This window comes from Bolinopsis microptera, chromosome 8 (genome assembly GCF_026151205.1).
Source record: "Bolinopsis microptera isolate Bmic1 chromosome 8, MBARI_Bmic_1.0, whole genome shotgun sequence".
NCBI classification, from domain to species: domain Eukaryota; kingdom Metazoa; phylum Ctenophora; class Tentaculata; order Lobata; family Bolinopsidae; genus Bolinopsis; species Bolinopsis microptera.
In genome coordinates, this window is record NC_087079.1 from 3,234,398 (window position 1) to 3,306,486 (window position 72,089).

General features: G+C 38.9%; 2 protein-coding genes and 1 long non-coding RNA gene across 30 annotated transcripts in view; 2 read left to right on the plus strand and 1 right to left on the minus strand.

Annotated features, from left to right (window-relative positions):
* The window catches only part of LOC134819876 (uncharacterized), a 14,339-nt gene extending 10,503 nt beyond the window's left edge, over positions 1-3,836 (plus strand). The window contains exons 3-8 of the mRNA XM_063830028.1: positions 149-306; positions 777-865; positions 1,740-1,881; positions 2,734-2,847; positions 3,299-3,372; positions 3,623-3,836. Of these exons, the coding sequence (XP_063686098.1) occupies positions 149-306; positions 777-865; positions 1,740-1,881; positions 2,734-2,847; positions 3,299-3,372; positions 3,623-3,836 (791 nt within the window). The remainder of the gene's footprint in view (positions 1-148; positions 307-776; positions 866-1,739; positions 1,882-2,733; positions 2,848-3,298; positions 3,373-3,622) is intronic.
* A 10,985-nt stretch (positions 3,837-14,821) lies between these two features.
* Positions 14,822-57,881, plus strand: LOC134820057 (probable serine/threonine-protein kinase yakA). Of its 27 annotated transcripts, none has more exons than XM_063830248.1 (20): positions 19,482-19,518; positions 19,800-19,853; positions 20,812-20,959; positions 22,898-23,029; positions 23,290-23,448; positions 35,352-35,409; positions 36,344-36,687; positions 36,945-37,054; positions 39,764-39,872; positions 40,994-41,233; positions 41,409-41,638; positions 41,967-42,099; positions 51,790-51,885; positions 52,614-53,089; positions 53,554-53,643; positions 53,927-54,007; positions 55,073-55,126; positions 55,921-56,074; positions 56,196-56,327; positions 56,641-57,881. In XM_063830248.1, the coding sequence occupies exons 2-20, from the start codon at positions 19,843-19,845 to the stop codon at positions 56,800-56,802; spliced, it is 2,919 nt and encodes a 972-aa protein (XP_063686318.1). In that variant the 5' UTR covers positions 19,482-19,518; positions 19,800-19,842; the 3' UTR covers positions 56,803-57,881. The 27 variants fall into 27 exon arrangements, with proteins under 27 accessions (XP_063686334.1, XP_063686340.1, XP_063686324.1 ...); XM_063830250.1 differs by having other exon boundaries at positions 19,488-19,524; positions 51,790-51,870; XM_063830249.1 differs by having other exon boundaries at positions 19,488-19,524; positions 51,793-51,885.
* An 897-nt stretch (positions 57,882-58,778) lies between these two features.
* On the minus strand, positions 58,779-63,473 carry LOC134819974 (uncharacterized). 2 transcript variants are annotated; one of them, XR_010160829.1, is made up of 7 exons: positions 63,040-63,473; positions 62,751-62,809; positions 62,286-62,408; positions 61,246-61,329; positions 61,050-61,122; positions 60,147-60,297; positions 58,779-59,404 (listed from the first exon to the last, which is right to left on the minus strand). It is a non-coding gene; the product is annotated as an uncharacterized LOC134819974 (long non-coding RNA). The 2 variants fall into 2 exon arrangements; XR_010160830.1 differs by lacking the exon at positions 62,751-62,809.
* Positions 63,474-72,089: the final 8,616 nt, after the last annotated feature.

Here is a 72,089-nt window from a genome sequence, read left to right on the forward strand (position 1 = left end):
TCATAAAAAGGTGCATGTGCAGTAAGAATTGCTCTTTTGCAAGCAACAGGTTACAGTTATTTTTACCCATGTCAGTAATTCCTTATCTCACAGTACTAAGTAATAAGTTTATTGTGTTTCAATACTCATAATAACATGATTAATTCAGGTACGCCCGAGTTCATGGCCCCGGAAATGTACAACGAGAAGTACAATGAAGCAGTGGATGTGTACGCTTTTGGAATGTGTGTGTTAGAGATAGTAACCAACCAGTACCCCTACATGGAGTGTCAGAATGCAGCGCAGATCTACAAGAAAGTTACTAATGTGAGTATACTAGAGTTACTAATTAGTAACTAAAGTTACTAATGTGAGTATACTAGATTACTAGATATAGATACTTGTGAACTGTATTTGTTTTGACACGTGATAGTGGTTATGGGGTTTGGTACGTCAATACTCGAAGCTGATTGGTTTGTAACGTGTCAGGAAATATGATTCACCTCCCTTCCAGTGGCCAGTGCCCATATCTATGTTTAATGTAGATGTGGAAAAAGGCGTGAAATATTTGGCTGTCTGCCAAAAAAAGCTATTTTTAACGTAGATCTACAAGTCATCAACCTTAGGAATTTGGTAACTAGAGTAGTATGTTTGATATAAAATATTTATTTGGCTTCCATATTTGTGTACCAAATTACATAATCAATCTACTAATATATATCTGTAAGACACAGCTTGGGAATCGCCTGCCGGAATGTTGTAATTTTAACTATTTTACGAGTGTAACAACACACCAGGGTGTAAAGCCTAACTCGCTGGAGGAAGTGACAGATCTAAACTTACGGAGGATAATTGACATGTGTCTCAAACAAGTCGCTCAGGACAGGTTTGTGCTACTATTATTGTCTTCTAGCGGTAATCTTTTTTAGTACTTTCAATATTACTATTATATAACAAATAGATTGAGAACACATAGTTTGTTAACCTGAATATTATGATGTTGTTGGTTACAATGGGAGTTCAACTATTTCATTTGTTGAAAAGAGCAAGTGTATTCTTCGTCGCAACAACATGATAATCAGAAATTTCGAAATTCAATATTTTTCCGGAAGTTAAATATTTGCTAAATACGCTCGTTTCCGTGAATTTTCGGCACAAGCATTAAAATGCACACGTACAACAAGTATTAAATTAACACGTATTTTATAGTATAGCTTTATAATGATTCTAGTTAAGTTGTTTATTAATACAGGGTGGGCCAAAAGTCAGTGTGCAAACGTTGGCTTTCGCATTTATTTGTCACATAATCACCCAGTCAATTTTGTTAACGAGATACACTAAATGCTTGATAACTTCGTCATTTCTAATACTTACTTTAATTTAGTTTTTTTCAGATCAGATGCAACATTTAATAATCTACCGTCTCTAAAAAAATATTAGGCGTCCAGCATGTTCAGAGAGAACAATATAGGTGTTTTAATATCGAATGACTAAAATAATCTAATTTCCAAATTTGGCGACGGAATCTTCGAACAAGTAGGTACAGTATGCCGTCTGCAAAGCAACAACTCTAAAATATAAAACACGGCGGAAGTATAAGACCCAATGCTCCAACGTTTGCACACTGACTTTTGCCCCCCCCCCCCCCCCCCTGTATAATCTGGATATGTCGATAAGATAAAAATATATAATAAGTACGTCATAAGACCATTGTAGATATTAAATATTACCAAAATTGTCACATCAATATCTCAACTCAGGACTACTATAAAAGAATTATACGAACAAGACTTCTTTGTGGAACTAGATGTAAAAGTGGCAGTAATCAACAAAGTTACTGAAAAATCAGATGTCAGCGATAAGAACGACCAAAAGTTCCAGTTACAGATTGAACTTCACAAGGTACGGTAGATTTTGATTGTATTTTGTTTAATTGTATTAAGTTATGTTTTTCTCATGGTCATTTTTAGAAACTATTTTATTATTCATGTAAACTAGCAAACTGCTTAAAGTATAGTGTTAGAGTGTAGACGTCCGTAGGATTTGAAAATCCACTGCTGTGATGTTTTCTTCTTCTGGACCAAAGTATAATATGTAGAGACATTCTTTTTATCTTTTCTGTGGGATAGAAAGTTCTGTCTTACCGACTACTGCATACGCCGTGCTGACTAACGGAAAGTACGATCTTGAAGAATTTGAAGTTACTATCATCTGACAAATTTGACAAAGGAGCAGAACTCTGCATCCTACAAAAGCAAAAACTCAGAGCCCTCATTCAGTACACTTGCCTTGGGGCTTGTCAACAAGTGTTAGAGAGTCGGCGAACACTACTTGTTCCTGATTCTAGTCAAAGCAACATTCATTACCCGAAGTACGTCTCTTCTCTACAGTGCGGGATGGAAAAGATTGAAAGGATTTTATTATCAGTGTATATGTATAGTATATAGTATTTATGTCGACTTTTTCTCAAGGTGTAATTTTTGTATCCAAACATTTTATTTAAACCCATTCTCTACTCCGCATGTCTAATAGAAGAAAACCTACTTAATTAAATTTGATATCAGTTCAAAAATTCCTTTTTACTGAAAGTTTTCCTTGATTATTTATTATTATGCGGAAAACCCACATAAGTACAATATACATGTAAATACTACACAGTGTATCAATATTCGTTCTTATCTCTTACATCTGTTCTATGGGGGCTGTGATAACCATTTCATACTTTGAAAAGAGTAACTCATTAACTTGCTGCAGGTCAATATCGCCACTACAAACGTACGGAACGATGAAAAGCGAGACCCGTGGAGAAAATACCAGTGTATAATTGACCTTGATAGGGAAATACCGCTCAATATTGCTGATGAGATGGTAAGTTGATAATATAAATAATAATAATGTTATGTAGTTGTACAGGTTTCCTCATAAGTCAAAATCCATGCACTGCTAAATGTAAAGTAGTATGATATACTAGATGTACTACTATAAATACAGTATGTAATCGTTTTCTCCAGATCTTGCCGGCTGCAAGCTTTTTTAAAGGTTACTCTAAAGGAAGAGTTGTCGGGATGGCACTCAATTAGCTCAAATTATGATGACGCATTGTAGTAACGCGCGAAGCTGTTGCAGTGTCCAAAAAATGTATTTTTAGCGCGAACGTACGTTTTTATTTGCGCGCAGCCATTCAGATTTATTCGATCATCTAGCTATCCTAAGTAATGCGCGCGTTATATGTGTACAATCTGCCGGAAATAGCATCGTTTGGTAATCGTACAGTGTACATGTAAACAAATTAAAGGTTTATTCATACGTTATGTTTCAGTTCCAAGAAAAAATATTCAAGAACGAGGAGATGAAACAGGAGGTAGCTAAACAGATTGACGAACAGATCAAAAAGTAAGATTTGGAGATTCGGTGTGCCCGACATTTATTTACCAGCAATTAAAATTTATGGCGTTCCTTGACATTCTAGTTTACAATCAAGGAGTGTTTTATCTCTACGGTACACTGGATTATTCACTTAATTAATCTCCCATTTTAACATGCATGATATTACATGCATGATATTTCAAGTGATATTATTTTCAAGTGATAACTATAAATGTGTATTGTTGACTGATGACTGTAGTAACAACCTCCTCCCCAGTTTCAGAGAGCAAGAAAGAGAAGAAGGCCGACAACACGAGCAAGTGCCGGTCAAAGCTGCAGTTCCTGAGAGTCTCACAGTGGAGAACACTCAGGCAAGGGAAGGGGAGAAGAAACCGGAGGAGTCAGTGAGGAGTGCTCCCAGTTCTACCAGTATCACTAAAGAGCAACCTCATGAGGACAACACTGCCAACAGGGTTAGTAACCATGGGTAACACGGTTACCAAACATTCTAGGGAGTAAAAGTGCTTTCTAGGAATTATTACTGTCTGTAAGTTTTTATTTATTAGGTCTGTAAGTTTTTATTTATTAGTTGGTGGGCCACAATGAAAATACATTTAATATCGCACAAATTAAGGTTTCAAAATTATTGTATAAGCAGGGGTTTTAATACCTGTGAACTTGTAAGAACTATTATTGGTCTCATATTAATGCTATATAATAATCTCATGTACAATTTTTCTCGTTTAATCCATCGACAAATTATCACTGTTTAGCTCATTAGCTGCTGTAATCTACATACTGTTCTGACGAAGTGTCATGTAATTGTTAAAGCCTTTTTTAAAATACATCCTTCTTACTTATTTTCCGGAAAACCTGGTACTTTTTGTAAAATGTCTCCCTATTTAGCTACAAGAAGATCACTGATAACGTAATCTACACACTGTTCTTCTTTCTCCCAATTCGCACTGAAACACTCGCACAACCAGTCACTCCACCACTGCTTCCACCGTACTGGCACTCTAACTTCCTCTCCAGCTCCAGTTGTACACGTCATTATTCTGTACCAGTCCATGTTTTCTGAACTGATGATATCGTGGAGATGAACTTTGTTGTTTGTGTAGTCCCTCGCTTCCTCCGAGAGTATGTGCCCTCCTACTACTAAACCCTCAGTAAGGATGAAGCCACATTCTCCTTTCCTGGTACAGTCATATGTAAGTGGATTCCCTGGATGTTTTATTCTGAAAACATATTTGTGCGGTTTTCTCAACCCCAATACGTTTTTGACGGATTTTACAACAGAAGACCCTTGAGACTGTATTATCTTTTCTCCGACCAAATGTATGGTGTGATAACTTGACGAGAGGTGTTCACTGTCCCTTATCATCGTCAGGAGCGTCATAAACTGGGCCTTTTTATCATTTTTACTGAAATCCAAAGCTGATATCAGCATATCTATGTAGCTTGTAGAAACTTTCTGTGGGTGCAATCTTTCTATGCTCTCTACAAATGCCACCAACTCCTCTGTACTGTGGCTGGTTGTGTAGGTTACCTTTGCCAATATTTCTATAACAGAATGCATGTTACTGATCCTACATTCAGTGATTAAGCGTTTGATATCAGCCAAACATTCACAGTCACCGTACATTGACAGCCATTCTTCTAGAACAAAATCAGAAATCGTTTTACGTGAAGTGTTTTTTACAATTTGATTTTTACAATCACAAGTTTGTGCTTTTGTAGCCGCTGTCGATAGTTTCAGGACCATCCTAAGATGACTGTTTGACATATCACTCATACCCGATAGTTTCTCCACCATCTCATAGTACAATTGTTCGTTTTGTTGTAAACAAAATGAAAACTTCATATTCTGTAAGAAGTACCTGGTGGGATCGTCTAGATGTTCCTGATTGGCTGTATGCTCAATAATTAGCTCCAGGAGAAGCTTTGAGTTGGAAGCTGTCAGATGCAGGAGGAGTTTTGACTGGTCATTCTTCAGTAGGTCGTAGTTTTCTCGTATGTATCGAGACAGGAATTGAGAGTTGTCCCTGAAACGTACCTTTAAAATCAGTGTCTCCATAAATCTGGTCACATTCCATTTACTGTGAATGTATAAACATTCTTCAAACACAAATAGAATTGACTGGTAGTCTATGATTTCCTCTATATTTCTTATCTTCTCGTCAAGCCAATCTCTACAGGATTCAATAAGCCACTGAACATTGAACACAACGGATATCTTATGAAGTTCCCTAAAATCCGATTCTTCTATGTGTTCCACTTTGTTGTCGTTTAGCAATGTCAAAAACATCTCGACAATTTCTGGGGTAAAGTCCGATATATGGTGCTCTGTGTGGCCACATTCCAGAATGATTTTCGAGAATACGCTGCTGTTTTCGACAAGACTCTGTTTAGATACTACAAGAGGGTCCCTGTCTTTTAGTATGAGCACTATTGTGTCCTCTGTCATATCTTGTAATGTGCTATAACAGTTATATCAAGATACTATAAAGATACTATCAAGACACTAGTTTTATGTGTAATTGCCATGAGTCATATCCTTGGTAACAGTATTGTCATTACTAAAGTATTTTACGCGAGTCACTGCAATGAATTAGTCAGCTAGAACTTCGTTAAGTTTAAGCGACGAAAGTTACTACCGATGGTAATTGGTAAATTAATATCGTGCAAAAATTTTGTCCAACGAAATCAATCGTTATCAACAAATGTGTCTAACGAATAATTATTTGAAAAACGAATTTAAAAACGAATAAAACGAATAATAATTTGAAGAGTTAAACGGATGATTCGGATAATTGGTAAAGGGTTGCAAACTTCCACTGCAATCTGCATTCTTTGTACTTTGTACTTTCAAGTTAATGTGAAAGTTCTGCGATTAAGCGACTAAGATTAGGCTTTAACAAAAATATCAACCGAAAAAACTTACAACTAATAAGGTAGATAGCAAAAGGCAAGGTGGACAGTAAACGAACTATTTCACGTGTACAGGTATAAGAAATCAGGGAGATTTTCTTCTTAAGAAATATTATTAGTGACCTAATCGAGAAGGTTAAGAGAATAAAATACAAATACAATGTTCATTTAATCAGGTGTTAATCAGGTGACAGATGCGTCTACTCACTGTTAACACGATATGACCTGTGCTAACAAAATGTTATGACCGGTGAACAATCGGACACTGCTGTGAATACATACCATGAGCAGCATGTGACTTTGGTATTAGATCATAGACTCACTTGTACGCTAGAAAGTGTTATATTACTTAAGGGGGCCGGGGGAGGGGGTCATTATCAAAATTATCTCGAAATTGACTTTATAGTTGTTTCTGATAGAGGGGAGTGATATTTATCAGCTGCTTTTGGTCCCATGAACAAAATATTGTTCCTACGGGTAAATGCCTCACAGAATGGCTAGCCTCACAGAATGGCCAAATTTGTAAATGTTTTTGTAACTAATTTTTTATATAAGACTGGTAGGTTTTGTGGATACCATATGAAACAAAAGTCTTCTGGCAACACTTCCTGTGGTGAAATCATTAACTAGGACCACATTTTCTGGCATAAATATGACTGTTAATGTAGAAATTTTTCAGCACTGAAAATTTGTTTTCAAATTTTTGAACTAAGTTTACATTTTGATGAGAACTTCTGGCACCAGTATGACAGAAGATGTTTAAAGAATAGTATTCATCAAACAAAACGAACATTGTTCAATATAAGAAGAAAAAAATGCTAAAATGGCTACACGCCTCACAAAATGGCCAAAATATGCCTCACAAAATTTGTTTTCAAATTTTTGAACTAAGTTTGCATTTTGGTGAGAATTTCTGGCACCAGTATGACAGAAGATGTTTAAAGAATAGTATTCATCAAACAAAACGAACATTGTTCAATATAGGAAGAAAAAAATGCTAAAATGGCTAAACGCCTCACAAAATGGCCAAAATATGCCTCACAAAATGGCCAAAATTTAAAACTCCTTTTATTCAATGAAAAAATAAGTCTAAAGTATTCACAAGCTATTTATCATACAATAACACCCCAGATGGAGTGTTTTTACAGCCGAATGAAGGTTATAAATCATGAAATCAGGGAATATGAACAACGCCACACAAAATGGCCATTTTTGGCGTAGGAAATTATGCCCTTTTTATTCAGTTCTAAGAAAGTTCACCTATATGGGGGTGTTAACAAGGCATATTAATACCAGCAGCATGCCTGAAACAAGAGCCAAAGGTTTTAGAAAAATAAAATTTTCTCGTTTTCATTTTTTTTGGCCATTTTGTGAGACATTTTTTCTTTTTTGTGAAATAATTTTTCACAGCTCAGTATTTTCGTGAGTTTTAGGTTATTACCCCATTCCTTAATAGGTTTTCTAACAACGTGTGGTGATAGAAATTTAAAAAGTATCTCCATCAAAAAATTATAGAAATTCAGATTTGGCCATTCTGTGAGGCATGTTTTTTTGGAGGAAGATTTTCCGGCCAATTTTTCTCAAAGAAAAAATGGTTATGAGAATAAATCAACCCCCGGGAAGAAAAATATGAGTGTCAACTTAGCTTCTTATGAGATAAAAACTGGAATAAAGTGTGTTTTGTGATTTTGAGAGACCTTCCTTTTTTTGGCCATTCTGTGAGGCAAATACCCGTAGCCAAAATTATTGCCGGTCAAAGGTCAGTGCTTATGTGTAATTGTATTGCGTGAGCGATTTTCAATCGCACGTTCTGAAAATCGAGTCGAAAAATCTATCTTCTATCTTCTCCTACATTTTTTGAACAATCACCCTCAAACTTACAGGATTTGTTTTTAGGATCAGTTAAAAGAGTACTCTAGAGACAGAATTTTGATACAGGCCTTTAAAGATTTTTAATTTGATTTTGAAAATCTTGGACCTCTAAAAATCGATTTTCAGAACGCGCGATAATTTCGGCTAGGAACAATATTTTTCCATGGGACCAAAAGCAGCTGATAGATATCACTCCGCTCTATCAGAAACAACTATAAATTCGATTTCCAGATAATTTTGATGAGGACTCCCTCCCCCGGGACAAAAAGTAATATTATGAACGCATTAGAGGAATCAGATTTTCAACTCACTGTAAATATGTTATTGCCCCCAATCCGAGGACCTAATTTCAAAATTGGGTTTCAATGTGAGGTTTGTGTAGATCTCTCCATTAAACGAGGTCAAACTTCATTATCTGTGAATTTAGATAGAAATAATACTCAAATTTTGCAAAATTTGGGATGCGATGGAAACTATGACTGGACATATTCCAAAATGACTCCAGTGATATTTTCAATCGCATAACCACCAGGCAGTCCATCATAAAGCTAAGCTACATTAGATACAGCTGAATCATGCAAAGCAATGGATAATGTAGAAATGGTATGTGATACTTACTTTTAAAAACGTTATAATGTTTAGTAAGGAATAAGTCTCTCTACAAATTCTGCATATAATATGATGATTAAACCGAAATCAGGAGGTACAAATCTTTAGAAAACAACCCTGAGAGAGGTTCAAACACTTAAAAACGTCTAATTCGGCCTCAATGTGGATCTATACTTGCACAATCTTCCACTGGAGTCAGAATCAGAATCTAGCTACAAGCCAATCTCTAATGTTCAAGTCTACACACGGTTTTGCTTTCTCCCAGTGGCTTACTCCAAGCAACCCAATAGCCAACTCAGAATGTGTTAACAATGTCTTTCTATCACGCATTTTCCCTCTTTTGACATGGTAAAAGTTGATGTCTTCTGGTTTTATCACATCGTGGAGGTGTACTCCACTGAAGAGGTAGGTATCATCTCCTCTTAATAGTCTGTAATTTTCAGTGTAAACAGAAAATGGAGGTTTAATAAGATATTTTACTCTACTTCTAATGATAAAACCACAGTTGCCCTCTGTGTCAGAGTCGGTGGTACAGTCGGTGACACCTGGATGGTTAACTTTAAAGACATGTTTGAACTCAGAACATTTTTTGAAACCCAGAAAATTATCGAGAGATTGAAGTGATTGAACCATCATAGAATGCGTAACATCTTCTCCCTCTATAAAATGTATATTATCGTACGCTGAAGTCAGCTTCTCGCTGTTCCTTATCATTTCTAATACTTCTATGAACTGGTGTTTTGCTACGTGATCACCATAGTTCAAAACAGATATGTCCATGTCGATATAGTGTTTGGATACTTTCTGTAATGGGCTCACATCACACAAACTTTCCAATCTCTCTACAAATTCCTTTGTTTCTATGTAGTATATTGACCAAGCTCTTCTTAATAATATTTCTATTACAGAGTACATGCTTCTAATTTCTCCTTTAGTAACAGAAGAGGTGATCTTCTCCAAAGAATTGCACATACAAAGAGGATTCCATTCCTCTATATATCCTTCTTTATACTTTGAAAACATGTCAGTTGGAGGATAAGTGAAGATCGTTTCTTCAAATTCAGGCAAAATGACCTTTTTGCGATCACCAGCCTCCCTAGAAGCATGTTTTGCCAGCTTCAGTGTCATTCTAAGATCTTCTTTTGTCAAACCTCCCATCTCTGACAATCTCTCTGATACTTCGTGATACAGCTGATCATGTTTCTCCAGACAAAGTGTCAAATTAATCTTTTGCAACAAGTATTTAGTACGATCATCCAGATGTTCTTGACTGTATATACGTTCAAATATAAACTCCAGAAATACCTTTGGGCTGCAACCAGCTAGATACAGCAAGAACTTCAACTGATCGTTGCTGAGTTGATCGTAGTTCATTCTCAGGTATCGAAACAGGAATTGAGAGTTGTCCCTGAAACGTACCTTTAAAATCAGTGTCTCCATAAATCTGGTCACATTCCATTTACTGTGAATGTAGAACAGGGACAAAAGGATTTCGCGGCATGTACGAAACCGCGAAATTTCCCATTCTCCGCGACAAATCGCGATTTTTTACGTTTTCCGCGACAGATCGCGAAATTTCCCATTCTCCGCGACAAATCGCGATTTTTTCAGTCCTCCGCGAAAAATCGCGCATTTTCCTTTAAATCTGAAGACCAAATTTGCGCATTTTCCTTTAAATCTAGAACCAAGTTTGCGTATTTTCCATAAAATCTGCGGGCCAAATGTCACATTTTCTACAAGTATTAAGTATAACTATATGAAACTAATCACATTTACAGCCTTCCGTGAGTTCCGATTGTAGGTACATTCTTGATACGTACCTCTGAAGGCGGAGCTTCCGAGCTTCCGGAGCTTCCGAGCTCGTATTGCGAAGGGAAGGCCTGCCTTCCGAGATCGCATTACAAGGGGTTAGGGGAGCCTTCGAGTCCAAAATCGTGTATCGAAGCGTATGTGTGACCTTTGAAAACCGAAAAAAATATCTTCGGCTCATAATGATCAGGGTACTAGCATGAAATTGAAACATGAACAAAAGTAGTTTCCAGAAAAACTTTGAAAAATTTTGACTTAGAAGATTTTCGGTCCGAGTCATTCTCGATATGTACCTCTGAAGGCGGAGCTCCCGCTTCCGAGCTCGTATTGCGAAGGGGAGGCCTGCCTTCCGAGATCACATTACAAGGGGAGCCCTTAAGTCCAAAATCGTGTATCGAAGGGTATGTGACCTTTGAAAACCGAAAAAATATTTTCGGCTCATAATGATCAGGGTAACATGAAACATGAACAAAAGTAGTTTCCAGAAAAACTTTGAAAAATTTTGACTTAGAAAATTTTCTGTCCGAGTCATTCTCGATACGTACCTCTGAAGGCGGAGCTCCCGCTTCCGAGCTCGTATTGCGAAGGGGAGGCCTGCCTTCCGAGATCGCATTACAAGGGGAGCCCTCGAGTCCAAAATCGTGTATCGAAGGGTATGAGTGAACTTTGAAAACCGAAAAAAATATCTTCGGCTCATAACTTCATAATGATCAGGGTAGCATGAAACATGAACAAAAGTAGTTTCCAGAAAAACTTTGAAAAATTTTGACTTACAAAATTTTCTGTCCGAGTCATTCTCGATACGTACCTCTGAAGGCGGAGCTCCCGCTTCCGAGCTCGTATTGCGAAGGGGAGGTCTGCCTTCCGAGATCGTATATGGAAGTTGACCAATAGACATATAAAACTTGACCAGACGACATAAAGTTGACCAGTAGACATATAAAACTTGACCAGACGACATAAAGTTGACCAAACGACATATAAAACTTGACCAAACGACATAAAGTTGACCAGACGACATAAAGTTGACCAGTAGACATAAAAAACTTGACCAAACGACATAAAGTTGACCAGAAGACATACAATGGATTAAGAAATCGAACAGTATGTTAAATCAGTGTTGTTATTGAATCGTCACTTGTCAGATATTTCGTAATCGATAACGTCATCGTTATTCGCTTGGTATTGTATTCGCTTGTTATAATGGACCGCTTTGTCAAACGGCCTGCCGACAAACCGGCTGGACCTTCGTCTAGCAAACGCTCGAAACAGGCTAAACAGGGCAATGTAACACACTAACAGCTTCCACGAGAGTGGCTGAATTTGGCGAATCATCGTTTTATGCTGACAATGGGAAGCTATTTTGTAGAGCATGTAATCTCGTCGTAGACCACATAAGGAACAATCATGGGCTTCCCTCGGGATGTGGTTAGAACTTCTAGAAGGTTCGTGCAGGGGGCCGGGGTAAGGATGTCGTCCAGGTTGATGTAAGCTTCAAGGGGTAAAGGTTGGATACTAGATGGGGATAGACTACGTAGGTAGAGATATGGGAATTGGATTGAAAAGTTCGTAGTATTCCATTGCTATAGTTGTGAAGTGTAGATGGTCGAATGATGATGTCTCCTGTCGTCTGTTGAAAGTTATATAGTATCGATACGAGATATGTCATACAGTACGTATGACATTGCAACATTTGAGATCATGTCAAAAGTTATGGCAGCTCTTGTTGTTATGGACCCCCATCAGCCTGTATCAGATGATATGATGAGATCACATCCTCATGGGACATGAGCCGATCAAATAGAATAGTCAAAGAATATGTGAACTCTAACTAAGCACTGTAAATACATTATTTTTTGCCGCGAATTCGCCGCGATTTTTCGATTTTTTGCCGCGAATATGCCGCGATTTTCGAAATTCCCGCCGCGAATTAGCCGCGAATTAGCCTAGTTTGGCTTGTCGCGGTGCCGCGATTTTTGGCCAAAATCACCGCGAAATCCTTTTGTCCCTGATGTAGAAACACTCCTCAAAAAGGAAAAACATTGAGTCATAATTTATTTCAACTTCTACATTGTTGATTTTTTCTAAGAGCCAATGCCTGCATGATTTTATGAGCCACTTAACATCGTAGACAGTCGAAATCTTATGTAATTCTTTAAAATCCGACTCTTCAATTTGTTCCACTTTTTTTACTTTTAACATTGTAAGAAACAATTCGACAACATTTGGGGTAAAGTCTTTCATATCATGTTCGGACTGGCAGCATTCCAGAATGATGAAGGCGAACACACTGCTATTGTCAACAAGCAACTGTTTGCTTACTAGAATAGGATCCATGTCTTTGAAAGTTAATACCATACTGTTCCTAACGGTTATTACAATGTTGCTCTGCGGTCGTGCCATTTCCTGTAATGTAACGAATAATGAATATAGTAGTATTTTTTAATCATGCCAGTGATTTGATTATAAAGCAAAAGTCCACCTTTTTTATTCCTGATACAATTAATCTTGATGAGATCGAGAGTCCGAGTGTATATTCTTCAGTTTCAAATTCAAAAGTGTCAAACTCTTGATTTCATGTGTAAATGATAAACGCAAAATTGTACTGAATTAATTAAATAGATATCACAGTCGATGAGCGAGGAACGCCAACCTCCAATGATTTATAAGTAGCCCACAATAAAACTTAGTGGTCTTACTACTAGTCATTTAGGCAAAGGTAAAATATTTCTACTAAGTCCAAAAATTAAGCTTCAAATTATGCAGACAATGGTCAAGCAAAGAATAGCCACGCAGAATTTTTCGTTCACACTGGCTAATAAATCACGCAACGTTCTTATCTCGTTATCACATTACTTTATTTTCTGGTGTGACTCTCGTCACAGATAGGTCGCACTGTGTGAATGGGTGAAAACAGGTCACATGGTGTGAGTTTTATTTTGCAATTGGCCCACACTTTGAGCACAAGCATAATTATATCAGGAGACATATTATTACTAGAACACGTTGTGGTTATTTTAGAGGCCGCCAAATAAGAGAGGGGTAATAATTCATGGTTCAATTCATAATTATTACATTCTTACATAGTTTTTCGCACTGGAATGCAGTGCTGTCGCATGGTTGAGTTGATTTACTATTTGTCACACGGATCTGTTTCAGGAGGGTATCAGAGCGAAGGGAGAGGGAACTGATGTCGCTAGAGACCCTGCTAAAACTATAGACCAACCTGAGGTTAGTAAAGTTAGTGCTACTGATAAAATGTGCATTCGTGTTGTTATGTCTACTAAATACAAATCTTGGTATGTTAGATATGCCTGCATGACATTAAATCCATTTAAATTCAATTTGGACTAATGATTTAATTACTTCATTTCTTGAGACGTTGCAGCAAACCTTACATAACCTAACTCCCATGCTGCTATTTTATCTGATAATCTTCATAGCTCTCCATCTTTCTTATCATATAACAGGTAAAACACCCCTTATAACCAGTATTATATTGCATCGTAACTTACCAGTATGATTTGCAGGTAGAAGAGCCAGTACCGGTAGCAGGAACTGTCAGTCACGCCAGTACTCTCACACAGCAGAGCAGTGAGACCAGCCTTCCAGCTACTCAGGACACCGTCAACAGGGAGAAACAGTCCAAAGGTAATTTAGTGAAGTCACGTGGTGTGACGTCATCGCTTGTGGTGTGACGTCATCGCATGTGGTGTGACGTCATACCATCATGGTAATGGCGACATAACATCATTGTGTGACGTCATGTCACTTCTTATGACAAGTATTGTATATTACTATACTGGGGTAGAAGCCTCTAAGTTTTATTATGAGTTCTATTTTCGCATAAACAGTCATACATCTCCAAAATATTAAATAGGTAAATATGTAAAAGTATTATAAGATAGTTTGTAACAGGTAATTACAATTAATTTAATTATCACCTTTAAAATTTAAATGTAAGGTTATGCTTTAAATTACAATATTTTAAGTTTAACTTAATAAAACCTGAACAATATAAACACTGAATTACAAACAATTTGTTCTGTTAACACAATGTACAAACACAACACAATAATATGATGACACTGAAACCTTGCAAATCAAATACAACATCCACTTTAAATAAAATCTAACAAAATCAAAGCTCTACTGTGCAGCCGAATGTAACATACCATCACAAGAATTATAAATATTCAGACTGTATATAGAATGTAATTCCGGTGCTGTATCAGGGTATCACCAATTCAGTTCCGCCTACTAACACTCGGATATAACGTATACTGCAGAGAGCGGGGATATGTTCAATTCTTCTCTCTCTCTCCTCGTCATAGAGTGTCTTGTTAAGAGTTGTGACGTGTTTCTGGTATTTACGGAGTATGAGTCGCTCCTGACATCACCCTGCTTTCTGCACCAAGGGTTTCAATGCTGCACTGCAGGAATTGTTTGTTGTTGATTTGATACGATTTGTGTGCTGATTGTTACCGTTTGTTTGTTTTTTAGAACTTTATTTTTCGGTTGTTTTTTTGTTTTGATTGTTTGTGAGACGGGACTCAATGAGACGGGAGTCGGTCTCTAAAACTCTGACGGGGGAAGCAGCTAAGAACCTGACTAGAGAGCTGACATTAACAAGAGATGCTGCTGCTGTTGCTCATCAGCACAAACATATCAGAACTCACTCTGAACCAGTGCTGCTCACTTATAACTGTAAGTTTGTGACGTCACCAGATTTGTTGTGACGTCATCAGATTTGTTGTGACGTCATCAGATTTGTTGTGTCGTATGTATCTTATCTAGCTAATAACCAGTTGAACACTAAAATATGGGAATGTAAATCAATAACTAATATAATATTATAATTAACATGCAAATTATTAATTAAGCATATTAATTATTAAACCTACTCTATAAAATATCTGCCATTAAAGTTTATCGTTGCCATATCAAGCAATATGTCAAATGACGAAGAGTTTACAAATTAATTCACGCCTTCAATTTCATTTAATTAATTCCCAATTAACTCCCTGCCCAACATCACAAATATCACCATCAAATTATCATGACGTCACAGCTCTCACACCAAATATTTCTCATATCTCGACATATTTAAAATCGTCTGCACTTGCTCTTACTCCACACGCTGTCTTTATACAAGCGTTTAGTTTAAATACCACAATATTCTATATATAATCAAGACATGCGTCTCAAAGCACACGATATCTGCCGTATCTAAAACTGTAGCTCCCTCGTACTTGTTGTTATGGATCAGAGTTAGATGTGATAAGTGTCAGCTGCAGCATTTATCGATGCTTGTCGCGTGTTTTTCAGTTATCTAAGTTATCCGTTTTTGCTCGAGCAATGTTTTGGTTTCTAGATCGCACGTGAATAGTAGACGGTTGGGTTTCATGGATTAAATGACAATTAAGCCTTATAAGGTTTATATTTCTGCTGGGATGCGTGTATTCCGAGCAGAAACTCCACACCTGAACTAGAGAACTAGTGAACAAGGAAATAGGAACATCAACGCAAATGAACTGGAGCGGGAACTGACCTACCTACGACATCCATGTCAGCTAATGCAACAAATGCTGAATATTCTGGACACAATACCTGGAAATATGCGAAGTTTCCAGCATTTATTAGAAACCTCATTTCTAGAATGTCCTCTGTAACCTGAATGGCTTTAAAATTAGCCCTAATTTTCCTCGCGTGCACACGGATTGTGAAAATAATTAGAAAGTTCCACATTTTCCATGTTTTGTTTCTCGTTTTGGTTTGTAATCTTTGCTCCGTGAGAACTGTGGTCTCATCCCTTTCCATCAATTAACACCTTTAATTAGTTAAATTAAACTTCAAAGGAACCAGTGTGATAAAGCAATTAAAATACTCATAGCCAACCTCCTTATCATGTTTAATTGCAAGAGAAATATACGATATCTTATACATCTGGAACTGAGCCAACAGGTTGCCTTGTCAAATTACCTCTCAGAGGGGGGAGGAGGGGGAATGTGTCTACTAACACACATGATCATACAGTGTGTTCACTGTTTAGTGTAATCTGTGGGTTTTCTTTGTACATATTTGTAGATGCCAACATCATTCCTCAATTGTCTGCCTGTGCACAGTAATACCAGCATTCTGAAAACACTGCCTTTTCAAGATAACGAGTTCCTCCCCCTGCCTAGGAGGGGAAAGTAACGGTTTTATTACAGGAGTGATACCTGATACCTGATACACTACCAGGCCACTTCATCATATCCTCTTATAAGGCCACGGTATATTATGGTAGAACACCAGATGTGTCGTTGCTTTCTTCACTGTCGTCCACTACACGTTTATCTGGTTAATATGTGTGGTTTGTGAAATGTAATCGTGTCGTTATGCGTTTTATGCGTCTGTGTGCGTCTTTATGCGTCTAATTCCTTTTCTCGTCTGTTTAATGACGATGTATGCTGTGATTTCTTCTTCTTTACACTCCACTACGCGTACGTTTGTATGCATCTGTCTGTGAAGTGTGTGTATTGTTCTTGTGCTGCTCTCTCTTTCTATCTCTAACTGTTCTGTACAGTTTAATGTGTACAACTGTTTACTCTATACTGTATACATTGTTTTGTGTGGTTTACGTTGTAAGGTTAACCTTAATTCTAATTTGGTCTTGTAAGATAAGATGGTTGAAGTAAAATAGTGTTCTGGATATTACCCGTTAAAGTGCAAATTATAATTCCTTGAACTTGGATCAATTTACCTAGACCGATTTCCAAAATTTTAGTAGCGGAGCTCCAAAATTTGCAACCCCCCTTACTAACTTCTAAAACCATCATTCTATTAATGGTATCTGACACTACCTTCGATCTGGGTTAAAGATTGTGGAACTGGTAATTATACCATGTAAGGAATAACGAGCCGCTGGGCACTTAACACCGCTTCAGATCTTAACAACAAGTTGATCATTATATTGTACGTGGAACATATTGTTTTTATTATTTGCTGTGTGTGTTTTAGTAACTGTTTTGTTAATCTGTGTGTTTACTGTTTAGTGAAATGTAAATTGCTTCTTAATGCGTCTTGATGCGTATAATTCCTTTTCTTCTCTGTTTAGTGACGTGTGTGTTTGGCAGAGTTTGGCCTGCTTTGTGCTGTAATTCTGTATATTATACGTGTATATTATATTCAGTAAACCGTAACAAAACCTGGTGGATTAGAGTGGAATGTTTCCATAGTCAGCACATATTTGCAATACTGTAACGGTTTGAGTTGACTGAGACACTTGGTATGTGAAACACCTGCACTGTGTTGTTATACACATATTACACATAATTTCGCATTTTATTCATATTATGTGACTACATCTAATTTTTTGTGAGTAAGCTAATTCCTTGTGTACTGCTACGGTCATTATACTCTTTTTACACTAGATTGCAAACTTAGTTCCTTTCCCATTCTGATGATGCCGAAGGATAATTAATAAGTAATAACGTGCCATTTTTCTCGCATGCATCGAATCTTTCCCACACATTTCTCCAAAATTTCTCCTATAATTCATGACTAATTTTGTTGGTAAGATCGATTATCATAATAGGTTTAGGTCGCCGGAACTAAAATTTTCCCTCTCATTTCGCTTTCATTAAGTTCAGTAATTCTCACTTGGAACTAACTATAACCTACCCTAGAACACTTAACGTTGCTACCGCTGACTCGAAGAGTAAGGCGTTTGGATTGGTTCGGTTTGTCAAAGTTTGCCCTTCCTGAACTTTCCCAAACTTTCCCTTCCTGAATTTCTGCCAACTTGTATATTTTTAAAGTCCCTCGGCTAGTGGCCATTCGACCCCCAACGGTCACATCTGCTTTTTTTCTGCTGTTTCGTTTAGTATGATTAGTATCCTAGTTTGTTTATTATTGCCCCTGTCAATTGAAAAACTCTACAAAGGGCTAACATTTTAAAATTATGTTAAATTCTGAGCAGTACTTTTGGAACCCCAGTACACTGTACAATACCCATCGGTACCCTAGGACGTCCTGTCAGGCTAATTCATATGGTTACGTTATAGGTTTAGGGCCAGTGGGTCTCAACCCAATCCACAAACCAAGGATGGCCCAACACCAGAGAATACTAAATCTCAATGGCAAATATCTTAATGAAGGAGCAAACTAGGAAGAATTTCCGGCAGATTTTTGGAATGCCTAAACAATTTTCTAACTATAATATGACCTCCAATTTTGAATATAAATAAATAAAAATATTCTGTTGCTGTTGTGCTAAGTTGCTGGCACGAGTCCAGGTTTTCATTGAGTACTTTCAGTAGTATATCTCACTTACATCTTAGATCTCTCGATATTACAATTTTTTTGCGAAATAGTCTTTTTCGACTAGATATTGGTATAAAGGTATAATAGACTACTGTTGATGCTATTTCGGTCGTATGAAAGAAGAACGATGTCTCAAATGTACACTCCTTAAGGTCCCCTAGTGCACCTTCAGGCGTGCACATTTGGAACATCGGCCTTCTTTTTCACACTACATTCATTTCATTGTACAAATTTGTTTGAATCAGCACTATGAGTAGAAGTTAGTCGTGACTCTGGCCGGCTCTGACAGTCTGTTTAAAAGATACCTAACATCTGAAGATAAACTGGGTTAGAAAGGAAAAACCTGCCAAAGTGTCCAGACTAACCAGTACATTTTGGGTGTGTTATCTCTCACTGAACATCTGACAAAGAACCCGAGGGACGAGAAGAGTACATCGATTGTTGGATGGTTGATACTTCGTGACGTCATACGTTATCAAGTGTGACGTCATAACCCACCAGCGTCCAGCAGTGACGTCGGAGCAGGAATGTCGCTTCCAGAGCAGAAGCTGAAGATGTTTCTGTCCACTGTGCCTACCTACGGAGCTGGGACAGGAGGGAATCGGAGGGCAAAGAGCTATAGTCGGTTTAACCAGGCCGGTCATTGTAAGTGTAAGTTAAGTGTAAGCTTATTGTTAATTAATTGTAAGTTAAGTGTAAGTTAATTGTTGGTTAAGTGTAAGTGTAATTTAAACACTTTGACAGAATTATCGCTGAACATTGAAGTAAGTTAGCCTTGTTTGTTAAATAGTAAGAGCCTTAGTCGGTATAACTTGGTCTCTCATTGCAAGTGTTAAGCGTAAGTTAATTTCAAGTTAAACTGTAAGTTAATCGTAAGTTAATTGAAAGTGTAAGTTTAACACTAGTGGATGGTAACCGTCATCCAGCCCCAGGACGTCGCCCAGCCACAGAGCATAGTGCACCAGAAGCATGGTGCCATGGTAAGTCTATTGCCTACCTGCACTTATTTCAACGTGTGTGCAGTTTCTGTCTTTGCATTGTAATACAATAGTAAAACTGTCGCGCAACAATACATCATCGTTTTGCCAGTGAAAACGTCTGACTATAGCTTTTAGTCTTTTGTAATCCAACACAATGAAACTAGCTGTATTGTTTAACGTGAGGACTGGAAGTCTGGTTTTATTTCAAAGACTAAGGCCAAGTTCCGACTGCTGTAATCCTTTCACTCGGTATATTATAAAACCTCAGTGTCATCTGTGTGATCCTGCATTTATTCAACATTTTGAGAAAAAAATCTTCTAAATGGAATAAAACCTATACTTTAATTCTATCAATATTAAGATTTTGGCATTTGTTCAATCCTGGGTAGTCCTTAAATTCTAATTACAGCTGTAACTCTGCTCACAAATAAAATATTCTAATCTTAGTAGTAGTGAAGTTAAGGACCCCCCTGGACAATACAACTCGCTACTGTCTTGGGAAAGAATACCACACTTAAATTAGATTTTAGAATACTATCGATATCTTATACGTGACAAAATGTACGTACTAAAATGACCACACGTATTTTAAACTTGACAGTTATCCGGGGTTAATTGCTCAATTTTGGTAGCTGATTGGTCAGTCGTTGTCATGTTTTAAGCTTTGAACAGTTCACCTCCCCAGGTCAGTAGATCCACATTTCACATCTCTTAATCGGAATCTAACGGATTGTTGGATTAATCACTAGAACAACTCTAAAAAGCCCTGTAATAATAACTTAATGACACAGTGAAATATCCTTCCAAAACAGCATTTCCGCTGTATCCAGCCGTAAACCCCCTCCTCTCCCCCCCCCCCCCCCCCCCCCTAGTTTCACAGCGTCGCTCATATTACCCTAATAATTAATTATACCCCACCGCCGTCAGTTACCAGTGTGATTAACCTCCACTATTTCAGCTGTACAGAAGGAGAGACAACCTCTATCACCTTCAAAGAGGTCACTAAGGAAGGTATGCTAGCGTTTGAGTTCATCACCTCCAAGGCTAAGGCAATCAGTATGCAGGTGGATTACAACACTACACCACAGGACATGGCCAAAAATCTGGTACGTTTTAATTTTAGGAATTTTTTTTCGGTGATATTTCATGACTCGTGATATTTCATGACTTGTGTTTGTTTTTTGGCAAGTTTTAATGCCTGGTTTCTAGTATGCAGTCACTATGCCCATATATAATAAATGAATGTAATCATGCGTATAGTAATGCCTACCACGTGACATGTCTTTATAGGAAACTTTTTCCGCGCAACTAAATTTCCTAATTTAGCTTTATATAATTAGTTTGGTAAAAAAAGTTTAAGAAAACAGTAACGCATATAACTGACTCTGTCCATATTATCTGCTAAATTTGAATGCGGTTGTTGGGTTGGGCGGCCTATTTTGGAACATGTCGTCTGAATACATTAGAAAACACCCTGACTTAATACACAATGTTATCAGTTATGTGTACAAAATTGTAGTATTGCTATTCTAATTGTTTTAATTGAATCAATTAATTTAATAGATTAGCTCCTAATTCTATTAGAACCGTATCCTTGTTTTGATGTACAGTATAGCCATTAGTTTGCCAACTTTTTCGACTGTTTCGTTGTGTTGTACTTTTGCTAATTAAAACAAATACAATTGTAATAGCAATAGATGATGTTTAAAACATTACCATTAAAAGTGAAACTTATATATTCAGTTATGTGAAAAGTACAAACAGCCCAAATTAATTAATTTCATTGTTTTTTTCTTCAATTCTGATTCTCTTATCGAAATTTTCAAAAAGAAATTTCAGTTTATATATAGTAAGATAGTAGCGCCATGCTGTCCCGGCCAGCCCCGCAGAGTAAATGAATGTGCTGATGAAAATATGTGCTTTATAGTATAGTGCACACAATATATCCGCATTAATAAGTGTAAAATCTATAGATATTACCTGTACTTTGCGTGATCTTTAGCATGGTGGGACCACGTTTAAAGTTGCGTGATAACAACGAGCTAGTTGAAGCTGATGTTGAGCCTAGTTGAGCGATGGATAGTTTTGATAATGTTTGTTCAGTTTTAAGCCTTTATAAATCTAAATTTATGGAGTCTGCGGAAAGTCTATCAAAAGTAAGAGCCTAGATTGGTGTTTTTGTGGTCACATTTAGTGGAATATGGTGATTATTATTATCTTTGGTTTGGTCAATAGTTTTTAATTTTACAGACTATTGTTTGGATGTTTCATGAAAGTAGTTCAAAGATGATCTCTTTCTCACCAAATTGCAACACTGTTAACCCAGCGAAGCTAGTCTATTGGCTAGTGTTTGTTTGTTTGTTTGTTTATAGAACCCGTCCCCAATCTCGTATCAGAAAATGACTAAACTCAGGTCTGAGTGTGAATAGTGCAGTGGCTAGTGTTGTTACCTGGTAACCTGGTTACCTGGTTACCTGGTTACCTGGCCTGGTTACCTGGTTACCTGGTTACCTGGTTACCTGGTTACCTGGTTACCTGGTTACCTGGTTACCTGGTTACCTGGTTACCTGGTTACCTGGTTACCTGGTTACCTGGTTACCTGGTTACCTGGTTACCTAGTTACCTGGTTACCTGGTTACCTGATTACCTGGTTACCTGGTTACCTGGTTACCTGGTTACCTGGTTACCTGGTTACCTGGTTACCCGGTTTCCTGGAATCTACTTGAGAGTTAACTTAAAAGACTACTTGAAAGTCGAGACTAAGTTTCTGACATAATGTGTGTGAAAATACCAAGTGAGATATGTCACGTGTGCCGCGAGAATTGGAATGTTTTGGTTACTCGCACTGCAAGTGGCACGTCCTATAATGAACCTCATTAACTCTTTCTTACCTCCATTTCCAGCGGTAATTGCCTGCTAATCTGACAGAAAGATTTAAAGTAATTGGAATCAAAGCAAACTAACGGCTATTCAAATCACCAGAAAACTTGACTGTTGTTTTTTAATGCCTAGAAAACACAGCTAACCTTTTTTTAACATTTCAGATAGACAAGAAGCATCTGGACAAGAACCACTCTGAGATCTTCATAGAGATGTGTGGCAGAGTCCTGAAGATGGCCAGAGAACAGCAAGCAGAGAACACGAACAGTAATAGCAGCGAGGAGTCTGAGTCTACTGTGAGTATTATCATATTTTACTGACTAGTGACTACTGTTATAGTCACTACTGACTACTGTTATATAATCTATGGGAGTATAATCTACTGTTATTATTTGTTATTACGTCAACTATATTAGACAATCATCCTGTCGAGGATTAGTCTGTTGAACTTGCAAAGTAGATATGCGGCTGTTCAGTCGCATTTGTTCACCGCTGCAGCAAATGGCACACTGCAGCAATCCTCATCAATGATACCTTGAACGATGTTAACTTCTAGGACACCGATCAGAAAACAGTTGAAGAGAACACAGCGTACAAACAGCCAGCTGCCAAGTCACAGAGCGTTGCTAAGCAACCAAAAGAAAAGGAGCCGGCTCCTGCTGCTGTTGCTAAGGAGACAGTCTCTAACGCTCATTCCAGATTCAAAGTTATTCCTGTGAGTCACAGTTATATTTACTGATATTTCATTCTTAAACCTTTCTACTATTATACTTCCATAGATTTTTCTTACTAACAGTATTATATATTATTATATTGAACCGTCGTTACCATGGCAACATCTCTTGATCTCTCCATATTTCCTGTTTTTCTGTTACCATGACATCACGACATCACCTGCCTCTTCTCTGAACCTGGTGACTGGCTGAAACGTTTAAAAAAAGCAGAAAACGTCATAAGATCTTCGTATTGCATTTTTTTTGGGATAGAAGGATCGTCACTGATGTCTCCGAGAAATTTCAAAATATGGATCAAAATATGGATCAAAATATGGATCAGAATATGGATCAAAATATGGATCAAAATATGGATGTTGAAAATAAAGACTCCTGAACTCCTCGTGAACTGAAACAATTCACACCGATACTCACTTACAGTCATTTTAGGCTCTTCTCGTTGAAGGATGACAAATTCATTAGTCTACTGCTTTTTGGAATATTGCCAAAACAATTACCTACCCTAACCTAATTATTTTCCCTCCTGATCAAGAATCACAGTTCATAGAGGAATTTATACAGACATGAGCAAACGTAATAATGTCTTGAGGTGTTACTCCTGAAGGAATGACATCTCTTTCTCTGGGCGGGAGAAGAATTCCATCACATTTACACCCTCCCATGACCTGGGGACAGAGTGAGTTGCCCCTCTGCTCCCCGCAGCTAGAGCTGTAGATCTGTTTGCTTTCGTCGCTTGTTTTGTCGGGACATTTGTGTACTATTTCAGATTTATTTCATATCCTCGGCTCCCTTGGAGGGGCTCATTATTGTAATTTTAAAAGTTACCAGTTTATCTAATTTATTTATCAGTTGATATGGCACCAATCCAACAGTTTATTTGGCAAAAGTGGTGCCCTGAAGGGGTTTCAATAACGTCCAACAGTTATATATTTATCTGGCAAAGGTCCAAAAAATCATTGCAAAACACCAAGGCCCCCAAACGGCTGTTTCCGAGTGTAAAGCCCCTTAAATGATCGGAATGTATGAGTTTGCATTTCCCAATGACGAGCCACTTTCATGGAACCTGATACATTTTATGTTCTGTTACTCGCTTTTCCTTACAAATCCCTTTTGCATACTATACGGATTATAACTTTATTTAAATGTTTATGTTGTCTGTACAGGGTGACCTCACTCGGCCTGGTGATTGATTTTCCGTGAAATCTTTTAAAGATAATTGTAAAGTGTAAACTTTAAATTACTGAACAACAATCTCGACCGTAAAATCCATACTTCGCAGGAACTTTCTTTACTTTTCTAGTATTAAATGGAGAATTATCATGGTTTTAATAAAATATGTGGCTGTCGGCAACACTTTGAAATCAGCTTATTTAATCTGGAACACCTCTTTTGGTTTTAATTCGGCTAATTTCCAATAAGCTAGAGGTATTAGAATGGTTTTCTTGTGAAGGAGTTAACGGTGTTTTATCCTGCATTAATTTGTCATGCTCGTGCTTATGGTTAGTACTCCTAATATAGCTTGATATTTATCCTCTACTTACCGTTTATTATTAATTATAGAATGCGTTTATCGGTCACGTGGTCACCAATTTCCTAGTTACTCAGTTACCATGACAACTGTTCATTCCGTCTGATGGTTGATAATGTGATGGTAAAACCAAATATCATAAGAAATGGAACAAAGCCAGAAAGCCCAGTAGTCATTATTCACTAAACCAGTATCAACTCAACCAGTTTATTCATGAATGTTTGATCTTAAAAAAGTCCGATTTTTCCCTGATTTCCCCGCTTTTTTTCCTTTATTTCTCCACAACGGTTAATGAGTACCCCGCACATGATATACTAGTAATGTAACTATGGTAACTAGTTCATTATCTTTTTGTGCGGAGTCAGTACGTGATTTTATATGTGTTGTGACTTGGCAGACAGGCAGAGTGGTTGTTGGCATGGTAGTCGAGCAGTGGATAATTGATAAATTACACTTCATCATCATAACTTAGATACTGGTATGCTGCAATCTTTCAATATAATTGATATTTATCTTGTATCTAGATGCTCCAGGTTAGATGTGATGGGGCTGCTTTGTGCTGTCTGCTATGTTCTATGCCTCGGGTCGGATGTTTTAAATATCTTGAATTCTTTTTTGGGTTGCAGTGAAATGTTTTATGTTGAATTAATTTCGGAGGATCAGCAATAAAATTGTGGCATTTCTTTCGTACATAGCCGCGTAGATATAGTTACACATGAAATTTAATCCCAAGTAATTTGCATTCCTAATTAATCTTAATCGCAGAATTCCCCTGCGCTTCTTTAATTTTCAAAAATAATTCTGTAGTTTGTGCCTCAAATTCCACCGTAAATCAACCTTGTACTTCTGGTTATTGTGTTGGAGGGAGAATAAGTTAAAATAGTTGAATACTCGGTTAACTGTCAAATAATGAGCTCTTAATCGCATCACGTGATAAGTTAGCGCCCAATCACTATCAGTGATACAAACGAGACGAGGCAGGTTTCAGTTTCAGTTTCAGTTTCAGTTTCAGTTTCAGTTTCAGTTTCAGTTTCAGTTTCAGGTTTCAGTTTGGAAGTTTCAGTTAAAATTCCCGCACACTAGCAATTCAAGTGATGGGTGACTGTATTATAATAGTAACCACTAAACACGTACCCCACACGTCCTACAGAATCTCTCGCCAGACGATCGCTTGATTTTGTGATATATTTCCACTTCTATTGTTCAGATCAGAGTGAGACAGTGATTGTTTTCCCCTAGTTTGAAGAGTATTTGGCATAATTGATTCTCTGTTTTGTGGTAATGTGCCGTTTTATGCGCCGGTAGGCGTGATTTTGTTTAAATTGTTTTTATCCGCTGTATTTCCTCCACCGTGCAGCTACTGACACATTTTCCCGGTTCAGCCGGCTCGATGACGCACAATAAGAGCTATTTTAGTGAGAAATTGAATCATATTTTCACCTTTAAAAGCTTCGTTTGACCATCCTCTAGGTCTTTCATCTTGATAATGTACTGATTTGTAGCTAGTTTAATAGTTCACTAAGGAATTGACTGCGCGCCGATTGCAGGTGCGGTCCCGATTGTTTCTTTATTACTCTCTCCAATGTTTTCATTGTTTCACCTCATTGGTGGAGTAGGTACCATAACATTCTTGCTTGAGATTCCATTAATTTAGATAGACTTTTGGCCTCACAATTTTCCGGTTCCTACAACTTTGACTGATGTTACTTTGTTTAGATTGTCAGTTATTGTGATCACTTAAATTTTCAGCTCGGTTACAATTTAACTATGCTGAAGATTTAACCGTTCAATACCAAGCTGAACAATTATTTTGTTACCAGTCCTGCTTCTGTTATCTCGTAATTACTCACTCTTATTCTATAAATAACTATAAGTATAAGCTTGTTGTTATGATTTCGTGTTTTGTTACGCCTTTTTAAACAAGTGTTTAAGAGTAGAATATCGTAAGATTTGTCATCAATTCAACTGTGTTCGATTGTTATATTTCTCTGCTGAAGAAAAATCGAGATGGCAAGTTTTAACGGTTATCTTTGTCAACTTTGCGCCGTCGAAATGTTTTCAACTGGAAACATTACTTACGTTTCACCTAGCAGCATTCGTTAGCCTCAAGTTGATTTGAAATTTTTAAATCCAACTTTTTAAAAACTTTGCTCATGATATGAAAGGAATGCAATCATAAAACTGCCCTGAAAAACGGTAAACGATTTGTTCATCAGTCACTGTATTTAAATAATAATCCACTTTTATTGGTATATTTACTAATTAATTAGTCTCTGACCCGGCTTCTGTGTTACTGAGGTAGTTACTGAGTAGTTGTAGAGCTATACTGTACCAAATTGTGGAATAAACTAAATTTTTGTTTTAAATGCAGCTGAAAATTACCCGTTTTTTAAAGTACATTTTGATTTTCAAGTGCAGAAACCCCTAGAAAATAGTGATATTTGATGCAAATTGTATCTAACACTACTATCGAAGTAGACGTACCATATAGTAGCAGTATTGGTAAAAGTAGTACACAGCAGTAGCAATACACACATTATATACTTATACTACAAAACCAATACATTGTATTTGTAGCTGGGTGAGAAGTGTGTGGCGGTTCCTCCGCCCTGCGGACCACTTAAAGGCTAGCTTATATAACATCTTAACCGAAAGTAAGAGTACTTTCTTGACGAAAGTCAAATACAAGGAAATACTTTCGAGAAAACCATAGTATATAGCTAACTTTAGCAGGGTAGTGTTGGTTATGTGCCTAACCTGGTGAGCACAGTGGATATCCTTGCTGTACGGCTAGTCAAACAAGGAATTGAAACTGTGGGGCTCCGTGCAGACCAACCTACCTGTGGCTAAAGCTCTAATATACAAAACCAATACATCACTAGTAGACTAAATGATTTAACAACTCCAGACACTAATGTTAACAGTGTAGTACTAACGTTAACTATTTTTACACGTACAGTGGGTTTAGTTATAGACCGTATACTACAGGGTGGGCCAAAAGTCAGTACCCATACGTTGGCCTTAATAGCTCCGCCGTGTTTTATATTTGAGAGCTGTTGCTTTGCGAATGGCATACTGTACTTACTGGTTCGAGGATTCCGTCGTCAAAATTTGAAAATTCGAATATTTTAGACCACGCCCATTCAATATTTAAACACCTATATTGTTTTCTCTGAACATGCTGAACGCCTAATTTTTTCAGAGACGGTAGATTATCAAATGTTGCATATGATCTGAAAACATGAGGCAAAACGGATTAGAAATGACGAAGTTATCAAGCATTTTCTGTATCTCGTTAACAATATTGACTGGGTGATTATGTGACACCGTGACACGACACCTTAATTGGGCACCCTTGACAATTCCCATAATGTTTAACGGGGTAGTTAACGGGGGCACCTTATCACGTGATTAGGTAAACCAATCACCTGATCACACGTAATGAATAAACTCGTTATGCTTCATATCTCGGTCATCTGAGAAGCTTCAGTTCTAATTCTTTCAGGACAAACGTAATTCGAATGGCCAAACACAATTCAATAACATTTAGCTTGATCCGACTATCCAAACGATCAAATAAATGTGAAAATGAACCTCCATTTGAAAAAAATGAACGCGAATATTTTTCGAGTTGACAAATTCCTCGAACCAGTGGTGGTACTAAGTCATACCAGAAAGAAGTATTTAAATTGGGCACTCAGTGACTGAGCTATAAAGGCCAACGTATGGGTACTGACTTTTGGCCCACCCTGTATGTAATACATAGTATATTATAGTATATGATATATAGTATAATATAGTACATAGTATATAATACATAGTATATATAGTATAGTAAATATAACGTAAGATTTGTCGGGGTTGTGTCGGATTATTGTACAGGATACCGAGTAATAGGTACAGTATATACAGTATATATTATATATATACTATATAGTATGTGTTAAACAGATCATGTTAGCACTCACCGCTCTTCATCACTCTACACAGTACACACTACATAATGTTGCCGGTTCGCTAGCTTTCCAGTAGCGCGAGCGGATTAGATTTTCTGGTTGCTGTCATTAATCCTATTGTTTTATTTTTCTCTCTTTGTTTTTTCTTTGTTTTAAATTAAGAATAGTTCTTGAGTCACATCTGATGATTGAGCGAGCTTTTTTCTGGAGGTTTAGCTAGAAGTTCAGGGCCATCGTACATCACGCACACCGCCTGACTGGAGGTTCCAGTCTATAAGAGAGTTGGTGCAGACAGCAGTGTGGCCTGCTGTTGTCAAGAACTTTCACGAGAAACAGTCCTAGAGCGGACTTAAACGCTGAGAGATCTTCAATAGTGTTCACGGGTTTTGGTAGTAGGTTCCACAAGTTTGCAGCTTTGACAGAAAAAGAGTTCTCATACATGGTTTGTAAGTAGGAAGGGCATTTCTTAGCAAGTGGTGGTATTCTTGCTTTGGTTCTGAGGCGATCATTCTAATAGAACTTCATTTTAATGTCATTTGGGATTTTGCCATTGAGGACTTTCCAGGCATTTATAATTATATATAATTAGATACATATGTATATATCTCTCGTCTTCTTTGGAGAGATGGGAGGTTAAGGAGTTTTAGTTTCTCCCAGTAGTCCATGGCAGCCTGATATCCTGCGGGTGAAGGCCGAAGGGTCTTTGAACTGCTTCCAGTGTTTGGATTTCTTGTACTTTGTGAGGATTCCCAAGGGCGAAGGGAGGAGCAATACTTAAGCCTATTTCGGATGATAGTGTTGTAAAGGGAGGGGGGGGGGGGGTGTCATGAGTATTTTTGAGAGTCCCGACGAAAATGCCAAATTCTCATTCTCAAAAATTGTTTTTGAGTATTTTTGAGAAATGTTTCCAGGCGAAAAACTCATTCTCAACAAGAAATGCGGCCGCTTTTCTTTTGTGGATGGCCGCTCAATTTCCCGATCCGTGATGGCGTATTTTATCATATTCCATACAACCTGGGGACCCCAGTCTTTGCTGTTTAAAAGCATGCAGATATGGCGGAGTGACAGGCTAAGCGCCGCCCAGTTAATATAATAGTCCATATTGAATAACTTGATAATCGTGTATATTTCTATGCAATGTAACCATATGTTTATTGTTTATGCAACCTGACAGTGACACGGATCTGTGCAAAATAATCTACTAACTCATTAAAACTAACTAACTAATTAAAATAATAATAATATGCTATAAATTAGTGCCTAGTGGGATACGTACATGGTGAAATTAACAATGTACTTGGTCAGTTCAGCGCCGCACGTCAACAATTATTTAATTTAGATTATAGCGCAAAATAACTTTGTGCAAGTAGGAACGTGGGCTATAACTGTGCGCGAGGGCACATACGCTCGCTCGCTCGCAGGACGGTCGCAAGCTACCATATACGGAAAAAACCTCTTGTCCTTGACTCTTTTGTGCTTTCGGCATTTTGAGTCATGGATCGGGAAAAAATTGATTTTGAGTATTTTCGGACCACATTGCACTGATATGAGATGATTTGGTATATCACTATTTTTGAGTGGACAATTTTTGAGGAATGAGAAATCCATGCTGAATTTCTCAGATTCAAAAAAATTTTTTGAGAAATTCCCGGCGAAAATGGTCAAATTCTCAGATTCAAAAATTCTCAAAAATATTCATGACCCCCCCCCCCCCCCTCTATAGAGGACTCATGACAGTTTGGTTTATGATCTGTTTTACTGGGCCGCGCTCAGCCTGTCATTCCGCCAAATCTTTATATGTTAATGAACATAATAGCCTGGGGTCCTCAGGTAATGATCTGTTTTGAAGTAACCATGAGGCCATCCTTTTAGCATTATTGGCAATTATTTTCATGTGGATAGTCCATTGGCCGTCTAGGGTTCTCAATGAGAAGCAATGTTGGAAATAAAATTGAAACGGAATCTTTATTAACACGAATTTTTATTTTAACAGTTGTCGAGGACGAGGTTATTAACAGTAATTGTTGAGGTTTTCTCTTTTAATCGTCGTTTTATTGTGGACTTTGTTTCATTATTTTCTATATTCAAGATAAAGAACGTAAAACTTCTTACTGTGTCACACATTCTGGTTAATATATTACTTTACGATTAATTTATTATTAACTTTCTTACCTTATCGCTCTTTACGACTCGCTATTGTGTCTTAATTCCTATTCTTAATAATGTACAGATCATACAATTAATTGTTCAGCTTATAGAATAGCAACATTATTTGTTCTTATCGGATATGGATTATTATTTATGTCGCATCCAACTGAATGGTAGATTATCATTCGTTAGCCTATCCAAAGTCGTAATATTTTATTGAATTACAAAATATGTCTTAGAATTACTAGTTCTCAGTCAATTGTTGTGTTACTTTATAAATGATAACTTTGTAGTCCGGACTGCAGTATCTAAAGGGTTTCTATTTTTAGTTTGAAGACACATCACGAGGTTGATAACATGAATATTGAATTCCTGATCCACACATGTTGCAGTTGGTAGTTTTGCAAGGATATAATTTTTGAATAACTTTTTATCCATTTGTCTAAACCGCTTGAGCTTCTTGGATACTACCCGCACGTGACCACGAGTACACTTGTATTTAGTAACTACACTTGTAATTATAGGTAAAACAGGGTGATGTGACGGAGTTGATTAGAGGTTCCTGCGTCACGTAATGACGAACCTCTAACGATGATCATTAACTTAAATTACGGAGCTTCCGTCGTGTTACCATTTTGTAGAACGCGTCGTACAAGTCAAACTCTCTTCCGCGGAGTTCATGTTACTTTCAATCCATCTTTGTCGGATGTTTTCCATTTTGGGAAACATCTATTTTTGTCATTTTTCGTGCCCTCAATTCACCTGATTTGTTCTGTATTCTGCGTAGGTAGAACCTGTTTGCTTGTATAGAGTATGTTTGTCTAATTTGTTAATAAAAAGCACTTAGAGTGCCCGAGAAAAGCTTGCCCCTAAATTTCATGTTTTTTTTTGTAATTAAATCGTATTTCTAGCCTCGATCAACCAGCTTTTCGTGACGGTGGTATAGTGGTCATACGAAAAGCTGCCCCTTAGATTTAAAGCTTTTAGTGTAATCTTTAAACGGCCAGCTTTTCGTTGCAGTTGTAAAGTGGCCATGCTTTGACGAACCATACCTCCGGACTTTCATTATGTTTTAAATTATAACCCAGCATGTTGTTATATTCCCAGTGGATCAATAGACTCCCGCGTGGTTTCGCCTGTTATTACTAATCTACTGAACTTTACATTATATACATTTACATATCACCGTCATCAAATTTTTTCGGTTTTATTGAATGTAAAGTTTACGCACAATGGATCGTACTAAGCTGTGCAACAGGAGAACATCATGTAATGCTCGTGTCTGGAATGCTGAATAGTCTACATGAGCTTGTGTCTGTCTTGATAACATTTCCCTTCTATTAGTGGAGATCAAACAGATTTAAACAATCCTGTGAATACTTACTGAGCAAATTTTAGTGAACTTAATCATTTGGGAGGAGGGGATGTCGTCGACATTTGCCATGACGCAAATAAGATTACTCATCTTAATAGAAGGCCAATGAGTTCCGAAACGTCGGGTATTTTCATCTAGTTTTACCAGTCCTTTGCATTGTTTTACTTTGTCTGTCGAGAGCCGTGATGCTTCCTACTAAACACTACTAAGATTGACAAAAACATTTAATTACCATTTTTGCCATATATTTCAGTTATCTTAATTCATCCCTGATATCTCCAAAAGTAAACAGCGAAATTGGCACTTACAGCCCCCTCGTAAAGGGAACTAGTCGCATTATACCATATTTGAACATGTCCCCTAGCAACTAGCAGTCCATTTGGCATGCAAGCTTCTGTGCCAACTAAATAAGTACAGCTGTTTTACCACCATAGTAGCTGTGAAACCTGCCTCGTGTTTTGCCACCTCGTGTTTTACATACTTTTATTTAGGCAACATTCCGTCGATATCCCTCCGATGATTTTACACCATACAACTCTAGTATTACAGTCCTAACTTCGCTTACATCCGGACCGGTATCACGTGCTACAGTGTCTAGGAATGTAAGGGGTCTCCGACCACAATAAGTTTGTTTTACCACCTCGTCACCTCGTGTTTTACCACCTCGTGTTTTACCACTTCGTGTTTTACCACCTCGTCACCTCGTGTTTTACCACTTCGTGTTTTACCACCATAGTAGCTCTATTAGACCTGCAACTTTACACTTGTGAACCCTTACATCTATATAACACTTTTTGCCTTCGTAAAGCTTTGTTTTGAGTTGACATATTTTGCAATTTAGTACTTTAAAATGTTCGCTTAACTCCACACTCAAAGCTCCATTATAACTTTTTGGCCACATGCCAAAGCTATGCGATTTCTTGAAAATCACAATTAGTTGTATAATGTATTAGGGCATGTACATTCCGTTAAAAATAGTACAGTTAAAAATAGTACAATAACACCAGACGACCCTGGAAAACAGCTATTCCAATAAACATGGCCGGTGTGCTACAGTGCTGCTACTTTAAGTTGTTTTAAGTGTTCTAAGTTATAACTATAAGTTCTTAAGTGTTACAACTTTAAATTGGCAACTCAGACGAGGACTTAAAAACAGTTAGCAACTGTGTATACACAACATGTTAAAATAGAATTTGCCAGAGTATGTGCTTTTCGACTGACAAGCTGGACATTTTAATTTGCTGTAGGTGTCGACGTTTTTATTCCCTATTTGCTACCCAACTTGTTCCATATTACCGGAGTGTTGAAGTATCGCTGTCTTTATCGCTGTCGTGTTTATTGATTATATAGATCACCAATTTGTTTTCTTATTACTTCGACGCTCGATCCAATTTTATGGCAATTTTATTGTGTCAAAAAATTCAGTAAAGTTATTTTTGTTTACCGTTTCATAATACATAAATAATTCGTACCCTCGCATGTTTGAAGATGTTATGTAACACTAAAAAAGGCTTCAATTCTATTTTTCCATTATTCGGCACATTTGCTGCGCCTCGTCCGTTTTACTTTTAGTCACCTATGCATATGTCAATGAGTTTCCGCCAATTTGCCAATGTTCTATTTCCAACTACTTAACAATACCGTAATTGCTATGTTTTTCGAGATTGTAATTTTTCTTGTTCGGGGTTTCGAATCTTTGAAATTTTTCTCTGCATTGCATCTCATGAACTAACATTCCTCTACTTTTTATTTATCCACTAATAATCATTAATGAAATCGTTCAAAAGCTCTCGACTCCTAATGTATCAATATTTTCAAGGATTACTGTGAATTTCCACGAACACCACCAATGAATCACCTACACCACATGGTCTATGCATTACCAACTTCCAGAACTACAGTACAAAACTCTTGAATAGTTCTGTAATACTCTCAAAAAGAAACCGCTGAAGTAAACCCGTCTCTTTTAAGTTCAGTGAAAGAGAAATTAAAAGAGAAAGCAAAAGAGAAACTGCTACGATGTGAAGATGAAGCGCCGAGATGAGCTCGTTCAGTGAGTTGCTGGATGGCATCCCTCTGGAAACAGTGGATGAAGTGGTGAATATCTGTGAGAGGTTCAATGAGGATGTTACCACTCGATTTGGGGACATCACGTGTGCTTATCAGGGGGAGGATGAGGATGAGATTGATAATGATTTCTTTTATGATGACATCACTGATATCATAGGAAAGGAGCTTATTGTTAAGGAAATAACACCTACTAAACCAACCGATGTTGTAAATAGTGCTAACGCATACAACCTGATGCGCATGCGGTTAGCACGCAAAGCATTTGGCAGGCAAAACTCTTGGCACGGGCCAACATCCAGCCCTGGGGACAAGAGGAGAAAACGCCACCGGTCTTGTAACGAGGTGGAACTAGTCCAGAACAAGACCAGTAACAAGACGGGTAATATTAGTAACGGTAATATGAGTAGCTCGGGTAGCACCGGTACCAGTGGAAGAGATAGTAACACCAGCAGTTTCCAGAGTTCTAAACTTAGGTCACCACTCGTTTACGACTCTATCTCCAACGACTCCGGCTGTTCCATGGGGTCCAAAACCGCAAGTTATCCTAATAAAGCTCTTATACTCCGATCAGACTCTCTCGACAGCTATGGTTCTGTCTTTAGTGATCCTCCATTCAGTACGCCTCCATACAGCCCAGACGTTAACGGCACGCCCTCATTCTGCACGGTGTACAAGTTAACTTACACACATACCCAACAGTCGCTACGGTACGCTTCTCCGCATACGTTTCAATATGGGCTAGTTGCCATGGTAACGGACGCGACGTCTTATTATCGTGCAGACGTGGTAACGTGTTATTTTGTTCAGGGTAGCGAGTTAGAGCTGAAGGATAGCTATGGGAACTCACAATCAGAAGCCCAGAGAGGTGAGTCTTTAAAATGGGGTTGTATTTCTAGTTTTTCTTGTCGTAGAATGTAGAAGCAGGGAGAAGACCTGAAAAACGGTTAAGGCCAGAGGGGGGGGGGGGGGGTAAAAGTCGATTTTCCAGTTTTCACATATTTGATCAGAGCTGCTGGAGACGAACAAGAAGAAAAAAACCGGATCGAAATCTGACCTTGCGTTTTTAAGATATCGCGCGCCAAATATTGAGGTTTACACTTTACATGTAATTACATGTAAAACTTTAACTTAAACTGTAAAAAGTTAAACATCCCTTAGTTGAGAATACTGGCCACACCCAGAAGCTGAAACTTGGCACAGTTGTTCCTTGGGCTGTCACCCACAATTCTATTGCACAGAATTTTGATATTTGCCTCTGTTCTCGAGATATGAGGTTAACTTTACCCCATTTTTCGAAAAATGTCGAATTTGGGGTAAAGTTAACCTCATATCTCGAGAACAGAGGCAAATATCAAAATTCCGTGCAATAGAATTGTGGGTGACAGCCCAAGGAACAACTGTGCCAAGTTTCAGCTTCTGGATGTGGCCAGTATTCTCAACTAAGGGACTTTTAACTTTTTACAGTTTAAGTTAAAGTTTTACATGTAATTACACGTAAACCTCAATATTTGGCACGCGATAGCTTAAAAACGCAAGGTCAGATTTCGATCCGGTTTTTTTCTTCTTGTTCGTCTCCAGCAGCTTTGATCAAATATGTGAAAACTGGAACATCGACTTTTACCCCCCCCCCCCCCCCCCCCCCTCTGGCCTTAAATCACAATATCATGACTATTGACCAGCAATAAATATAAAACCCTCATAAAAACCAGCTGCCTCTAGTAAATGTTGTTATTTTAGTGGACAGGGTGAACAGTTCTTTTAAATTCTTGCACCTTATTTCTAAATTCTGTTAATTCCAGTGGCCCAGCTGCAAGCTCAGCAGCAGCAGAGAGAGCGGGATCAGCAGCAGAGAGAGATCCAACTTCAAAGAGAACGTGAGCTCCAAGCTCAACGGGACCGGGAACAGCAAGCCCAGATCCAAGCTCAACGGGAGAGAGATATACAAGCACAACGAGACAGAGAACTTGCTGCACAACGCGAGAGGGAAATTGCTGCACAACGCGAGAGAGACCAGGCAGCTCAGCGGGAAAGAGAGGCTGCAGTGCAGCGGGAACGGGACGTGGCTTCACAGAGAGAATTACAGATACAGGTTCAGAGGGAACGAGAGATTCAGCAGCATCAACAGCAGGCTCAGTCAAGACAGGTGAGAAGTACAGCCGACTCAACAGGTTTTTCAGAGTTGTTACTTTATATTAGCAATCAACAACTGGCATTATCACACTCAATGAACTGTTACTATTTACTATTATATTGCAACTGTTACTATAGCAACCGTTTCAAGTCTTTCGCGTGTTTTTAATTTGGAATTTTACTACAGTTCTGACGCTCGATCAACTTATTAAAAAAGATCAATTTTCAAAAGTGCTATATCATAATATTCTAAAAAACGACCAATCGCAGCTGAATCAGGGTCTAGATTTTGACCAAGTCTCAACCAAATCAGAGCACGACAGTGGAACCAACACTCCCCGTGCCAGAACGTCTCCATCCCTCTCCGGCTCTCTTATCAGGTCCGTTATTATAACTGGAACCAGCAATAGCAGCAAATCTGGGGAAACTTTGAAATACACCAATTTGAAGCATTTAACCCCCCCTTAAAAATCAAAGATTATGAATTTTAGTAATCTGATTATTTACATAGGTCCAAAAATGTCATAGCTTCATGATAGTGCAACGAAAAAAATCTCAGAACATTTTGGTGCTGAGTTAGGTGGTTAAGTAGTCGAAAAATGACTGATTTGTTAGTGGACATTTTTTATACCTCTAACACCCAAACCCTTACTACAGTGAAGATATAAGTACTACAGTTAATATTGATGGTCATTATTGAACAAAAATGGTTCATTGACACATAGTTGAAGAAGGAAATTAAAAAAATTAATAAATGTGGTCTGTGGAGTGGTTTATTTGTTTATGTTATAGTGTACGCGTGCGCGCGCTAGCGCGTACTTAACCATCTGTAGGCCAACATATTTAGTCTAGGCTTAAATTCTTTATATATTATGTCACCACTATGGTGCCCAATACTTTTAGTGAAGGTTTGATGTAGAACAGTTAACCACCAACTGTGGTATATCAAAAAAACCATGTTTGTACGCGTGCGCGCGCGCTAGCGCGTACTTAACCACCTGGTATGGCACAGCATTGAAATATCACCATAATTTCAAAAGCAGAGGTCACCATTCAGGTGCCCAAAACTTTTGACTATGGTCCCAATACCATAAAACCTTAGATGTGGCCTCAATGTGGTTAAAACATGTTTATTTTGGACTTTCGGTCAACAGAAGCCATCACAAATTAACCATTATTCAGCAACCTCCGAACTTTTTGTGCCTTATTTTGTTTTGATATTTGATTATGAGAGATAGCTGGAGGATAATAAGTGATTTTAAAGATAATGCAACAAAATGTGTGGCCGTATGGTGGTTAAAACGACCAAAAACACTGATTTTGGTCAATTTTAGACCTTTATTAACCATGATGGACGCAACATAGGACTCAGCAATGTTTCTGGTCATATAAATGAGCAGGTAGTTATATCTAGATAATGTAGCATGGCCAGCTATAGCTTTACAAAGCTAATATGTGCTCTAAAAATGGTTAATTAGTGCAAATATAGGGTATTTTCGAGACATTTTAACCACCTTAGCTGCACATTGATCGGAATGCATGAACTTGGGGTCAATTATGCATTTGCAAACAAATATACACTCATTTGGATAGCAAACCATTATCTGAAGTTCATATTGTGGTTAATTTTCACTTTAATAGATGCCTTGTTCAACAGCCTAGCAAGTAATATAGCCCTTTTAACCACTTTTATGACAACATTTCTTGAAAAATTTTATCAAGACCCTTCAAATGTCCTTTGTTGACCATAAAATGTCGACTAAAATCATTAATAATGTTTTGATTGGTGGTTAACAACAAATTTTGACATTTTAACCATCTTTCTAGCACTTTTTACGAATATTAACCACCTCCAATCAACCATACTATTAAATTGCACATTTGTGATAAAAAATTATCATCCATGCACAAATGAACAACCACCACTATACATCTATAATCGGAGCAATATTTATAGCTCACCGTTCATCTTCAATTTAACCACCATTAGGACCACAAAATGCCCCCCATGAGGTTTGAAAACTTTTGTGATAGTTGCACCATGATATGATCTCAATATAATGACTACTCAGTTCATAATATCATATCTCAAAATGGTGGTTAACCCTAAAACTGGTATTTTAACCACCATAGTGGCCACATAGATGACCCATTAACCACAATTATTCAACATAACCGTACTGTTGTGTTTTGTGCACCAGAAAAACATCACTCCAACATTGAGATTAACCACAATGAGCTGCAACATAATGTTGAAGTCAACATACTCAAATTGTGTGAAAAAAGTCAATGTCCACCAAGTTTCCCCAGATTTGCTGCTATTGCTGGAACGTGAGTCCGGAACGTGAGTCTACGACAACTTCTCACGTCTCTTAAGTTTTAAAATCGTAGACAGTGGTGATGTTATGCCGAATTTCTTGAGTGAGTTACCAGTGAAATTTGAGTTCAATAAACGTAAAAGTCATTTTAAACGAAGCTAAAATGGCGCCCACCGGAACAAACAACACTGTAATTCTGTACCGTAAACAGAATTCATACATATTAATTACTGACGGTATTATTAAAGTCGACTATTTTAAACATCCTTCAAGTTAAAAGATTGAAACACTATACAACAAGTAACAATATACTCTAACTAGGTGGTCTACATATTTCAAAATAAACTATAACTTGATACTAACTTTTTATTGTTAGCAACATTGTTATTATATACTTTGAAACATTTTATGGCTGTACGTTTGTTACAAAAACTGGACTGTTAAATTCAATTGGAATGGCGTCATTTCAATTGCTATGACAGTATGTCACTTGGTGTGATTTCGAACGACGTCATGAAACGTCGTGTGAAATCACGATACGTCATTGACGTCACACCACTTCGTCACACCACGTCTATTTGCGTCACGTCATAGCATATCTTGTGACGTCATGACACGTTTTGTTACGTCGTGTGACGTCACGTCATTTTATGTGACGTCACGTCATTTTATGTGACGTCACGTCATTTTATGTGACGTCACGTCATTTTATGTGACGTCACGTCATTTTGTGTGTTGTCACGTGTTATGACGTCATGATAAAATTATCAGAGATGGTGACGGGCTAACAGGACAGTTCAAGATAACGAAGATAATTGACCAAAGTGACGATACTCGAAGTGTTTCCAGTATTCCTCCCTCACACCACTCCTTACCTCAGGTTTGTAATTAATTAATTAATTAATTAATCCAGATCTATTGTCCTTTAATGTTACTAGCAGGAACCCGTCTAACCCTAAAATGGTGTCAAGACTCAAGAGACTAAAACAATTATTACCTATTTAATTCGCGTTTTTGACACCACTTGGGGTACCAAATTTTGGGCTCTAAAACTCCTATTTCTTGGCCAATTTTTTATTTTTTCATGCTGATTTGGAGGCCATTAAAGCATTTGACCCAGTCAAAAAAGATTCAGTTGTATATCTTTGACGGTTTTTGCAGAAATTCGCGTTAAAGTTGATGCCGTGGTGTCAGTAAAATGGCACAGATAAATATATATATATATATATCGTCTCGCTTTATATATAGTAAGATAACGTGGGGAGCAAACTATCAAATGGTTATTTTTCCTCTAGATTTACACCGCATCTTTTCAGAGCGTAACCTTTTTTTAATTAAAAACTTTTCAAATTTTACAGAGTACAGCAGTAAATGATCATGAAATAGAACCGTTCGAAAATAAATATCTTACAAACAAGATTCCAATTTAAAATACGAAATCAAAACAGACAAAACTTGCTGCAGAAAGTAAAAACTTTATTTTAAACTAAAAATTTTAAAACGGAACAGTATAGTAATATAGTCCAATCCAGTGTTTGTAAATTTCGCACTGTTTAAATATAAAATTTTCATTTCTGTCTTAAATATATAACTGTAATTTTTAATTTAAAAAAGATTTTTTACCATTCATTTTGCAGCCCGTAATTTTTGTTGTAGTTCTGTTTTTTTGGTGGAATGTTTTTTATATAACTCACTCTTAATCGTTATAATTTTACTCGCAATTAAAAAAACGTTTTCAGTAACTGATATTCATTCCAATTAAGTCGACGCATTAATTTGTTCAACAGTCAAGCTGTTAGAGAAGTATTTAATATCCAGCATATCATATGCGCTCAATAAACAATCGCCCAATCATTGAACTTGAAAGTCAGCTAAAATAAACGAAGATATAACCTGACTCTGATTTAAATGTGTTCCATATTTCTAACATATCACGTCACACGGTACGTGCCCCTCGCGTAATCAGTTTAATGTATGTCTGACATATCACGTGCCCCTCAGGACGTGCTGTACATGTACCCACCGGGACACCCTCTAGCCGGGCAACTGCACAGTTCCTCGGGGCAGCAGCTCCACAGCTCTCAGGGACCAAAACTACACACCTCCATGGGACAGCAGCTAGTGGGGCCTCACGGGCAGGTCATGAACGTGGCCCCTCAGCAGATGGGGAGCATGTACTCTGGGGGCGCTATGATGGGGCCGCAGTACCTGGTTCAGCAGTACCCGGGAGGACATTATCAGGTGGGGTATTAGTTTATCATCTTCTCGGGGAGATCTGATCTCCCCCCCCCCCCCCCTCCGCATCTTCTCTTGATCAACCAGATTATTTGTACCCTGTCAATGCAGCCCTTCATTCAGCCAACCATTAATTATTGTCTGCTTTCGTGCTCGTTAAACAATTTTAATAATCTTTCAGACGGTCCCAGGGATGCAGTCGAGCATTCAACACGGTATGCAGCCTGGTATGCAGCCTGGATTGCAGCAGGGTATGCAGCAAGGCATCCAGCCTGGTTTGCAACATGGTATGCAACCTGGTATACAGCAAGGTATGCAACCTGGTATGCAGCCTGGTATGCAACACATGCCGATGCAGCAGATTATACCGGGCGCTTATCCAGGAGACCAGTACCTGATCCAATATTCTGGGTAGGTTTATCATCAGTCTGAGTCCCTCTTTGGAGCTCCTGATTTTAAATGGGTATAAACTCAGGGTGGTTTCCTGTGGGAAAAGAAAAATTTTTTTTCGTTTCAAAATTATTTCTTCGCCTTCTACCCTCACCCTCTAAAATACCCACCCCTCCCCTCTAAAATACCCACCCCTCCCCTCTAAAATACCCACCCCTCCCCTCTAAAATACCCACCCCTCCCCTCTAAAATACCCACCCCTCACCCTCTACAATACCCATCCCTCACCCTCTAAAATACCCACCCCTCACCCTCTAAAATACCCACCCCTCACCCTCCCTTTTCCCAGGAGTGGTCAGCATGTGAGACACTTGTCAGGCTCGTACCCATCTCAGCAGGGAGCCGCGCATCTCGGTACCCAGACTAACAACCACTCTTCTGTTGGTCCTAAAACTACTACCGTCCCTCAACCTACTACTAAGGTATGCAGATTTCACATTGTGACGTCACGTGAGGGAGTGTCACGTCACGTGAGGGAGTGTGAGAGTGCGAACTTCGACGTCTCACTTCAAGTGCTCAACATATTCACTGTCTTGTCATGGCTCTTCATTTTACTTTTTTACATACGCTATTTTACTGTTCTTTTTAAGCGAGTCAATGGAAAACATGGTCGTTACTCAGGAAAATATTTGGATTTCCGGTAGACAAAACCATTATTTGCTTCACGTGTGCATTGTAATAGTTATAGTGATATAACCGCACACTGTACTGGCGTGCATCTCACTGTGGGAAATTACAAATCACTCGCCATTTCCATGGCGACAGCAAGTATCTCGGAAGCTCTGATTTCTCTTCTTGATTAACAAATCAGGACGTGTGGTGCCTGTCACGTGGTTTTATTAATCACTAATTTAACTCGATGTCTTGACGCGTCTAACATCACTCGTCTGTATCGGCTTCTCTAGAGCTCGTCATTCTTTACATAGCTTATATAAGGAATGACATAGTGACGTCATGTCGCTTCCAGGTCTGTCTTGTGATGTCATTTAAACTGGTGATTTGTCACGTTAGATAACGCCACGTGACGTTTTGTGGTGTGAAGGAGGGAAATGGATATGAAATGGAGTGGTATTTTTGAAATTCAGTATTTGTTGAGGTTTCAATATCCGTACTCTAATAATATATGTTAACTAGTGTAACCCGGCCTACGGCCGGGATTTCACTGCCGCAGTTAAAAAGGGTAGGAGTAATTACCCGCTGAGTCAAAACCCAGATTAGGCGAGCAATTGTATTCGGAGTGCCCTCACGTATCCAATAGTATGCTTAAAAAATAGTAATTCTTAATCAATAATCAATAGAAATTAACCCTGCACCACACCAGCCTATCATATTTGTGAACATGCATTACATTGTCGTATGAAAGTATGAACTCTCTCTACAGTCCAAACAGACCGTTTGAGCACTCCCTCCCCTAATAAGTTTATAGTATCATATGACCATGTAATATATACGCCATGTAATATATACGCTACATATGCAGAGAGAGAGAGAGAGAGAGCTAGCCCCGTAACTCTTGCCGTTCTTCTCAAGCCATTTTATGTAACATATTTTGTGGTACAAAACCATCAATTAAACCACTTACCACCGGCCGATTTTTATAAAATTTGCTTATTGGCTTCGTCAGAGTTTTGTCGGCACTATACCGAAAAAACCAGTCCCGTAACTATTTATTACCGTTTTTTTTGTATAACCGTTCGGAAATTACACACAGACAGACAGACACACAGACAGACACACATTCTGGTGTTATTAAGTTGATACTTGTGTTTGATGTATATTTTGTGGTAATTGTTGAGGCTATCCACTATTCATACTCAAATAACTTATAATAAAAGTGTCTGATATACATTCTGTCTAATTACAGCAGCGTCTAATATCTACTGGTGTTTTACCGGCTTGTTTTTATTTTGAACGCTATGTTTAACAGCACATCTCCTGTACATTATTATAAAAAACATGACTTTTTCATCTCCCAGGCCCACATTCCTAGGTATAATATATTATCTGACGTTTCGCTTCATTTTAGACGAGCCGAAACCACGTTTTGTGCACAATGCAGCGAAACAATAGCCCAAATTACAATAGACCCTGGCACAGCTATCCAGGAATTAATTAGGTCAATACTTTTCTTTTGAGCAATTCCAAGCACCGTGCGACTTTAAGTTTTCTAAATTATTGCAGTTAATTTTAGCCTGACTATCGCATTCCAGTCAGTTGGATATGATCATTTCCATTTGATCAATTCCACTGTAATATCTACTCAATTTCAAGATAGATCCTCTCTGTTACTGTACGGAATTGGGCCACGTCAGTTCCTGCTTTGTATTGTTGTGAAGTTTATTTGTTAATTCTGAGACATTTTTCACTCCAATTTAGTGAGTCACTTTTTGATTGGGACGATTTAAACGTGGTCTCTGGCTTAGAGAAGTGCAGTTTTAACAATTCTGCAGATCTTGGGGGGGGGGGGGGGGGGGGGGGACTTGGAGTCGTTAAAAATAAAAACTATTCAGTCCTTTACTATGAAATGCAGGTCACTTTGCATAAATGACCAGATTACATTTGTTTTGATACCTGGCAAATGCTCGTGCATTAGATTGGCCGTTACTGCAAGCTGATCACTATATCCTCATCACGTGTCAAAACAAACGCGCATTTCCTCCTTCAAACCAACACCAGCCTCTCTCCAGCCTCTCTCCAGCCTCTCTCCAGCCTCTCTCCAGCCAACACCAGCCTCTCTCCAGCCTCTCTCCAGCCTCTCTCCAGCCAACACCAGCCTCTCTCCAGCCTCTCTCCAGCCTCTCTCCAGCCAACACCAGCCTCTCTCCAGCCTCTCTCCAGCCTCTCTCCAGCCAACACCAGCCTCTCTCCAGCCTCTCTCCAGCCAACACCAGCCTCTCTCCAGCCAACACCAGCCTCTCACCAGCCTCTCTCCAGCCTCTCTCCAGCCTCTCACCAGCCTCTCTCCAGCCAACACCAGCCTCTCTCCAGCCAACACCAGCCTCTCTCCAGCCTCTCTCCAGCCTCTCTCCAGCCAACACCAGCCTCTCTCCAGCCTCTCTCCAGCCTCTCTCCAGCCAACACCAGCCTCTCTCCAGCCTCTCTCCAGCCAACACCAGCCTCTCTCCAGCCTCTCTCCAGCCTCTCTCCAGCCAACACCAGCCTCTCCCTCTCTCCAGCCTCTCTCCAGCCAACACCAGCCTCTCTCCAGCCAACACCAGCCTCTCTCCAGCCTCTCTCCAGCCAACACCAGCCTCTCTCCAGCCAACACCAGCCTCTCTCCAGCCTCTCTCCAGCCAACACCAGCCTCTCTCCATCCTCTCTCCAGCCTCTCTCCAGCCAACACCAGCCTCTCTCCAGCCTCTCTCCAGCCTCTCTCCAGCCAACACCAGCCTCTCTCCAGCCAACACCAGCCTCTCTCCAGCCTCTCTCCAGCCAACACCAGCCTCTCTCCATCCTCTCTCCAGCCTCTCTCCAGCCAACACCAGCCTCTCTCCAGCCTCTCTCCAGCCCTCTCCAGCCTCTCTCCAGCCTCTCTCCAGCCAACACCAGCCTCTCTCCAGCCTCTCTCCAGCCAACACCAGCCTCTCTCCAGCCTCTCTCCAGCCAACACCAGCCTCTCACCAGCCTCTCTCCAGCCTCTCTCCAGCCTCTCACCAGCCTCTCTCCAGCCAACACCAGCCTCTCTCCAGCCTCTCTCCAGCCAACACCAGCCTCTCTCCAGCCTCTCTCCAGCCTCTCTCCAGCCTCTCTCCAGCCAACACCAGCCTCTCTCCAGCCTCTCTCCAGCCAACACCAGCCTCTCTCCAGCCTCTCTCCAGCCTCTCTCCAGCCAACACCAGCCTCTCTCCAGCCTCTTTCCAGCCTCTCTCCAGCCTCTCTCCAGCCAACACCAGCCTCTCTCCAGCCTCTCTCCAGCCAACACCAGCCTCTCTCCAGCCTCTCTCCAGCCTCTCTCCAGCCTCTCTCCAGCCAACACCAGCCTCTCTCCAGCCAACACCAGCCTCTCTCCAGCCTCTCTCCAGCCAACACCAGCCTCTCTCCATCCTCTCTCCAGCCTCTCTCCAGCCAACACCAGCCTCTCTCCAGCCAACACCAGCCTCTCTCCAGCCTCTCTCCAGCCTCTCTCCAGCCAACACCAGCCTCTCTCCAGCCTCTCTCCAGCCAACACCAGCCTCTCTCCAGCCTCTCTCCAGCCTCTCTCCAGCCAACACCAGCCTCTCTCCAGCCTCTCTCCAGCCTCTCTCCAGCCAACACCAGCCTCTCTCCAGCCTCTCTCCAGCCAACACCAGCCTCTCTCCAGCCTCTCTCCAGCCAACACCAGCCTCTCTCCAGCCTCTCTCCAGCCTCTCTCCAGCCAACACCAGCCTCTCTCCAGCCAACACCAGCCTCTCTCCAGCCAACACCAGCCTCTCTCCAGCCTCTCTCCAGCCTCTCTCCAGCCTCTCTCCAGCCAACACCAGCCTCTCTCCAGCCTCTCTCCAGCCAACACCAGCCTCTCTCCAGCCTCTCTCCAGCCAACACCAGCCTCTCTCCAGCCAACACCAGCCTCTCTCCAGCCACCAGCACCAAACTTCACAGCGGTCACTAGAAAGTCATCGGCTCTTCTTCACTTGAGGTGGCCGCTTTCTGTCTCACGATCTAGTCTACCACTGGCGGTGAACCGATCCATTCCACTTTCACCCGGCATACAAATTACTTGATTATACTAATTACCACAATTATCCCCATTATTCATCTAATTATCGTGATCAGTCTGCCCTATCTCGTGGCATCAGCTTCATTTCCCAGATATCATCACTGAGCTGGTAGCCTCACTTTCCGTTCCTTTTCTTCTTCTTAATTAAAGCTGCTGATTTTGCGCCACTTAGCCACTGTTTTCAAGGTTCTTCTTTGGACGTGGATGATAAAATGTGCGTGTATTTTACAAATAAAATGCGTATTAATAAGATATCCTGTTCTAAAGTATGTGTTAGATTTACTTTATCCCTACCTCTGATAATGCTCGGTAAGGTGGTTAAATTCTGAAGAAATCTTGGTAGTAATCTAATTGTAAAAGACATTAAATAAATAAAAATAGAATAAGAGTGTTAATCTAATTACTGAACGGTATTAGCAGTACCACTGGATGAGGTAATGATTACAAAACCTCAAACTCCGCACGCCGTCTGATTACAAAACCTCAAACTCTGCACGCCGTCAGACTCAGAAACTCACGCCGGCCCACCAGTTAATCACCGCACAATCCCGGACACGATCCGTACAATGTAGTTGTAATGCTGCTATTAGCTTACCTCATGTGAATTTATTACGGTTTTGGATCCCCAACGGCAGCTGCCGGCAGGTTCTTTTCCAACGTTTTCCTGATTTTGGCAGTAATTTTCGGTGACCTCACAGGCCAGCGTCAAAATGGTCAACTATAATAGTAATAACTCATTTTATGTCAATATCCCCCTTCCTCAGAACGAATCTGTCTTGGTTGCTCTTTGTAAGGGGTACGTGGGCTCCTAATATCACTGTTGCCAAATATTCGTTGTTGTTGTTGTTGAAACACGAATTATGTTTAAAATATTGAACATTGTCTCCCTGCCAACAGTTCTAGCTGTCCATTAATATTATGTCCCTCCATTTATTTGTACGCTTAAAACTGTTATGTTTATGTCAAGCTTGGTGTCTGAACTGTGTTTTGGCTCAGTTTTGCGACCAGATTTGACACAAAACTCCGCGAAAAGAGTTTTGAAAGTCAAAACTCCGCGAAGGCAGTTTTGTTTACAATGTACGTTCCCATGCGGTTGGTATTTGCACTCAGATTTGCGCGCGCACGTGGGCGCATTATAATGAAATTTCCCACGCGAGCGCCCTACCCAGGTTAAAACTGCTTTCACGGAGTTTTGGGTCATATCAAAAATAGAAATATTTTTGAAAATATAGAAATATTTTTGAATTTCATTTCTGGTCGCAAAAATGTGAGAAAAAATGTGAGCAAATCTGGTTGCAAAACTGAGCCGTGGAACTGCAGGGTTAGAAACACACACCACTTACCTCACAATTACCACACAGTTTAAAGCGTTACCAGACTGTGTACTGTAACTGTAGGTGGTATGTGGTCACCATGCACGGTATGTGGTCACCATGGTTACCAGCTATTTAATAACTTCCGTGAAGAGGTTAGAGCTGGTGCAGGTACAAAACACAATACATTGTCTGCTGTCTGCTGCAACTGGCTGCTGGCTGCTGTCTACTTTTTTAACGCTCTTATTGTATCCTTAATCCTTATCCAGTTTTATTAGTCGTCCATATTGCTGTGTTTGATTTTAAAGACTTAAGCCCAATTTCCTACGTTCACTTGAAGGTTTTATCATGAACGTTAATTAGTCCTGACGCAATCATATCAATATCTATGACCCTTACTACATACCTTAAACTTAAGACAAGTGCAAATCCTCACCCTTACACCTAAAACACTTTACTTATTCTTATTACACTTGCTCATATATCCTAACACCAAACTGAATCTGATTGTTATCGTCCGACTCATGGATGAAACACAGTAAAAGGTATGTCGGGAAATATTTCGTCAAGAAACCTGCCTGGGCAATATTTCTCTATTTACTGTCTCACTAGATACCTTTCGCTTTGTCGGCAAACCCAATTATACTTATTATTCAATACATACAAGTATAATGAGTTAGTAATATTCGCTAATCGCTTGTTGTACTTGATATTCTGAGTTCTGCCCACTCCAAATTGCTCGCCAGTTGCCCGAACCAATCATTAAAACATTACAAATATCATCGTGACGTCACTGTCAAACCAGCCAATCAGAGCTCTGCAGAACGTCTCCTGTTCAATGAGCGTGCAAGATGAGTGACGTCACGAGTCACCAACCAATCAGAGACAAGTATGAGTGGTACGTGGTGGTAAAGCAGCCAATCAGGGACGTGTATGAGTATCACGTGGTTTTGGTAAGCACTGCTTGTTGAGGAGAGAGAGCGGGGCGGCGTTGTGTTACGCAGTGTGCTGAAGGAGATACTGTTTATTAACACTGCCTGCACTCACGGTGTGGAGATACAGTGAGAATTGCTATGGTTTTTAACATTTAACGCGATACTATCGCTCCTGTTTTATTGTGTGCGCTTCTGTTTGCTTGCTTTTTATTTGCTTCCCTTTGCTTTTTGTATTACGGGAGATAACGTTATTTTTAGATATACTATATCTCTCTTCCTCTCTCTCTGGGGCAGTCGGTCTTATAGTTTTGGGTTTTGGATAGTTGAGAGTTAGCTGCTCTGCCTTACCACTTTGCTTTACCATTTTGCTTTACCACTTTGCCAGTGTTGTTTGTGTTATTGTTATTGTATCGAGTTGGGTACAAGTGGGTGAATCATATTTGTTGTGACACGTGATAGTTATTCTGGCGTTTAAGTGGTCGCTGGCGGAAGCTGATTGGTCAATTACTATCACTTGTCAAGACAGATATACCCGCCGGTGTCCAAGTGTGTATTTTGGCTATCCTGTTATAGTTTTTGTTAAATCGCAAGGAAGGATTGTCTTTTTCTTTATTTATTTTAATTTTTTGAAACTTTCTTAATTTTGTATCCCCAAACGTTCTTTAAATTTGTTTCCAATAAGAGCTTTAGAGGGACTAATCCTGAACTGCTGTTTATTGTGTGTCCCCGGGAACTCACGTGTAACTCACGTCCAATATATTTATCGTTGTTTTTAACGCCATGCTCACTGCCAAATGTCGTCTTAGCACAACAACCAAAGTTCAGACGATTTTCCGGCTACATAAAAGCTAGGCTGACTTTAACAGCTAAACCTAGGCCTTTATTACAATTATTTCATTAGTTTATCAACAACCATGGACTGATTGGAAACTGTCCAAGTGTTGATCCTCCTTCTGACCTAATCTCGTGACTATTCCCCGTAATACTATATTTTTCTGAGAAACATTCGAAATAGAAAAAAAAACATATGATTCTGTATTACGGAGCAAAACGTATCACGAACGATCGTTCACTTTTAACAATATCATCAAACAAAATTAGATACATTTCCTTCTCTTATATCATATCTGTTCAATATCTAAATATTGGAGGAGCTTTTGTGAGTTGATTTACGTTTAACGGTACAACATGGCACATAGTTTTCCAGATCAAAAACCGTGACTTCAATGTCAGATATAATACTGTTCGTGATGCGTGTATTTTATGTTATCACGCGATAGAATTATGCAAAGTAATTAGAATTATGCAAAGTAATTAGAATTATGCAAAGTAATTAGAATTATGCAAAGTAATTAGAATTATGCAAAGTAATTAGAATTATGCAAAGTAATTAAATTTCGGACTACACACAAACGTGGCCTTAGTTAGGTCAATAATTTTCTAGCATAATACGTTTCCGGCTTATTCGTCCGTGCACCCGAGTTTTACCCTGCAATTCATAAATTCGTTGCTTTTATTAATCTAATATTCATATTTATCGACCAAGAATACAATCATGAGTCTGATTTTTTTTCAACAAAAAAACATGCTACAAAGTCCATTTCCATGTTTCAATACCGCTCTGCCTCGCTCTATAAATATACCACTAAAACGGTTGAATGGTTGTTGTCAGCATGCCAGATGCTACTTCTCCTGCTCCCATAATGAATAACCACGAACACTGCCACCCTTCGCGACGTATCACATTACACCATTTCTCCGAATCAGTCCTCATTTCTAGGATTTATAAATATTTATGTACGTGTTGTTCGAGCAGGTTATCCTGGTTTGTTGCCAGATTGTTTAATGTTCAGACTGCTTACAAACGTCGTACCGCTTATAATAACACACTAACCAACACTATCATCCTTTTCCTGCAGCAATTCAGCTTACACTATTTTTCATCGCAACTTTTTTATATAACATGCTACTATTTATTCAGTTTCTCCTCTCTTTTTGTACGTGTAGAGGTTAATGGGGATACAAAGCACCTCCTCCTCTTTCTACAAAGCATCTCCTCCTATTTCTGCGTGCGTGATTTTGCCTCCACTGCTCGCCACTACTACACTCCCACAATTATGTTTCCCCTGCATATTCAAACGAGCATGCTTATATTCAGTAGTTATAAACTTGTGCCATAATGCCTCCATAACATATTGCGATGTGTTTCCTTGTTGTTTGACTGTTCAGCTGTATGTTTGCAGTTTGTTCAGGACTCACGTTAACCTCGTACTACTCTCCAATTAGCCTGTAATAACTTGTGAGTTGTGAGACGGTCTTGTTTGTCTCGCCTTTACGGCTCTTCTGCTTTTATACCTGTCTTATCTATCTAGTTGTAAGTTGTCACATGACATAGTTTCTAGTTGTTAGTTGTCACATGACAATGTAAAAAGTAGTAACTTTGTCATGCCGCCATTTCCTGCCAGTACACAATCTCTACAGTCCCTGATTTGCCACTAATTGATAAGTCTAATACATGCTCTGCCAGACGCTCCAGTGCCCAACAAAGTCCTTGATTCACATCGCTAATCGTTATTAGTAGCAGATACTGCCTCTGCTGTACAACACACACACACACACATACACACACACCCACCAGCCGCTCTGTCAGCGCTCTTCAGAGCTGGAGAGAGAGAATTGCTAATTAACTTTACCAAATACTGCACATTATGTACAACTGCTCTATTTTAGCAGTCCAATGAGAGAGTATGTGAGGGTTGTGAGTATTACCAGCTGGCCAGGTAGTGTGTGTTTGGTGTGTAGCTTCTGCAGAATGTCAACTACCGTCATAATCATATTTGTTGTGAGCTTTGTCAAATTGTCATTTGACTTTTGTCTGTTTTGTGTACTATTTGAAGGAGATTGTAAATAGTCTCCTCTGTGCGTGGGTTGATTTCACACTTCCTTGTAGTAGACAGTGTTCACTGTTCATACCTCGTACTCTTTATCTGATATTAGTAGCTATTTTCTTTGTTGTCAACACGAGGCCTGTAAGCGAGAAAATGTACAAGTGGAGAGAGAAAATTTCTTATCTTTATGGTCTTGTAATAATAACGTTTTGTTTGAATACTCGAATTGACCACGAACCCTATTCATATGAGTGAGCTGGCTAAACTCGTCTTATTGCAGCAGATGACGGCTACAACAGCTCCAGCACCGAGCTCCAACCCTACTGGTCCCTCTGACAGATGCTCCCTCTCAACCTTACAGGTCAACTCAGACCAGGTCAGTCTTACAGGTCAACTCAGACCAGGTCAGTCTTACAGGTCAACTCAGACCAGGTCAGTCTTACAGGTCAACTCAGACCAGGTCAGTCTTACAGGTCAACTCAGACCAGGTCAGTCTTGCAGGTCAACTCAGACCAGGTCAGTCTTGCAGGTCAACTCAGACCAGGTCAGTCTTACAGGTCAACTCAGACCAGGTCAGTCTTACAGGTCAACTCAGACCAGGTCAGTCTTGCAGGTCAACTCAGACCAGGTCAGTCTTACAGGTCAACTCAGACCAGGTCAGTCTTGCAGGTCAACTCAGACCAGGTCAGTCTTACAGGTCAACTCAGACCAGGTCAGTCTTGCAGGTCAACTCAGACCAGGTCAGTCTTACAGGTCAACTCAGACCAGGTCAGTCTTGCAGGTCAACTCAGACCAGGTCAGTCTTACAGGTCAACTCAGACCAGGTCAGTCTTACAGTTCAACTCAGACCAGGTCAGTCTTACAGGTCAACTCAGACCAGGTAAGTCTTTCTACTTCCTTACTCCATAGGGTAGTGTTTTGGGGTCCCTCAAGGTTTTGTTCAGGGCCCCTCAGTGTTTTTTAGGATTCTCGGGGTAGTTTATTGGGGTCCGGTCCCTCAGGGTTATTTTTGGGTCGTCGAACTAGGCTAAGAAATTATATCAGAGCTCAGCTGAAACTATTTATCCATACTATTTTCGCTCCCTAATAAAAATTACTTTGCAGAGTTCTGAAGCTTCCTCAACACCAGCACCACCCTCTCGTTTCATCATCAAACCAGTTGACGAAAACAAACCTGTGGAACCCTCCAACGCGTCCCAAGATAAACGATCACACTCCATCACTATCGAATCTGACAAAGAAAACGCTAAATCTTCAAGCGAACACTTATCCCAGTTATCTGTCGGAACACAGCATCAACAACAACAACAGCAGCAGCAACAACAACAACAACAGCAACAACAACAACAGCAACAACAGCATCACCAACATCAGCAACAACAACACGTTTTCACAAATTCACGCGATGTGCAAATCAAAGAGCACATGTATGCAGACCAGCACCAGCATCAGAAGACGTTCACTTCCAACGGTTCTAGTTTAGAAGATATCAGACAGTTGCCAGATTGGTTTAGGAAGGATCAGGATTACATCGCTCTTATTTCTAAGCATGACAACGAAATCAACGAAACCAAAGCCAGGTTTGTTTTCAACCATTATTACTCCTATCTTTTAAATGTCTTTAAATCCATTTTAGCCGTGTTTTTATATTTAGTGACCTATAACTTAATTTTTAGAATATATTTTACACCAGTCTTGAAATATAAATTCAGCATATAGAATATTTATTTCTCTAACAAGGTGACCGAATAGACCAAAAATTGTGGGTAGTTGATGTTTGTCCGTTATAAAAACTAAAAAGGAATGTTTGTAGGAGGCTGCAATAATTAGCGTATTGTTTGGTTGTGAGGTTTTGTAATCTTATTAACCCGGTCGTTCTCTAACAACCCAACTTCAACACATTTTCATCTTTAGAAAATCACGACGATCCATACTCCTACGTATTCTAGAATTTCGACTACAAAGTGTCTTAAATCATCATATTGTGACTCGACTAGTCACATTGAGGTCATTTCTTGATTCCATCTTATTCCATTTACCTCAGACACAACTCAGAGACAAGGAGTTTGTATCAGAAGAAAGTGCATTCCACAGCACATTCCAGTCTGTCCAGCATCACCATGACACGTGACAGGTAATTGTTTGTTGCCATGGTTACCAGTTTTATTTTGACCACGTAAAAATAAACGGGTTGCTGTACTATGAGATATTACTATTAGCGTTATTGTTGTATTAAATATTTTGGGTGTGAAATGTTGTCAAATATTTGTATAATAAACAGTTTACAAAGTAGTAAAGAGAACTGGATCAAGTCTTTTTCACGGATACTTTTATCATGGCTAGCATTTGGTGGTAATCACGCATATGAGCTGTTGTCATGGTTACCGTTTCTATGGTAACCATGGTTACTGTGGCAGGTCTGTAAGTGAGAAGAAGAAAAGTGATCACGTGATATCACCTCCATCAGAACCTCGTGACGTCACTCCCTTGTGGAAGAGGTCTGCCTTCATAGCAAACGCTGCGTTGTTGCCATGTCAACCTCCAGCACCAGCCACGCTATTATTAACAGAGCTGTGTTTTATGTCCAGTATCCGCCTTCGTGCTCTTAATATTTCATGGAACCAGCTTTTTCGTTTGCACATTATTACACGGCTATATCTCCGATATGGCACACATGGCACAATAATTTACACTTTAATGATATAGGAGTTAAGGCCCAGACTTCTCGTTGGAGGAACAGTTTAAAATATTATACTTATTTAACAAATATAATTTATCTATGAGATACATAATTTATGTCTAAGGTGCACTGGATTGTGACCACTTGTCACTTTCTAACAGATTACATTTTTCCGATGTTCTTAAATGACCAATGTTGTAACGATGTATTATTTTCTAAATTGTCCTGTGTCTGTACATGTTATTAGCGAAGCACTGATAGGTCTGCTATATAATTATATACGCTGGCTTATTGCCCTAAAGGCTGTGCTTTATAATATCAAATCTGTCTTTAATAATAATAATTACTTGACACAGAACAATACAAGATACGACGTTATCAGCTACAAACCCGACTGCACGTGCGTACATCACGCACGACCCTGCACGTCGGCGTGCGCGCACACTATCAGATGACAAACAAACGCAGACCGAAAAAAAGGTGGGAATAGACAAGGGAGTGGTGGTTTTCACTTACACGGACTGTACTGACAGAACTGACAGAACTGACAGAACTGACAGAACTAGAGACGAGTTGTTTAGTCCGGCTGAGTCTGAGGGAGATTTTATGAGTTGTCTGTCTGTTGGGAGTAATACTAGCAGGTAATCTGTTGCCATGGTAACGCGTGATATTGTGGTAACGCGTGATATTGTGGTAACGTTGTCATGGTTATACATGTTGTCATGGTAACAAGTGTTGGTTGTCATGGTACGAACTATTGTTGTGGTGTTGGTTGTTATAGTATTGTGTTGGTTGTCGTAGTAACGGGTTTTGTTTCCATAGTAACTGGTATGTTGTTTCCATGGTAACAAGTGTCGTCATGGTAATATGTCCTTGCTTTCAGCACGTCGGCTCCCCTCCGCAAATCCTCTAAAACCTATACCAGGTCCAGATCAGGGTGCGTTGTCATGGTTGTCATGGTAACCGCGCATGATTCGCACTGTCATGGTTACCATATTTTCTTTTCACTGTTTTGCGTGATGTTGTTTGTTTCATGTAATTTGTTTTGAAGCTTGCAATGTTGTAATATGTAGACATTGATAATACAGTAAAACCCCCATATACCAATCCTCTTCCCTCCCCCAAATATTTCAAAAGTGCCACTTGTTTACCATTATTAAGTGACCCTTCGCGGGAACGTAATGTCAATCAGGCTTGTCTGGCTTGTTAGTCTCCCTATCTGCTGAATTCTGACTGACCGTACTATTTTCCTCATCCCCAAATAGTACGGTAAATATGGGTTTTACTGTGTATTGATAGAGTTTATACTGATTGCTCTTATATTAAATTGATATCGAATCAAGTGATAAAAATTAAATGACGATGTAATTAAGTTCAATGAACTTTGATCAATCATTTATTGGCCTGCTTTATAACCATGGTCGTTGCTTTTATTTTTTAATTGTTTGTTAATTTGAATTATAATTGTTCGTCAATTCACATTTCATGGCATTTAAAAGCATTCTTGATTTGAACTCAAAGCTCCTGTTTCACGCCGCTGTATTCGTTGTTTGTATAAACTCGTATTTTTAAATGTTAACAATTAACTGTTTGGATAGCTGTTCACATTCGTAAAACTGTCTCACTTTTCCAACAATAATAAACATGTCATCAATATTGTGTATAGTATAATACACAACTTCAGTGTAAGCACCCAGTTGGTTGCCATGTAAACTAACTCCCTCTCTCCAGATCGACCTCGAACTCTGATCTGATGGGAGTGTTACCCCAGATTCTATCCGCTACAAGCATAGAAACAGACAGTCACGGCAAGTGTGCCAGTATTGAGAGTCAGAACTTATCTTCTGAGCTTGTCCACAGACACAGCAACCTTGAAATGCACGAGGTACGGGTTTATCTCTCACACTATTGTGGTTTTTTGAAATTCATCTCTTTAAAGTTTTCAGCTTTTTTTATACTGGCGATCAAAAATTTCCCAAATTGACAGTAAATTTAATTTCCCGCAGGCATCAAGCAATCAAGTTATGTACCCGATGATGATGTCGCAACAATCCTTCCCTAGCGCCTGGACGCACGGACAGAGTTGGCAGCACCAACATTCCTTTCCTCAGTGGGGCTCTGCTTCACATTCACTTCAGGTAAGGACAGGAAAATAATTGACAGAGAAATAGGGACAGGGAAATAGGGACAGGGAAATAGGAACAGGGAAATAGGGACAGGGAAATAGGGACAGGGAAATAGGGACAGGGAAATAGGGACAGGGAAATAGGGACAGGGAAATAGGGACAGGGAAATAGGGACAGGGAAATAGGGACAGGGAAATAGGGACAGGGAAATAGGGACAGAGAAATAGGGACAGGGAAATAGGGACAGGGAGATGACCAGGATTTGGGCCCCAAAATAATTGATAAATGACAATTTGAGATTTGTAAATAACAGCAATACTTTCAGGCGGGACCTGGGGGAGTACAGAGACAAGTGATAATAGTCCCACAGCAGTCAGGTGGGAACATTGTTCACCCCTCCTACATGTCCAACAGCCAGTCCACCATGTCCCTGCCTCAGGGCTACCAGGTGCTCCGCACCGAGGACTTTCCTAACATCCACAACTGAGATTCTGTCACGTCATCATGAACAGTACGCGAGGAAATGTGTTGCCCGAGTTTTGCTTGTGGTCGAGAAGTTTTCCCGGTTGTTTTGTGAGCGTGACCTTTCAATTCTGATCAACCTACTGCGTGACATCGTCTCAGAAGCGCGTGACGTCATCTTAAAAACCACGTGACGTCACGGAAGCATCTCGTTTTGACATCTCTAATGCTTTGTTGTGGTGATTTAAAAACTTGAGTAATTTATTTGGGATTATAGCCCCATTGAGTTGACAGAAAGTATGTGATTGTAAGTTAAGATACCTTGTAATGTTGCCACGGTAACAAAGTATTACTACTTTGCCGGGATTTTCTGTTTTTACTGCACGGATTTTATGCAGATGTGTTTTTATTCAACTTTTCAGCTGTGTAAATACTTCATTACATTTACATGATGAGAAAATTATGTGATTTTCCGAAAGACGAGTTATTTACCCACGCATGTGATAACGTCCTTGTTGGCTTTATCTGAGCGGTTAAGATTTAAATCTTAAATTAAGAATACGCTTATTTTATCTATCGTGAACATTTTAAAAGCCAATAAGGAAATCATCGTGTTTCAAAGCATACAATATGCGACCAAAAGAAAGCTGCGTTTGCTTTATATAATTATTAATTAGTTGATATGAACTTTTTGATTTCGTAGGTTTGCTAGCTTTGCCATCATTCACGATTTCTCGAATTTTTGTAATATTTTTCTTACCTTCATCCAAGCAATATTCACTTCACTGTATTATGTTTATTTAAAAGATGATCAAGTTTTTACCTAGAGTAAATTAATAACAGTATAAGTGATTAGCGCACTGTCAGTGAAATATATATTGTTTTAAAAGGGATTAAATTTTTATTTGTGAAGCTATGTTTATTATTGATTTAATGTTAGGTAGCGCTGAACATGCTGTATTTCTATTTGGGGTTCACGGTGCATGGAGAGACGCTGGATCAACTATGTGGAATGTTCTGGATCTGTTTTTCAACGACAACAATGTTATTAAGATACTGATGATTCTGTTGTTATGAAGAATATTGGAATTTTCAATAAAATAACCGCATAGTTTTGATTGTTCTCCTTGTTACCTTCCCAGGGAACATTAGTCATTACCGGCTGATTTGTGATTAAATTTAACGTTAGTTGTAGTCTTGGTCGCGCGTGTAAATTTATGTCCATTGGTTGCACTTCCGATTAATACACGTTGCATGTCCCTTGTCTGGATATTATCTTAACGGGTGAAAATAGTTGTTCCAGCTATTATCAGTATCACGCCGGCCTGTGGCATAACTAGAATTAGACCAATATGTGTGGGTGCGACTGCGTATACGTTAATTTCTTTGTTGATATTCTTGCATCTTGTGAATGGGTCACACCGAGGGCATGAAAACAGAAAATAATCGCTTCCCGGGCAGTTAGTAGCAGTTTCTTTGCACTTTGCTCCTCCTGTGTACAAGAGCCGCGCGCTGAGTTAGATTGTAAAGCCTGCTTATTTGATTGTAAAATCGCAAAAACGCGCGTTTTAGAGGGTTCAATTACGCCAGCAGCCAGGCTATGTTTACGTTTATGAACATAATAGCCAGGGGTCGACCCAGGTAAGCTTCTCTCACAGATGCGAGAAGCTCTTAAAGAGCGCCGCTCATAAAGATTGGCAGGTAAGTTGTATAAGCAGGCAACAATAATGAATAAGCTTTTAATACACTATTTTACCTTAAAAGTAACGTTTCCTCCACAGGAGGAAAATTAGGGACATTTTAGATTTTGTGTTTTGAGTTATTTCAAGATTTCCAGAAAAGTCTCATTTTGGCCCGATCAAAAGTTTGCAACTTTAAAGGATGAGCACTCCTGCGCGCAGTGTTGTGACCTCCCTTCGTCGTAATTAGCTCGTATTCAGATTGAACAATTTTGAATTCAAATAAATGTTGTTTCTTTTAGATTTGAATAAACAATAAGGATTTAGTCCGAAAGTAATTTGTCTACTAAATAACATTTTGAAATTATGAACAAAATTGGTAAAAATTTGCCATAGTTGTGACCAAAAAACTACGCGCAGAATTAGATATTTCTTCATAAACGCGTGAACATTTTTGAGTTTAACATTGAATATCTTAGCTCGGTTATTTTAATACTTAATTTTAAAGTATCTATCCGATAACTAAACATTTTATCTTTACGACAGTATAATTTTTTTTTGTATATTTGCTAAATTAAAAAAACAGTAGGAATAGAAACGTCGAAGGTCTTGCGCTTATTTCAGTCACAAAATATACCCTAATCATAAACTTCATAAAATCCACTGAAAATGATGTCTAAAGGCATATCTAGTCCTTACACCTTCCCAAATCATTTAGCAAGGATTCAGAGCCAGCTTTTAAAATTAGCTTTCGAATAACATTGTTAAGACATAAAACTATAAATAAATGAGTGCGTTTTTCTCTTTCGTCTCAACAGTTTCTCTTTCATTTTAACACTATATATTAGTAAAAGCAATCAGCGATCTTTATTCATCATTAAAGGAGTAAAATAATTGGTCCTCGTTAATGTTTAGTGTCTGATTACAGTTTCGGTCCGACCTCCACACCTGAAAAGATATTGGGGGTATTATCAGTTAAGTAAATGGAAAAATCATATTTCCATCATAAAACTATGAAAACATTGAAACTAATGTTTTTGAAGGCTCGCCTATTCGTTTAAGCAATCAAATAGTCAGTGCAAAGAACAGTTGAAGGCACCGGGAATGTTTCAAATAAATCCTCTGTCTACTATCAGACCACACACTCCACTATGCACTTCAATGTATCGTATAACAATGGCAGTTGAAATGTGTTCCCGCCATTTTAAAATCAAAAATGTGCGCAGCATCTTACGGGTTATGCGCCGTGATCAACGGTCACGGCGCAATGGTTATGCGCCGTGACCATTGATCACGGCGCATACACATTGCGTTTAAATTGTCGTATAAATGTCCAGCTTCTCTGTGAAATTTGGTTGACTCGACTAATTTAAAAATTTAATACTCTTTGTTTCATTCTAGTTTAATTGTATTTCTATTATGGTCGGAAAGAATTATAATGTTTTTTTCTTCTACTGGGCCACATTCAGCCTGTCATTCCGCCATATTTTCAACGGCTATGAACACTAACATATGAACACTTATATGAGCCTGGCCCCATGTAAGATGTTTCTTTGTAGTCAGCAGTGTATTACTATTTCGGTTTTATAGTCGCATTTAATTCAGTTAATATTAATGGTTTCTTCACCTCTTCAAAGTTCAATGTAATTGGTTTGGAGGTCATTTGAAATAAGGAGGTAAAATAACTCACATAGCTTCCGGCAAGTTTCACGGATATAGTGATTGAGTTTCTAGTCAACCTAGCCTCTTTGCCTGACTGATTTCTTGTTCGGCAGGGTGACTGCTTAAACGTCAACTTCAACCTCTTCCACTGCATCGAATCGTACTAGTAGAATTTGTACCTGAAATATTACATTTAGTTTAGCGACCTTCACATGCGAGTCAAACTTAGTATTTCTGAAAGTTTCGCCAAATTTCATTGATTTCAGAGGGTGTGGCACGTCACTCTCTCCTTTTAGTTTTAATTATTGTCCATCAGTCCTACCAGCAGTTTTTTGATGACATGATAAGGGCGATTCAACCGCAAGTCAGGTCAGGGAGAGTTTGGAGACCAGACAAGGAACTAGATTGTGCTGAGAGGGACTTAGTCTGTGAAGCGGTGAGAGGAATGGTCCAGCCGTACAGCAGAGCAAGTATTGGTTTTGGAGAATGGAAGAAACCGTGGAAGAAGATGAACGCCCGGGAACAACAAGCTGAGGTCCTTCAGAGAGTTAAAAGAAACCTCGAGCATGAAAGGGAGGTTCAATGCGGCTCTCTTGAGATGCAGTCAAGATGGGGACAGTGGAGGGAAGAGGTTATGAAGACGGACATGAGCTGGCACACACTCTTTAAGTATGGTGATTCGCTCACAGGTTTTATGCTCAGTGCGACTTATGGTACTGTGGTCACACCAAATTGATTTTTTTTAATAATCCAAATACAGGCAGCGATTTAGTCAACTTAAGTTTGTCATTTATGTAATTGAACATTAAAAATGTATCCTTCATAGAATTTTGTATTATCTCGAGGGTATAAAATTGTCAATTGAGAAACACGTCATAAATCTAAACAAATAAGTTCATTAAAATAGCTATCAATCAGTAAATGAACGAACCTGTACATCTAGATGATGTAGGTCCACCACTTGTAACTTGTCAGACCGGTTGTTGTACAGCTTCCTGTTCAGCCTGAAAACACATTTCTGTTACCATGACAACGTTACCATTACAAGTTACCCGTGATGGGGAGTGTCATGAGGTTACGTGACTGATAAAGTTAATACACCTCCTCCCCACTAATAGTGCACTAACCTGGAAATGAGGGAGTAGACTCCAAAAAGTGAGGACCAGCGTCATGTCAGTAACTTTTAAAAAAGCCCGGGCCTATTTTAGATCCTGAAATTAGTGCCAGGAGTCTGTTTCGTGGATTATATTGTTGGCTTTAAAGGGATTTAAAAAGTGTAAACAGTATAAGGGTATTTATAAAACACATAATTACTGAACACGTGTCGAGATTAACTTAAAACGTGAAAAATCAATAATCAAGTAATCACACGTTTCCTTGCCCCTTCCCTTGTCTGAAAAGTGAAAACTATCCCCTCCCCTTTCACCGAACGTGTGTCTAATCACGAGCAATTTAAATCAAACACGTAAAAACAAGTAACACATAAATGCGAGTACAGAGGCAGTCAACTACATATCATGAATGGTAGTCAACTGATAGTGCGGAGAAACACGGCACACACGTTAGGCCAGGAATGTTCCGCGCCATATAAGGAATAATTCACTGGGTGTACAAATAAACAATGTGGTTGGGCCGTGAACTGGTGGTATTTTTTACACAACTTGTTTTAGTGGGCTTGTCAAGTCCTGCTCGATTATAGTAGTATAGAAGTGGGGCGGAACACCATAGTATGAAGACACAGGCACTTTTAGAGTCCATTTTAATATCACTTTTCACGCTCAGTGCTTCAGACTTTAAATTAAAACTGGCACTTTCCATTTTAACTTCGGCTAATTGATCCCTTACCAATATAAGATAAGTTGTAAATGTAAGTATGAATTGGGGGTCAAATAAGACAGTAGTTTTTATGTTCTTATGTGACTTTTTAATCTATAATTCCGATCCCGGCCAAAAACTCAAAATTGGCCGGGGCCGGGAATAAACACCTCCCCCGGCGCCGGGAATCCCGGTCGTTCAGTGCATTACAGCACAGTAAACAGAGCCAAAGTTGTTACTTGTCAAATGCTAAAATAGAATCTCTAGAATACAAATAAATTCATTCGATCACGGATCAACATCGAAAATGACGTCACAACGACGGTAATGTCAATGACGTCACGAAGCTCACTTGAAGTTTTTGCTGCTGTCTGAGTTTATCAGCTTGTTCACCAGTCTCTGTACTTCTTCAGCGTGCTGATTCAACAGCTCCTGCGGAAGATGCTTTTTGGTCTTTCAGCGCTTTTAGCTTCTCCTGAAATAATCGAGAGGTAATATTGTCTTCTTTCTCTAATAACAAACAAAATAATAAACAAACAAATAAGCAAAGTTTTGTCTGCTTTCAAGCTCAAAGTAATAGTAACACTAACACGACTCACGAGCCCTTTAAAGCTTGTAATAATGTAAGGCGTGACTGTGTTTTCTATGGACAAAATTATTTCAACCTAATTTCTGCATGACAATGTTTAACCTAATTTCTACATGACTATGATCCAGCTATCAGGAAAATTTAAACATCTAATAATTTAAAATTATATCATTAGAACTAGAAGTTCATTTAAAAGTATCGAAATCTTAGTTCTATTTTTACAGTCACCTTTTTAACTATTGAGTTCAATGATTGCTAACTTTGATTTACTCTTTAACTAAAATTTGCTGAAATTAAAAAGTTGTATGATAAAAAGGTACACAAAATCAAAAACTTAGTCGATTAAACTCGTTTCTAGTCGCGTCCAAACTTACTTATTATTATTAAAGTTAAACGTTAGAATTTATAAATAATAGTAAAACAGGATTTAATATCTCCCAAAGGATCAACCTCGTGAACTGTAACTTCGATTTAATAAAAGGCTCGAATAAAAGCAAAGAGGTTACTAAGCACTTACCTATTACCCCCATGACATAAGGTTAAAATTCTCCCCTAACGAGATATTGGCGAAAAACTGTCTCGATCACGTGATATGACCGTATAAGGAAGTTAGCCTAATTTCTCTATAGTGTTTCAGTATATGCTTTTGTAAAGGGTTTGGTTAGGGTTAGGCCGTTAGGGTTGGGATCTGATTAGAGGGTTATGGTTTCCGGGTTTCGAATAGTTGTTTAGGGCCATCTACAGAACGGGTTGAAGAAGTCACGTGACAGGCGATTGTAGAGTGATTAATCATCATCCACCATATAAACTGCCATCGTAAACAGTTAATGAATTAGGTATCAACAATCAAGCACAATATATAATACAGCAGGGCTGATTACTGCTGACACATTATAAAGCAACTAAGAGCAGAAATATGGATGATGGAATAACGCGAGGCAACAGTGACAAGTGAACTGGGCGGAATTAAGGCGCGAACAGTGAACGCACGAGGTGTAAAGCTCAAAGTGCTCCTTCATCAATTATGTTCACTCTTAGACGGATTTGACACGCGAAATTGCGCGGCAATTATGCGCGGCGCGTAAAACTTTTGTAAACCTTTCGGACAAGGGTCAAATTATTTTTCTACTGTCAACACAGCCCAAGTTATACATGTTTTAATATCAAAAAATGTCCAATTTTTTTGTATCATTTTTAACTAATTTCTTTTTCAAATCGCTGCCACATCAAAATTATTTTACGAAAGTACATTAAATTTTCACAGAAAGCTAGCTTAATCGTTTTAGAACTATATTAAAAAAGAATTTAATATAAAAAATGTTAAAACTTTAAAATTATCAATTGAATAAATTGCCAACGTCCAAATATGTGTAAAATACGACGAAGAGGGGTCACAACACTGCGCGCAGCAGTGATGAGGGGACCTTAGAATTTACTTCCAAATATTCGCGTTTAAGTCCTGTGAAAGTGTGTAGAATCAAAAAATACGCCGGACTGTGAAATCGACAATTCGTGCAATATCACGCCGCGCTCCTATTGGCTGATAGCAATTTTGGGCTGTGACGTCACTTATGTGTACGTTAAGGCCAACGTGCGCGCGCACCCTTCGCTCGTGTCAACATTTTGTTCTGTTCTGTTTTAACTACGTCGTGTTACCTTTGGCGTTTGCGAAAGCGGTATCTTTGGTTGCACTGAATTAGTCTAGTTACGAATAATTCTCTTTAATAATAATAGTTAAATGTTACTCAGAAAGGCTTTATTTCTTGTAGTTGTAGTAGGTATTTCTATTTATAATTAATAGCTAAGATAAGTAGCATCCGCTAACTAAACCACAAACTGCTATTTTGTTTTGACTTGTTTGAAACCCGATATGGACACAATTAAAAAGAATGTATGATGTAGTACCTTACTCGGGATTATTATAACCGGGATAAAGTGGTGGGTTTTGGAAGATTCCGCCATATTTTTCCCGGTCAAAAATTTTACCAGTCATAAAAAAACCCGCCGACTCAGATTATGGGGTTCCAAGGGGGTGGTGATCATCATATTTTACCTGAAGTCTCATATGTGCTAGAGAAGACTTTTGAAGCAGTGGATGGAGGGCTGTAACTTTATTGGCGGTTGCTACCATAATTTCGTTATAAAAATCACAATTTGGTTATAGAAATCAGATTTCAGGGTGGACCGTAATTCTCACTTTTCTTGCCCATGAAGTGAGTAAACTGTGCCACTATTTCATGGTCCACGGTGGATTGATTACTGGAGCAGTTGAAGATGCAAAGCCAAGACGTTCCCCAATACCAAGCGGTGGGCAGGAAATTAAGCTCCGGCTGACCTTCAGAGCAGTAGCCCCATTAGCGGACAAAATGAAAGTCTTGTTAAGACAACAATAGGGGGGGGGGGGGGGGAGCCAAGTAGATATTTGTAGATATTTGTAGATTAATGTAGAATGGATAATCCACGAAAAAAGTGGATGACATTCTACAAATTTATACATTTATCTCCAAAAATTCAGTAGAATTTCTGGGCACATATTTGAGATTACATTTTTGTAGATAAATGTAGATATTTGTAGACTATTGTCAATGGATAATTCACGAAAATTCTACAAATTTATACATTTATCTCAAAAAATTCAGTAGAATTTCTGGGCACATAATTGAGATATACATTTTTTGTAGATAAATGTAGATATTTGTAGATTATTGTAATGGATAATTCACGAAAAAAGTGGATGACATTATCCAAATATCTACAAAAATCTACTTGGCTCCCCCCCCCCCCCCCCCCAACAATACAACTTCGAATTTGACGGTCAGCAGCAGGGGGATATCAATAATGATAATGGAGGGGACATTAGCGATAATGAGAATGAGAATACGCTTTAATGAAGATTTGACTTATTATTGCTATAGATTTATTTTCCTTTAAATACATAGACGTGTCTTTTTTTCTATTTCTGAGTAATATCAGTAACTGTAAATCGAAATAACTTCTTTAACAAGTAACAAAAACAGAAATTTAGGTTGAAAATTTGTTGACCTCTGAAAAAATCTTGAAAGGTCGGCCACCGGTAAATACATGACCGGGATAATTTGGCGGGTTTTGGGAAATTCCGCCATATTTTTCCCGGTTATTAATTTTCCCAGTCATAAATTAACCCGCTATAATATTCCCGAGTAAGGTAGAAGACATTTTACTAACTGGCCCTTGGCGCCTCTAGTCCTATCTGAGTACGCACGTGCGGTTTGACACTGCGCGTGTACCGGCCTTTAGTTGTACACTCATTTATAATTTACCGTTTTAGTTTGCTGTGACTTGAGTGTAAAGCGTAACAAATGTGGATGTGTTCGTCTGCTATGCTTGGTGTAATAGTTGCAAATCTTGCTTACGTTATAAGTAGTGTCACATAGTGAGTTAGAACTTAAAAGCTTGGTGCTTGGTGCTTGTCCAACTGGAATGAAGACATGCATTTCATACCTACCCGATCCATTTTTATTAGGACTGTGTTGTGTTGATATGACATGTTGATATATCAACTGTGGTACGAAACAGGGAGTTGCTTAGGTGTTACGTTGGGAGCTATAAATATGCATAATTTACATGCCTTTCTGTGTGACTTCAATCTTATTCCAGGTGTATCTCGGCTCATGCGTTATCGTAGAGTGATAATTCTTTTTTCAACCGGTCATAAAAAGTCTCCTCTCCTCTGGTTATAGGCTCGTTAGTATCGTAAATTGTTAATGTATTCTTAATTAGTAATTTAGTCGGCCCGCACGCTCATTTTACCTGTATTTCTATATGCGCGGATCAGAGCAACTCACATAATTGACTTACCTGAGGACCCCAGGCTATTATGTTCATTAACATATAAAGATTTGGCGGAATGACAGGCTGAGCGCGGCCCAGTAAATAATTGACGTCACAGGTTCAAATTGTTTTGGCTGGATATCTCGGCGCGCGAATGAAATACAACTTTGCGGATTTCACTAAAGTGGTTTATACGATTAATGTAATAAAAGGATTTGCACGAGAAAAAACTTTTTCTAAGGTCCCCTCATCCTTTAACTTTGCGGATTTCTGTACTCTGATTGGCTGAATTGTGTCACGTGCTAGCTTACTGGGCCCCGCGTCAAGTGCTAGCTGCTTGACATTGGAATGTGCCTTAACGGGTGATACTCGTAAAATATCTGTTCCATATATTGGACCGTCGACGAGTCCAACTCGGCGCGCGTCCTGGTAGGTTGTAAACCTACAAAATGTGCCAAGCGTGCAATTAATCACTCCCAGGAAATTTTACTGACTGGCGGGCTTGCTAGAGGTAATCATTTTTTAATATCATGTTTATACTTTATCGTCGTGCGTGACGTAAAGCTCGCTGCTCGCACACGTTTTACAATTTGAATTCAGCCATGTAGTCATATCATGACATTGACAACCATGACATTAATTTGCAAAGTTATAAAGCTGCGACCTTTTATTTGGCCCAAAATCATACTTTTCGGGATAACTTAAAATTTGTAATAACAGATAAGCACTAAACATGACATTCCGTGAATTTAGTGGAAATTATATTTAATGTTTAAGTTGTAGCTTGATGCTTGCTCTAACCAGAGCCCTCTCGCCCGCAGTAGCGCGCGACCGCCGAAGGCGGCAAAAGAGGGCTCTATAGATGGCCACAAACTGGCACCACAAATCGTGGTGCCAGATTTCCTCCCATATTTCTGATGCCGCGCGCGACGTGTTTGGTGTTAGTCATGTCTAGTTACTGCAACTGTGAAACAAGCGCGTCACGCAGTACGCGTAGGCACATGGCTATGTGTAGCTTGATGCACTACTGGGCCGCGCCGCGCATCTTCTCGCAACCACGAATGCAGATCGGCGAGATGCGAAGGATTGACATCGTGAATCAATTAAAAGCCTACACATTTTGGTGTATGAGATTGAAAATAGTTTATACGACGTTTCTGGGCTGAAATACAAAAATTCGAGTGACCGTGAAACCCTGAATTAAAAAAGGATGTAGCCGAAAACGCCCGTATTGCATTTAGTACAAAAATGCAATAATTAAGTCCAAATGTTTTAAGCATCATCTAGAGAAATGATAACCGTCGAGAAATCGTTTTTAACACAAAAAGCTAACGAGTTTCCCTTTCGTATCAGACTATCGGCTCCAAAAATAGACATCAAGAAGCGCGAGGAAAATACATGATACAGCGATAATCAGTTTCAGTTTCAGTTTCAGTTTCAGTCACATTTTTGATTTTCATCAAAATTCTTAGTTTTGCGATTCAATATTGTATTGAATTTATTTTAATCTTTGAGGATCAGAACAAACTTTTCGTTTTAATTACACGATTCCTTACAAAACAAAATACATAAACATAATACCATAGTCTCAAAAAATATAAATTCATCAGAAATTTATAAGTACATCAATTTCAATAACGCCATAAAGTAACAAGGAGTGTAATATAAGGTAACAAAACCACGTGACTACCTTATAAGGAGTGTAATATAAAGTATCAACACCACGCGACTACCTTATAAGGAGTGTAATATAAAGTAACAACACCACGTGACTACCTTATAAGGAGTGTAATATAAAGTATCAACACCACGTGACTACCTTATAAGGAGTGTAATATAAAGTAACAACACCACGTGACTATCTTACAAGGAGTGTAATATAAAGTAACAACACCACGTGACTACCTTATAAGGAGTGTAATATAAAATAACAACACCACGTGACTACCTTATAAGGAGTGTAATATAAAATAACAACACCACGTGACTACCTTATAAGGAGTGTAATATAAAATAACAACACCACGTGACTACCTTATAAGGAGTGTAATATAAAATAACAACACCACGTGACTATCTTACAAGGAGTATAATATAAAGTAACAACACCACGTGACTACCTTATAAGGAGTGTAATATAAAGTAACAACACCACGTGACTATCTTACAAGGAGTGTCTCTTTTTTAATCGTCCATGTTAGGCTTCTCTAATCTCTATCTGAAGTTCGAAGTTCACATTAAAATATACAAAATTAAATAATCAACAAGATCAGCAATAGATTTTTATAAAAATTTCAAGTCCCCATCATATCTCTGTTAACAATTTCCCAAATTATATCGGCAATAAAAGTGTCATTGTATATTATAAATGTCAATACGGTCACACGTTTTAAGCCTTCTCATCAGATACACAAATTATTGATTGGAATATAAACAAGAAATGTGGCCGCTTTTATTTTGTGGATGGCTGCTCAATTTCCCGATCCGTGATGGCGTATTTTATCATATTCCATACAACCTGGCCTGGGGACCTCAAGCTTTACTGTTTATAACTATAAGCATGCAAATGTGGGCATGGTGGAGTGACAGTCCGAGCGCCGCCCAGTTAATTCCATATTCAACATTGATTTTGAAAATCGTGTATATTTGATATTTTTATGCAACCCTATATTATTTATTGTTTAGGGGTCGTTCACTTATTACGTAATGACATTTTGAAAATTTTTACCCTGCACTTACGGGAAAAAATAATTGGAATATAAAAAAATATGCTTCTGAATGCAATGCTCGATCTATTTAACAACAAAATTACCCTCTATCAGTAAGCAGCTTCCTAAACTGTAACAGCATCAATAACAACAACCCGTGAAGCAATACCAACTGAGGGTGAGGTGAACCCTGAGGTAATCTGTTCTGAACAACAACGTTTAATTCCATCTCCTCAATAGGGACCGGAGCTTCTACATTAATGCAGATTGCACTGCGGAGTCTAGATTTAAGCCTATTATATCTATCGATAACATGCTTTTCTAAAAGATTACCGTACAGCAGAGGATTAATGACTGAGTTGATGGGAAGTATGGCTAGGGAGAATATGGGGTATGTTGATGCCGCGTTTATAAGCTCCAGAGAGTGGAGTCCGCAAATGAAGATGAAAGGGACCCAACACATAAAATCAGTTAGAATTATAACTGCTATGTTTCTTTGAGTTTGAGCTTTCTTCTGGATATTTTCATTTTCTCTGTTCTGTTGCTCTACATGTTGACTTGAGGTTTTAGCTACTGTGTTGATGATCCCATAACATACGCTGATGATAAAGAAGCAAAACAGATTAACTCCAAGACACGACCATACAAAACCGTTTTGCGGATCGTTTTTGTCCACAAAATATTTAAAAAGACAAACACCGTCATTACCGTAAAAATGTATTTTCCTCCGATCAAGTGCTCCCTTCTCATAATCACTTGTTAACATTTCGTCAATAAGAGAGTTTATTCGCTTCCACGTGAACTTATCGTCCATCTTTATCCTCCCATAATAACCCTTTATCACACCCACATGAGTATCTCTGTCAACGTAGGGAAGAAACAACTTTATGTTAGGGTTGTACGTCATTCCATTTACGAACAAATCTTCGTACGTTGACATGAGAGGTCCAATGGCCATCATGAGGCTTAGAGTGGTGATTGTAGTGATAATCACGGCAATTGTTACTGAAAGGTGCCTTAAAACATGTATTTTAAAATCAAAAACTTCAAACAAGCGATAAATACTCAGCAAGGTCATGGAAAACAGCGATATTTGTGTCCCAAATGTGCTAATGACACCTAGAAAAGAGCACATATTACTTGATAACCAAACAAATTGTTGCCTGCAGTACCCTTTCCCATACACCATGGTATCTACTATTGCAATAGACAACAGATATGATCCAGTAAGAAAGTCTCCAATGTTGATTAGCATTCCAAATAAAGTGTTGATTAATGTGCTGAATCTTCTGTCATTAACTAAAATTCGGATGTTACTGATAAATTTCGCTAAGTTAAGGATCACTGCAGTGGTCCCTATGACCCAGGTTACTATTTTTAGAACAATCCCCGAAACAATTTCCTTGCCACAGTCCTCACTGCACTCATCCGAGTAGTCACTGCATTGTACCTTACCGTTACACTTCTCCGAACTGGGTATCAGCTCGTTGGATGATTCACAGGTAAACACACTGGTACAATTCTCTTCGTCCGAGCTGTCCCCGCAGTCATCCACCAGGTTACACACTTTATCATAAGTCAAACAGTGGTCATTGGTGCACTGAAATAAGTTGTTGTCTTTCAATCCTTTTTCGTCGATATTAAGATTTCTTTTCAGAGGAATCAAAAATGTCAAACTTGAGCCGCTTCTTGTTACAGAGAAAGTTCTCGTATCCTTGTAAACTCCAGCGCAAGCAGCAGGTGGTAGGATTTTTAAGAGGCAGGAGGATGCCAAACATCTGTTACTACAAGCCATCAGCACGTACTGTTCTCCGTAGAAGCTGCTACAATCATGTTTGTTCTCTGGGAACATGATAGAGTTAGGAACTGCAGCTCCAATTATACCTTCCTCTGGGAACTCAAAAGATTTCTGCGAGCATTTTTCAATAAATCTTCCAATACTATTGGACACACCAGGTAAACAATATGAAAGAAATTTTGGCCCATTTTTTCGGGTTTTCCAAACTTTTCGTCGATGTTGGTAAGCCGTGTAAATCACATTTTTGAAAGGCCGAGTTTGTTCGCAGACTGCTTTCTCCGCCGCACAAGTATTCAATCCAATACAAAGATCTTCGATTTTAACAAACTCAGTGGATCCAACCCCGCACAAGAAGACATTCTCACAAACACTGCCCTGAGGGAGGTATCTAAAAGAGCTGCCAACATGGCAGGTGGGTCCCAGCCAGGAGTCCAGTTCATCCTCACCTCCCACACAGTCCTCTGTACCGTCATTTAGCCAGGATATAGGCAGGGGTGTTTGGTTCCCATTTTTATTATAGGATCTACGAATACAGGTGTGCTCAGTCATCTCTCTGCACTCCACTGAGTCTTCATCACTTTGATCAAAGCAATCAAAATATCCGTTACAAAGCTCATGCTTATGGACTCTACATGAAAATGAGGGTTGGTGACATAACAAATCAAAACCATCGTCACACATAGAATATTTACCATCATTAAAAATATAGCCTTCAAAATATTTGTTACAAACGATAACTTCAGATAGAGACGTAGGGAACCCATCTACAGGGCAAGTAAGAACACTCCTCTTTTCGTCAGTGCAGTTTGTTTGGTCTAGAAAATATTTGCACATCGGCTCATGGAAAGGACTATACAACAAAACTTCACTCGAATCAAACGAACAAAGTGGTTGCTTCTTTAGACCAGCGCATCTTGTGAAGTTCTGTATAGGAACCCAATTGTTTCCACTGCAGAAGCTTTGAGTAATTAAACACCATTCGACACTAGGTCCAACTTCCCAGTGGTAACAACCCGTCTCGTCCTCTCCATCGTCGCAGTCTTCATATCCATCACAAATATGTGCTGGTTGTACATAGTGAGGCGAAATTCCTTTTTTACACATGATACCATATATGTAACCGTTGCAATATGCTTCATCGAAACAATTTGTTAAGTCGCAAATACCATCGCATGGAACTTCAGCTTTGGTATTTGTGGCGGTGGTTTTACAATAGTCATCCAAGTTCAAGTCGCAAATAATGAGAGACTG

Excerpts from the sequence above, each read along its gene's own strand:
- LOC134820057 (XM_063830248.1), top strand. Across the intron at positions 36,688-36,944 it reads AGCAGGCTCAGTCAAGACAG|CTGAATCAGGGTCTAGATTT; the intron begins GTGAGAAGTACA and ends GACCAATCGCAG. Across the intron at positions 56,328-56,640 it reads CTGCTTCACATTCACTTCAG|GCGGGACCTGGGGGAGTACA; the intron begins GTAAGGACAGGA and ends CAATACTTTCAG.